Here is a 60,948-nt window from a genome sequence, read left to right on the forward strand (position 1 = left end):
ATACATAGCAGCTTTTCGGTAAATAAACGACCTTACGGTTTAACCTTGAGTTTTCATTTCCAGTGAAATTTAAGATAGTCAGTGAACAAATACAGCCTACTGAAGCAAATCCATGTCACGCCAACGATTTTGTAGGTAGCTTCTTGAGATGGAAGTGCACATAATCTACACTGCAATCGTATATCTTAAAAAAAAAAAAAAAAAACCTTTAGACGTCCGATAGAAAGTTTGTGTCTTCGCATGTATCCAATTTTCTAAATATAATTAACCCAGATATATGTAGGCTATGACTGTGTCTCGTCCGGAAAATTACGTTAAAGTACATTTAACACAAAGTGAAGGCATGTACAAATTAAAAATGTGAAGCTACACTGGCGCAAGCAATGTTGACATCAGGACGTCGTGTTACACTACGCGTACGCGGGAAAAATCTTTCTTGCGCGTGGACTCACATCCCAGCTGGGTTCTTCCTTTGAATCGGAAGTTGCATGGAGTAGAATAGGCTATATTCTACTAATGCTCTATATGTTGACCTATAAGGGTAACCTAATTACAAACATTATTACAAATAATAATAATAATAATAATAATAATAATAATAAATTCCACTGTCAATATAATGTTCTTATTCGTCAGAAGTCTTTGTAGGCCTGCCACAAGCTGCAATATCATACCGCAATAAAATGCCTGACTTGTAATTTAACCGGAGACGTGGGCCATTGAAGCGTATCCTAACGCGCATCAACGCGTGTATATTGGATAGTTATGTCGTGCTGGGATGTCCGACAGGCTACACTTTTACCGTGATGTAAGAGAGACAAAGAGAGAGAGAGAGGGGTATTATACGCAATAATAGGGCAGACAGACGGAAATGGGCGGGTTACCAGAGAAAGAAGGGTGATGCAGATGTCAACTCGCATCGGTGAAACACAAGAGCAGCTCAGTGTTCAGTACCTTGGTCAGCGGCGAGTTAGTGAGAATGAATAACAGGCTGACTGTTACTCTTTCCCTCTCTTTCTCTCTCTGTGTCTCTCACTCTCTTTCTCTCTCTGTGTGTCTCTCACTCTCTTTCTCTCTCTCTCACACACACATACATACACACATATATGCATGTAATGTGATTTTCATAGCACACTACACTGACCACCACCAGGTAGCCTAATGTAAAATGTATATGAACCTTTTACATACTATAAATGTCTGCATGTCTTGCTGGTCTTTATTTTATATAATTTTTTTTTCTCAACAATCCCTTTATTAATGTTTTTTTAATTTTTTAAAATGAATTTATACAGATTTATAAATGATCAATTAATACCCCTGCTAATGTAATGATGCAGCTCAGGTTAAAAACCTTGTTCAAGAGTAGGCCAACAGTGCTTACACATTAATCAGACCAATAAAGGCACGGTTGAAGAGCATTTCTGGAACTTACTACAGAAAATATGCTAATGCTAATGCTAAAGGGAATTATTTTGCGACCATACTCTTCCAACTGAAGTTGAAATCTTTGTTTTGATGGGATGATTCACCTACAAGTTTCAATGTGCACGCTGATGAAATTTTGGCATTTCTATGATATATTACAACTTTTGTGGTGTTGCTTCTCTATTACATCTTCATCAATGTCCTCTTAAACAGAAAGGTTAAGGTGATAATTACAAATAACTGTTATGCAGCCTATTATTTGTTTTAAACTATATGGTGGGGATTAAACATTTGTTTGCTCATCTGTTAACATTCTGTACATAACAATTTATCATTGTGCATGCACAAAAACCATGACTGCATCATTGCCATCTTTGTTGTTCTGACGACAAGGAACAATGGAACGGCAAGACTCAAAATAAACTGAGAAAGGCAATGTGGAAAAAAATTCATGTATTTCTTTAGAACAGAAAGGACAGGCAAGACACATTGCAGTTGGAACAACTGGTTCTTTGGTGAGGTTTTCCATGACTAATTAGAAAAGTACCACAGAATAAAACACATTTTGGTAATGTCATGCATTTAAGTGGAGTGGTGTTACTATTCACACATTTGAATCACGCATTTAAAACCCTATGAATCAATCACAATATTATATAATAATAGAGTTGAGAAAAATTCAAGTCTGCGCACTACTCTTGTGCTGACATAACGCAGATTATTCACATTAGGACAGATCTTTCTGGATCAGAATGTTGCTCAGTGCGTGCAAATAAAAAGTAATTATGTGAGAGAGCAAGCAGTGTGCAGACGATGCTACTTTCCAGAAATGACAGTGTTGAGCCGACTAAAATAATTGACATAAGTAGAGTGCATTTTACTCTGCATCAAGCTCTCCCTCGACATGCTAACGTGTTCATATCTAACACGCAATGCTCTCGTCTGCTCTCAACCAATAGGAGACCAAGGTTTGCTGCACTTGCTGAGCCCTGAGGTAGAAAGGTCACTAAACATGCACACCCTCATCATGTATTAAAAAGCCCCTTTATACACAATGGGCTTACACAACACTTGGCATCTTCATTACTCTGTACAGCCCTCTCGTGCTTACTTGGTTCTCGAACCTCATTACGGAATATGCAGTCTGAACTGCGCCCTGATGTGTCATTATCCTTTCTGCTCGACATTGTTGGAAAGTCAAGAGTAGGCATATTCAAAAGCTCCCCGCTAATGCACACTTCAGCTCCTGGATCTGTGGACATATGTAAGAGTCGGTTGGGGTGTATGGCCCTTTAAATGGCATTATATGTGCCTGTGTTTGGGTTACACATGACATGACATACATGAGCACACGCTGTGAGTGCGGATGTGTGGGGCGAGCGGAAGAGTCACACTGGATGGTTGGCTGCTGAGCTCTTTGTACTGTTGTATTAGTTGTACCCCTTATTTTGTCATTCTAATGAAACACTTTTGTTGGACTGTCAACCAGACGGGCTTAGTTTATGATGGTACACACGTCCGGCTGAAACGTCTCGCAGAGGAGTGAAAGAACTAAAACAAAAGAGGTGTTTTGGCACATTTCCATGAAAACAAATTAGCTTCAAATCATAAACAAAATTACTGCTTTACAAGAAAAGTGGGAGTTTGGAAGTATGATGAGTATGAGAGACAGATATTTAAAACTGACCAAATTATCTAAATGTTATTTATTTACTCTATGTCCAGTTGTAATTAAGATATCTTTTTGAGGCAAACAGTTACCTTCATTCAAATTAAAAATTAATATGCTGATATAGAAATCTACGTGCAAGGTCCTGAATATCAACACAACATTAATATGTTAATGAGAGTGAATATCTTATGAGTGTATTTATTTATTTTTTTCACAAAATATTGGATAATGTACAGTACATACCTAACATTAAATGTACCAGCAAAACCACCAAGAACATTACCTATATCGTGGAATCACAGTAACAGCTGTACCTCCACCAGTCTGTGGAATCTGAAGTTCAAAGTGTAATGAAACAACTTCCTCAGCTGTTTGTAAAATCTCTCTGGGGCACAGAGCCAGATGAGATTTCTGAAGCACAGAAGACAGTGGGAGAGACTAGAGAGTCACATCCGCCACCCTCCCAGTACATCATGTGCTTACACTGAGTGTATACCCATAATCCTCGGGCCCAATCATCGCTCCAAAGCTGGCTTCCTCCCTGCCTGCACCGAACAGCCCAGCATTCTGAACAAGATCAGAGTCTCACACTAGCTTGGTTCTCAGCAACAGTTCTCCCTGTTACATTGTTGTGTGCATTTATATTCATATGTGCACATTTACATGCATTGCACCTGCATGTGTGTGCATATTTATAGGTATGCATTCGTGCATGTGTGTGCTCATGTTTGTGTAAGACCAATAAGTGCGATTACATGCACACCTTATTCTCATTTTAACTGAGGCCGTAAGAGCACCATCAATGAAAGAATAACACCTTCTACGCATTACATTTTTATATATGTATATATGTATTCATGAGTGTGTGTGTGTGTGTGTGTGTGTGTGTGCGTGAGTGTGTGTGCGTGCATACATGAATATTGGCGTGTGTTCGCATGTATGTAAGCATTTCTGTGTTTGTGTAAAATGTGATGACTATAAAGCAAGGATGGTTAATAATAATTATCGACTGTCCCCAGCTTTAATGTTATAAGGAACTGTAGAGCCCTTCCTTTCCTCCTGCATGTGCATGTACATCCACACTAGCTCTTAAACCCAGCTTCACTGAAGCATAATGAATATTTCATCAAACAATCCATTCTGGGGCTCAGAGGCCTATATCTCATATAGAAGCATGCCAGAGCCTCCAACTGACAGAACAGTAGAGGCAACCGTACGCAGCCAAATACAAAATTCAAATCAAACAGATTGGTTCATTTATCATTTATGAGGATATGTGAGCAAGCACACACACACACACACACACGCACGCACACACGCACGCCACGCATATACACATGTAGAAAAAACCCTCAGTATAGCACATACAGATTTCAACAGATGCACAGTAAACACATACAGTACACTCAATTGAATTCTCAATGGCTGGGAAAAGAACACATCCAATGAAAATGAGGCCTACCTCTTCAAGGAGGAGTCACTTGGGTATCAACAGGCCTGCAGTGGAAAACAAAATAACCAGCATCAGACCCTTTAGACCATATTATGTCCAAGTGCAGTTAAAGGGCAGCTCTGAATTTAGTGAAGGTTATGACCCTTGTGTTTCCATATGCCGACTGCATCCAAATACCAAGAGGAAGCCGGCCTCACAGTATCTCTCACAGACAAACACTGACACGCACACACATTCCGAGGCCTTGTCTCTTTCTCACGGTCCAGCACCGGCAGCTGTACACTCTACACTATCACTCTTACTTAAGTGAATTTTGCACAACATTAAAAAGGCAATTGAACTTTTTTTAATAAGCTGGCAGTTCAGGAAAGATATGAAAAGCTCAACACTAATGCACATAACTTTCAACAACTAAAACTTATAGCAATCATTCTGTCATACAAATTATTAATTCAGGTCATTGCTAATTGCAGGCAGCAGGCCTCCCTTACATCATGCAAATACATTTCGGAAATTCCTCACAAATTTGGAAATGCTCGTCTTTGTGGGAGGTTAGCATACATTACTAGAAGCACAATTATTATTTTATCCCAGTGGATTAAATGTGCTTCAATACTCCAATGGAAACACTGGCTTCTTTCCAAATGTTTTGTTTACAAAGAGCCATAATCAGTTTCCCTGATGTATAGACCAGGTAATGTTATTTGTCACATGGCTTCCTTGTGAGAATCATCAAGTACCAAGAGAAAATACGGCTTTAGAGATTTTCCACGGAGAGTTCAGACCAGAGGGTGCTGCTATAGGCAAACAAGGAAAGGACTCCAACAACACACTTTAATCCATAAGGACATGAAAACAACATGTAGAATTCATGCAGTAGCTACATTTAACCACCTGTTCAAGAAATTCAAGTTCAAGTAGTTTATTTGCCAGTTGTATAAGATACATTGGAATCATTAATCACAAAAACAACTTCGACAACATAAATGATCAATAAAATGCAGTAGTAAAAAGTGCTGTGGTGTACCTGATTCAAGAAACCTAACGGCCTCAGGGTAAAAACAGGCCCTGAACCTCTTTGTATGAACACTGCTTTACCTGCCTGTCTTGGTAGCGCTCCCAGCGGTAGCGGCTTCCTCGTGAAAGCGAAGTGATCAGGTCGTTGCCTGGATGGCTATGGTCTGCTACGCAGTGAAATGTCCAGCGCAAATTCAGCTCTGATTGGGTCCTACTCTGGACCAGGACTGTGCACTTCTGGGGCCAGTCACGGCACCTTCTGGAATAAAGCGGCTTGCACATGATCAGCGTGAAAACACTCTGTCATGTTCCGGTGTTCCTGTCTGTGTTTCCCCTGTTGGGCCGCCAGATGGCGGCACTTCTGTTTTGTGTCCTGCTCCCTCCCTGTTAATTGTATGATTGTTTCATTGTCTCGTTATCCCATCATTGTTCCCACCTGTGTCTTGTTATCCCCTCCTTCTGGTTTGATTGTTTTTTGAGTTCACCTGTGTCTTGTTACCCCTTGTCTATTTAAGTTCTCTGTTCCCTTGACTCGGGTGCTGGTTCCTTGCGTTTGTTCTTCCTTGTGTTTGTTGCCTTTTAATGTTCAGACCATTTATACCTGCCTGTGTTTTTTTTACCTGTTTGTGTTTGTTCCCGAGTTGTGTTTGTTCCCTGACTTTGATGTACCTGCCTGCTTGTGTTTGTTCCCTGACTTCTATGTACCTGCCTGCTTGTATTTGTTCCCTGACTTCCATGTACCTGCCTACTTGTGTGTGTTCCCTGACTTCCATGTACCTGCCTGCTTGAGTTTTGTTCCTGACTAGTTTTGTTCCTGACTTGTTTTGTTCCTGACTTGTTTTGTTCCTGACTTGTTTTGTTCCTGACTTGTTTTGTTCCTGACTTGTTTTGTTCCTGACTTGTTTTGTTCCTGACTTGTTTTGTTCCTGACTTGTTTATTTGCCCTTGTGTTCTGCCTACCTGCGTTCTGCCCTGACCGTGTTCTGCCCTGCCCGTGTTTGAGTTCCTCTTGTTTTCTGTTTAAAGATTTTTTGAGTTTGTGTTTTTTCCCTTTGTGGCCTTGTGTCTGTTCCCTGCTTGTTTGCCTGTCTTCAGAAGGAACCAGCCAGTGTGGGACCCAGCAGAGTTTTTTTTTTATTTATTTTTTTTATTTTTATTGTTTAACATGCCATTGGGGTGGTGGGAGCTTGAGCCTCCCAGTGCCCGGGGCGGGCGGTCGCGGAGGCGCCGTGGTCGGGCTGCCTCCCGGTCGGCCGGACCTCCAGCTGATCAGCAGGCGGATCCTGACCCTTTTGAGGGGTCTCGGCTTGCCATTTTTCCGGGGTCCGGCCCGCGGGGGTCCCGCCGGTCCCGTCCGGCTGCCCAGCCGGGTTCCCTACAGCTGTGGTCTGTGTTCCTGTCGCCTGCTCCACCCCAAGTCCCGGAGGGGCCTTCACGGCCTGCTCTGCCCCGAGTGCCGGAGGGGCCTTCACGGCCTGCTCTGCCCCGAGTGCCGGAGGGACCTTCACGGCCTGCTCTGCCCCGAGTGCCGGAGGGACCTTCACGGCCTGCTCTGCCCCGAGTGCCGGAGGGACCTTCACGGCCTGCTCTGCCCCGAGTGCCGGAGGGACCTTCACGGCCTGCTCTGCCCCGAGTGCCGGAGGGACCTTCACGGCCTGCTCTGCCCCGAGTGCCGGAGGGACCTTCACGGCCTGCTCTGCCCCGAGTGCCGGAGGGACCTTCACGGCCTGCTCTGCCCCGAGTGCCGGAGGGACCTTCACGGCCTGCTCTGCCCCGAGTGCCAGAGCGACCTTCACGGCCTGCTCTGCCCCGAGTGCCGGAGGGACCTTCACGGCCTGCTCTGCCCCGAGTGCCGGAGGGACCTTCACGGCCTGCTCTGCCCCAAGTCCTGGAGCGGCCATCACGGCCTGCTCTGCCTCATGTCCCGGAGGGGCCCCCAGATCCGCCTCGAGCCCCGGAGAGGCTCCCAGATCCGCCTCGAGCCCCGGAGAGGCTCCCAGATCCGCCTCGAGCCCCGGAGAGGCTCCCAGAGCCGCCTCGAGCCCCGGAGAGGCCCCCAGAGCCGCCTCGAGCCCCGGAGAGGCCCCCAGAGCCGCCTCGAGCCCCGGAGAGGCCCCCAGAGCCGCCTCGAGCCCCGGAGAGGCCCCCAGAGCCGCCTCGAGCCCCGGAGAGGCCCCCAGAGCCGCCTCCAGCCCCGGAGGCCTCGCCTGCTCTGACCCTTCCGCGGAGGCCGCCTGCTACACCAAAGTTTCGGGCTGTACTTGTGCCTCGAGCCCCGGGGGGGCCTCCGGAGCCGCCTCAAGCCCCAGGGGAGCCTCCGCAGCCGCCTCGAGTCCCGGGGGGGCCTCCGGAGCCGTCCAGAGCTCCGGAGAGGCCTCCAGAGCCGTCCAGAGCCCCGGAGAGGACAACGGTCCCATGTGTTGTCCCGCAGGGGCCGCCGCAGACTGCTCTGGCCGCCCCGCAGGCTAAGCCGCCTGCCTTGCCCCCTAGCGTTCGTGCTCCCCCTGGCGTTCGTTCTCCCCCTAGCGTTCGTGCTCCCCCTAGTGTTCTCGCGCCCCCCAGTGTCCGTTCTTTCCCTAATGTTCTCGCTCCCCCTAGTGTCCACACCTTGCCCCCTGGCGTTCGTGCTTCCCCTGGCGTTCGTGCTCCCCCTGGCGTTTGTGCTTCCCCTAGTGTTCTCACGCCCCCCAGCGTCCGTTCTTTTCCTAGTGTTCTCGCTCCCCCTAGTGTCCACACCTTGCCCCCTGGCGTTCGTGCTTCCCCTGGCGTTCGTGCTTCCCCTAGTGTTCTCGCTCCCCCTAGTGTTCGCCCTTCCCCCAGTGATCGTCTCTCCCCCGGTGTCGTCGCTTCCCCCAGTGGTCGCCTCTTCCCCGGAGTCTGTCCTCCCCCCAGTGGTCGTCTCTCCCCCGGTGTCGGTCCTTCCCCCAGTGATCGTCTCTTCCCCGGAGTCCGTCCTCCCCCCAGTGGTCGTCCCTCCCCCGGTCTCGTCGCTCCCCCTGGTGTCCATTCTCCCTTTGGTGTTCGTCCTCCCAACCGTGTGTCCGTGTGTTCCCCGGCCCCCCTGTCTAATTGTCTGCCTGCCTGTTTGTCTGTTGGTCTACCCGTATGTGTGTCAGCCAGTTTGTTGGCCTGTTTGTCTGCCCCCCAAGCCGTCAGCCCATCGGCCAACGTGTTTGCCCGCCTGTCTGCCTGTCTGTCAGTGTGCCAGTCCGCGTGTGTTTTGTCTTGTTTGCCTGTGTGTCAGTCCCTATGTCAGTTGTTGGGCTCCCCCCTCGCCTTCCCTGTCTGCCTGTCCCTTTGTGTGTCCGTCGGTGTCGCCGTGTGCCTCCCCGCCTGCTTGTCCCTGTGTCTGTCCTTGTAGGTCTCCCGATTGTGCCAGTATCTGGCAGTCTGTTTCCCCCTCAGTCTTGTCCAACCCAGTCCAGTGTTGTCGTGCCCCGTCTCAGTCCTGTCCTGCATGTCTGCCTTGCCCCTGTCCAAGTCCCCCCTGGTTTCCTGAGTCCCCCCTGGTTTCCTGAGTCCCCCCTGGTTTCCTGAGTCCCCGTGTCGCCCGGAGTGCGGGCCCTGAATTTCCCCGTGTCGCCCGGAGTGCGGGCCCTGAATTTCCCCGTGTCGCCCGGAGTGCGGGCCCTGAATTTCCCCGTGTCGCCCGATGTGCGGGCCCTGAGTCTCCCCCGTGTCGCCCGATGTGCGGGCCCTGAGTCTCCCCCGTGTCGCCCGATGTGCGGGCCCTGAGTCTCCCCCGTGTCGCCCGATGTGCGGGCCCTGAGTTTCCCCCGTGTCGCCCGATGTGCGGGCCCTGAGTTTCCCCCGTGTCACCCGATGTGCGGGCCCTGAATTTCCCCGTGTCGCCCGATGTGCGGGCCCTGAGTTTCCCCGAGTCCTGCCCAGCCCTGAGTCTCCCCGTGTCGCCCGAGTCCTGCCCAGCCCTGAGTCTCCCCGTGTCGCCCGGGTCCTGCCCAGTCCCGAGTCCTGTTCCCCCGTCCGAGTCCAGTCCCGAGTCCTGTTCCCCCGTCCGAGTCCAGTCCCGAGTCCTGCGTCCCGTCCCAGTCCCGAGTCCCGTCCTGTTCCTGTCCAGTCCTGTTTCTGCCCCGAGTTCCCCTCCAGCCCCGAGTCTTGTTCTTGTCTTGTTCCTGTCCTGTCCAGCCCAGCCCTGAGTCTTGTCCTGTCCAGTCTTGTTCCTGCCCCAGTCCTGTTCCTGCTCTGTGTCCAGTCCCTGTTCCTGTCAGAGTCCTGTTCCCGTGTTCTGTCCCTGTTCTTGTCTTGTCCTGTCTCCAGCCCCCACCCTCTGTTGACTCCCTCCCCGGGTCGGCCTCCTGGGACGTCAGGAGCCGTCCCTTGGGGGGGGGGTACTGTCATGTTCCGGTGTTCCTGTCTGTGTTTCCCCTGTTGGGCCGCCAGATGGCGGCACTTCTGTTTTGTGTCCTGCTCCCTCCCTGTTAATTGTATGATTGTTTCATTGTCTCGTTATCCCATCATTGTTCCCACCTGTGTCTTGTTATCCCCTCCTTCTGGTTTGATTGTTTTTTGAGTTCACCTGTGTCTTGTTACCCCTTGTCTATTTAAGTTCTCTGTTCCCTTGACTCGGGTGCTGGTTCCTTGCGTTTGTTCTTCCTTGTGTTTGTTGCCTTTTAATGTTCAGACCATTTATACCTGCCTGTGTTTTTTTTACCTGTTTGTGTTTGTTCCCGAGTTGTGTTTGTTCCCTGACTTTGATGTACCTGCCTGCTTGTGTTTGTTCCCTGACTTCTATGTACCTGCCTGCTTGTATTTGTTCCCTGACTTCCATGTACCTGCCTACTTGTGTGTGTTCCCTGACTTCCATGTACCTGCCTGCTTGAGTTTTGTTCCTGACTAGTTTTGTTCCTGACTTGTTTTGTTCCTGACTTGTTTTGTTCCTGACTTGTTTTGTTCCTGACTTGTTTTGTTCCTGACTTGTTTTGTTCCTGACTTGTTTATTTGCCCTTGTGTTCTGCCTACCTGCGTTCTGCCCTGACCGTGTTCTGCCCTGCCCGTGTTTGAGTTCCTCTTGTTTTCTGTTTAAAGATTTTTTGAGTTTGTGTTTTTTCCCTTTGTGGCCTTGTCTGTTCCCTGCTTGTTTGCCTGTCTTTAGTAAAGTCTTTGTTCCCCTCCCATTTTGGATTTGTGTTTTCTTTTCCCTCTGCGTTTGGGTTCCCCCTACCCGCGCCGTGACACACTCGACCTGGCGTCAAACTATTAGCAACGCGCCTGGCGTAGCGCACAGCTCAAAATAATGGAAAGTTGAAATCAGAGACTGTAAAAAATGGTTGCAATCAACTCGCAGTTGAAATCGTTTAAACTTTGACCTTGTTTGAAGCTTGTCTTTCGTGACGTGTCCAATCCATAGACCGTATGAAATAGGTCCAATCACATCACAGCCTATTAAGAAGCGAGCAGATGTAAACATCGAAGAACATTTTGGGCTAAACCCTTGATTTTCGGTTTCGCAAAGCCAGTATACGAATTTAGCCTACTATCACGGCTAGTTAGCTCTTTTGGAGCGTGTTGTAAGCCACGAACACATGTCGCAAGCACGTTCATGTAGCTTGGTAAATCCACGATCCTTCTCATCTGCCTGCCTCAATTTGGTTATCGTACTTTTGTTTTTGTGCACAGCATTCTCTGCGCTCCTGTTCTCTACGTGGGCTACATGGGAAGTCAATGTTTCTGGAAACTGAGTGAAATTAGTATTTACAATACGTCGTAGCTTTTGTAGACGCATGAGGACGGTGGCTTCATGTTTACTCCATTGCAATGTCTGGCGGTGGTTTCATGCTTACTCCATTGCAATGTCTGACGGTGGTTTCATGCTTAATCCATTGCAATGTCTGACAGAAAGCTGTCGGTTGCAAGGAAAATGAAATTTTACTTCAAACAGCATTGACATGTCAGCAGTCATTACCTTTTTCAAATACATTTATAACTTAATCAAGTCGGATACAATTTAAACCAAAGTACAAGCAGTCCGATGTTACATTTAAATGACTTATTGGTTTAATTGTAACAGAAGGATCTATGAGGAAAGCTGCTTTTGTTTAAGACGTAGATAAGCTGTAACAAAGAAAACACCCTACTTTACAGCCCAATCTGCTGAGTGCGTATTATAAATTCCCGTGACCAGGTGGCTGTTTCTTTTCCATTAATCGCTTTGAGAATCCAGAAGATGATGTTATGTCAACGTAGCCAGCAAATTAGCTGAACACATTTAACATTAAACACTGGACTAACTTAAAAAGTCAAACACATTGATTAGTACAATTCATTTCTTTAACAAATATTAAATATTTAAAATGCAGAAGGTCTCACCAAACGGTATTTTACCAATATCCAGTGTCCCTGGAAGTGTAGGATAAAGGGTAAGGAACTGTATCCTAAAGGTTGCAGGTTCGATTAATGGGTAGGACACTGTTGTTGTACCGTTGAGCAAGGTATTTAACCTGCATTGCTTCGGTGAATATCCAGCTGAATAAATGGATGCAATTTAAACGCTATGTAAAAGTTGTGTAAGCTACTCTGGAAAATAGCATCTGCTAAATGGCTGTAATGTAATCTCAAAATCTGAAGCCCTCTCCATGACCTTCCTGGGTACCAATCCTCTCGGTTCTCTTTAGATGGTATATCTGTAAGCATATCACAGAAAAAAAAGCACTCAGAGTTGCCATAATTGTAGCAGCTGTTCTGTTTATACTAATGGGGATATCATGTTTTTTTTTTTTTTTTTTTGGTCACCTAGAAAACAATTCCCACTAAAATTCACTCAGAAATCCATACTAAATTTTCAAGGACAGATATTTCCTTAAAAAGATGTAGCCTATGATTTCATTTATTGTAAATAAAAATAATGCCCTATATCCTAAAATTACTTTCTTTTTTGGCACGCGGTAGAGAACTGAATTGCACGTGTACAAACATGAAATGATTACTGTAAAAAAAGAGTCATTGATCGTGTTATATTTATGATGCGTTACATTTAAACCGACTCTCTACTACTTTAAAAATAAATTTGACACACTTAAGGAACCTATACTTTAATGTACTACATTTTGCAAAGGGACACTTGGAGCAAGAATGCCAAGCTCCTGTTACTGATTGACCTAAGATTTCTGTCAAGAAGGTCACATATTTCATGCCGTGGAAATCAATATCGTTCAATCATCCCATTATCTCCGTAGTTATCAAAAGGGTGGGCGTGATCAAGGAAGATTCTTTCTAGAGCCTGGCCTCAGTCTCTGCACTATCAGATAAAACACCATATTTATGAGGGAAAAAATGGTTTCATTGGGTTACACTTAAAATTAAAAGGTACATTGTGGGTATTGGTCCTCTGACAGACTGTTGTACTCATACTTACTTCACTGAAATGGGATTGACCCTATTAGCCATTCAGACTCTGCTACAGGTTCCTGCATGCAGTCAGCCATAACAAACCTCACTTTGAGGGTAGGCCCCTATAAACATATCACATTTCAGTGGGATATAAACGGTAATTGAATTCAGTATGTCATTCCAAAAACACAATGAGCAAAGTCAGCCCCTGTATTGTACTTTATCATTGTCCTGATCTCAGACCAGCACTAAAGAATGAAAAGTGTTCATTGGAACATGCAGCATTATATGTGTGTCTAGCCTTGAAAGGAGCAAGATCTCATAATGCCAGTGAAATGGAACACAATGTGACCCTCAATGAAGATGCTGAGGGAAAGCTATCAAAAAGGATTTGGTGCTCTCTCTCTCTCTCACACACACACACACACACAGACACACACACAGCACATTCTTTGATGCCAGAACTGCCTCAGCAAAAAACACGATTTCAGAAAATATCTCAGTTGACCAAATGCGCACTCATGTGAGTCGGTGCCATTACAATTTCTGCATTTATCACCAAACGTTATGGCCAAACCTTGCAGAGGGGAAAAAAAAACATCCATGGTGTGACAGTGCCTGGAGCTATTTTCTTCAAAATGACACCCGCATCTCATGAGCTGGACAGTTTATGCTGTGCTTTTGCTGAGCATATGACTTTATTCAGCGTGACTTACTCAGCTGGGATTTAATTTACCATCCAGTTGTATAGCTGCATATATACTGAGGTAATTCATGTTAAGGGTAGAATAACAGTGCTCCAGCCAACCATTAGCTGGTTCAGTAGAACCCACATATAGCCAATATGATAATCTCTTACAGACTCTGGATTTCACGCTAATCCATTGGAATCAGTTGTTTCTGACACATGTCATTATTAATGTGACAATGTGAAGTACCATTAAAGAGCCTGTGCAGTCATTTTTTCTTGCATTGAAAGTGCTTATTAAGACAGAATGAATATGTATTTTAAATTTCTTACATTTTAAACATGTAAAATCTTTTGATGTAACATAGCTAATTTTGAACTCAAGTGAGTTCCAACATGATGTGTCCATTCTGTATGGATATTTATTTCAAGTTCACTTCTGATTGGGAGCCTACTGAATGGTTGTACCACTGAAAGGTGAAAATGTATCTGCAATGTAATTACACAACACACAGTCTCATAACTGGACTAATACCATGTCATTCTATTGTGGGCAGTATGAGACATGTATTGCTTTCAGAACAGAAATCCAATTTAACATCTCAAGTGAACTAAACAGGTGTAATAACTTATATGTTTTCAGGATTTCTCAAACGTCCAGAAATTCTCGTGTTGTTTCTATAATTCATACCGGTAATAAGGCTGCCATTATGAGAACAGAATCGGAGAAGTTCAATAGCCTAAGCAACGCACCATGCGGTTCTCATAGTGTACCGGTGGACCGCATTGTGCCGCCTGTACCAGCCGTTCCTGCGGGTATGTAAATTAATGTTCTTGGGAAAAAGCACACTAGCGACGTTATGTGGCATATTGTGGAATTGCATGTCATGCTGATTTGCAACTTCATATATGGCCTCAGAGTCTTATTACTGAGTTTAAAACTTCAATTACAGAAAAAAGTTACATATATTAAACATATTCAAACCAGTTGCTGCCATCTCTCATTCATTATTTAGCCAACACAAAAATGTTTTGATAAATACTAATTATCTTATAATAATAATAATAATAATAATAATAATAATAATAATAATAGTAATAGTAATAATAAATAAAATAAAAAAGAATAATAATACATTTTATTTAATTGGCACCACTTTGTTCCAAGTGTTGTACAAGTGGCGCTGACGCCATTTACCACATGGAAAGCAGAGAACGGGAAAAAGAAAACTATTTTTGACCCTGTCCACCCCTTTTCCTGGACCGATTTCCTGTGGGAATTCCAATAAAAAGCCATGGGAAAATTGTTTTTTCTTTCCGATTACAGTACCCTTAAATACGCAGTCCAAACCACTGGCAGTCAGTGGAATTTTACAAAGCTGCCTTTCACTTGGAATATCGAGAAACGAGGGGATTGGGGTTACAACCACAACTTAAAGAAAGAGACAGGTAATGCTTTCTGCTTTCAACAAATTGCGCTTTCCCGTTAGTAACATAAGCATTATCAAGTTAACTGGTTTATAGTAGGCTTACAGTATTCGAGGGGCGATGTGACCTGGATGCTTATTGAATTTTGTGTAGGAGTGAGTTTGACAGAATTAATACTGTCCGATAGCCTACTACAGCGATATTTTGAATGTATCACACTACTTCAGAATGGCACAACAGACTGAATCTTTCAATAATATTAGCAGTATTAAAGTACTTTCATAAAATGCCACTGCAATTCAAACGTTTGACTTTTTATTGTTAAAACTACTACTATTATTATTATTATTATTATTATTATTATTTAATCGGGTTTGTTCTCAAGTCACATATTCATTTTTCATACGATAGGCGTCTAAAGAAACAATATAGCTACGTAACAGATTCGCACGTATTCGCCAATATTTACGGAAAATCTCGGCCGATATTTTACAAGCAAAACTTGTAACTTAACTGATCATTACCGAATATCAAACAAGTTGATTTAAATCAAGTATTTATTATATTTCCACAATATGGCTCATACATAATTAAAATAGTATCTTGCCAGTGATAAAACAAAACAAATGTATAAGGCATAAATAAGTTCCTATAATTACTATACAATAAATATATCAATGTGAAGAATACTTTTACTTTTACTTTTACTTTTACTTTTACAAAGTATTCCCAGGACAAAGTGTCGTGCGCCAGATTCGAAGGAATAGGACAATGAAAACATGAAAAGAAAATGAAAATGAATGAGACTCTTGGATTGCGATGCTGGAGGTTGTGTTTTTATGTTGCTATACATATATATATATATATATATATAATTATTAATATCAATTGGGATCAGTGCCCAGCCTCACTAATGCTCCTCTGGCTGAATGGAGGCAAATCCCTGCAGTAATGCTCCAACATTTAATATAAAGCCTTCCCAGAAGAGTGGAGGTTATTATAGCAGAAAAGGGTGGACCAACTCCTTATTAATGGTCATAATTTTGAATTAAATGTTGGATGTCAGGTGTCCACATACTTTTGGCGATATATATACCATACGACTTCCATTTGTGCCATCAATGGATATGTAGCATAACTGTTGAGAGTTTGCTCAAATTTATGGAGTATTTCAATGATGTGTTATTGAATAGTAGAAATAAATTATGGTCCTTATTTTCTTTTAATGTTATTAACACACTGTCATTTACAGTGTATTATTTAGTCATTTGGCAGATTCCTTTTAAAAACCTTTTTGTAACCAAGCTTATTGCAAGATACATTAGATAATTTATTATTTTTGCAGTCATTTATAGCCATTTAGAGAATTAATGACTAAATGAATAGGCTTTAGAGATATGATGTGATTAAGTATTACCATTAATCTCCAGCTGGTATGACCATGACTGCAATAATAGCTAATTTTGCAATAGACATGGCTCTATCAACAGTAAAGGTTGTGCAGAACTCTATGTGTGAAGACAGGTGTTGCATGTGATGCTAGGCTAGGCACAGGTGGGCTTACATACATAAAAGCGCCAGGTGTGCCTCTTGACCTGACTTTCTTGTGTGTGTGTGTGTGTGTGTGTTAGGGTGCGGGTGCAGATGATGTCCAGAGCTGACTGGGGTTTTCTGGAGCGTTTCCTGGAGGAGGGACAGGAGTACTCGACGGGGATTGGACGGGTGTGGCTGACCGTGCTCTTCCTGTTTCGCATGCTGATCCTGGGCACGGCCGCGGAGTCCGCCTGGGACGACGAGCAGTCCGACTTCGTCTGCAACACCCAGCAGCCCGGCTGCGAGCTGGCCTGCTACGACCGCGCCTTCCCCATCTCCCACTTCCGCTTCTTTGTCCTGCAGGTCATCTTCGTCTCCACGCCCACCATCTTCTATTTCATCTACGTGGCCCTGCGCATGGGCTGGGAGAGGAAGCGCGAGGTGGAGGAGGCGGGGAGGAGGAGGGTGGAGGAGGGACGGACGAGCCCCGACGAGGGGGCGCGGGGGGCCGGGAAGGCGGGCGGCGAGGAAGGGGAGGCGAAGGGCGTGAGAGGCGAGCAGGGCAACGAGCGGCGGGAGAGACCCAAGCTGAAGGGCAAACTGCTGTGTGCGTACACGCTCAGCATCCTCCTCAAAGTGCTGCTGGAGGCGGGCTTCATCCTGGGGCTGTGGTTCCTCTATGGCTTCGTCGTCCACGCCAAGTACGTGTGCCAGCGCCCGCCCTGCCCCCACAAGGTGGACTGCTTCGTCTCCAGGCCCACTGAGAAGACCATCTTCACTGTGTACATGCAGGCCATCGCCGGGGTCTCCATGCTCCTCAACGTTGTGGAATTTTTCTACCTTGCGCAGCACGCCGTCACCCACTACCTGGAGAAGAAGTACCTGGGCAAAACTCCAGTCACTCTGCAAATAGACAGAGAGCCCTCACAGATGGACCTGCCCAGGGAGTCCGCTGTGCACTACCAGGAGAAGGGACACCTGTGCCTGCCTGGGGCTGGGTTTCCCCAGCCGTACCAGGAGTACGTGGAACCCGAAATTGAGCTCAGCTGGGGTGTCGGAGACCAGGGGACAACCGAAGGCTCACTCTCAAACCCGCTCCCCAGCTATTCGACTTGCATGAGGGCCATGAAATCCACTTCGAACAGAGTGTCCTCAAAGGCATCCTCTCATAGAGAACAAAGCAAGAGGTCAAAGAAAGGGAATTTGAAACAATATGTCTGATACCTGTGAACTCATTGGAGAGCTCCTGCTCTCCTTAAAATGTGAAGACAGCAGTAGGTTGAGGAGGGGGGCCAAACAGAATCTTCGTGAGGAGCAGGGAGCAATGCCTTGCATGTCAATCTGTGTGTGCGTGCATGTGTGTGTGCATGTGTGCGTGTGTGCAGGAACACGTTGTCATGTCCTAAGGGATTAAAGTGATGTTGGAGTCCTTTCCTTGTTTGGCTCAAGTTACGCCCTCTGGTCTGAAATCCCCACGGGTTCAGTAGCCAAAACCAGAGCATTTCCCCAGGAGTGAACTGGCTTGAACTGACGTCCATGAATGAGGTGGAACTGTGCCAAACCATGGTGCTCTTCAGAGCTGTGTTTTTTGTGACTAAGGATAAGAAATGCATCATGGAAAAACACTGGGGGAAACTTTGAAATTTGCTCCTAAGAATAACTATTCTGAATGTAATATATTTGAGATACACCAAAGATTCACTATGAGTTATGTAGGTATAAAGCCAGGCAAAGGATCTTTCCATTATATTAGCCATTTACTCAACAGATGGCCTTATCCGGAGTGACAAATGACACTGTGCACATTACCCACTTATATGGCTATATATTTACTGAAACAATTCATTATCTTGTGCAAGGGCACAGCAGTAGTGTTCCCCTCAGGATTTGAACACACAACCATCTGATGTCCTACTGATGTGCTGCTGCTACTAATTCAAATGAAGATTGCAAATATGGTACAGCAACAAATGTTTTATGTACTTTTAGGAAGCTTGGGGAAAAAAATAGTTGATGGGAACTGAAGTCATCCCAAGTTTGAAGTTTATCCTGTGAGTAATATTGACAGAATGATTTATTGAGAAATGTCATTGTAAGATATGTTTGTTAAAATGCATATTTATTTTCTAAGATTATAATAAAGGTATTTTTTTGTATCAAAACAATAAGTAAAATTCCTAAACCTACATTATGGGCAACAAATGATTTTATTTGTTTGCATTGGTCATTGTTTAAACTGGGAGAAATAAAGAAAGGAACTGAAGCTATTACCTTCTAGTCAGAAAACAAAGAAGGCATATTTAGGACAGAGGCCAGTTTAATGGAAGAAGAGTGACAACTGGCAGCCAGTGGCCAACAGACAAAAGGGTATCCTCCCATTGGCTGTGTGAGGTATCAAGCAGGGGAAGAGACTGAGTATCTGTTCTTTGGTGGAAACAGCCTCATGTCTGAGAACCCTAAAATATCTGGAATGTGTATGGCATATACAGTAGGCCCATGTGCGTTTCCAGTGTTGCATTGTAATGAGCAGTCACATTTATAAATATAGCAACACCACATTAAATTTTGTTCAGTGTCGGAATTTACATTTTAATGTGTGGAAATTCATCTGATAAAGGGAGAAAATCTACATTTTCTTCTCTTTCTAGAAATCCCATGGAAATTTTGTTTGAGTGTTAATTTAACATGAACTACTAAGTTAGCAGTATTTTCAGTTATGTGGCACTGTAGGTGAACTGGCATTGAAATACAAAACTACTGAGCGATAGTGATTGTGAATAAACATCAATAAAAGGTAGATAAATAGGGCATTTTGCACTTTCACTGTTTAGTGCCGATAGTTTTGCTGTCCAAAGCAACGGATAAAAATATACAAATATGGCTTCAGAGCACAATTTTTTATAAAATGTTTTATTGCTTACATTCACTTTCTGTGCCTCACTTGCACTGTGGATTCTAGCAGAGTCATTTCCAGGAATTTACAAAAACTGTCCCTCCAATGATAAGCAGTTATCTGAGGAAGGAAATGGGCTGAAGGTCTATTTGCTTGGTAGGACAGGTTAATATAAAGCATATTTTACAACCTCTGGGTCAAAAAGAAAACAAAAAACAAGTAGAGGGAAAGAGAAATGTCTGGCAGCACTTCTAACAACACAAAAGGGCACCCGCTTTGACCTCTAATGGAAAGTATTTTATTAAGAGGGCTTCATTTTTGTGGCCGGGTTTTCCTTTAATGGATTTACGGCCTCTGCTCAGCTGGACAGAATTGACTCTTCTCCTGATATTCTCTCTGTGCATTTCTGCTTTTTGGCATGGGATCCATTGTGGTTGCGTTCTGGGTCTAGCATGGGGTCAGGATGTGGCACACAGGATTCAGAAGGTCACCAACCAGCTGGTGAGGGGTTAACCTTTTGATTCCTGGCTCACAGTGTGGGCCGCATCAGAAAACATTACAAATCCTGTTATCAACATGTTCCGAAAATGTAGAAGAAAGGTGGCCCAGCCAAACACGCTTCCCCGGTTCCTCTTTTGTGGTCGGGGCCTTCTTGCCAGGACAATCTGGCCTGGACACGTTTGCTCAGAATGCACAATGGGGGCTTACTGAGCACTAAGCTAGCCTCATCACATCAGTCTTCATTCTGAATTTCCCTTCATTCTGAGAAATAAAACTTGGTAATAAAGGAATCACACTGATAGATATCTCCTTTAGGAGCTCCTTCATACATGTCTGCATGCCTGTTTTAGACCCAGACTCTCTGTAATCAAGGCTGGTACATCACAGAGAAACTAACCACTAGAGGCAAATATTAACAGCTATAATCACCCCATCACTTTCAACCTACAGCCTCTCTCACTATTATCAGGGCACCTCTGACTCCAAACATAAGTGAACCAATTGACCCATACAAAGCCACCCACCTGACGCTCTCTCGCTCGCTTCCTGTATCCTGACATTGTTGCCACGACTGTGGCCCCTACTTCCTGCTGCTCCATCTCTGCAGACCCACAATCAAAAACAAAGCCAAAACAGGAGAGCTAGCTATGTACCCAGAGCGAAGGCATTAGCAAGCCCCGGGCCCTCGCCTTGCGAAGGTTGTCGAAGGCATGGTCCCTTGAGTCCCCTGGTCGGGAGTGCCAACCTCAGCAGTCTTAGAGTTCTCGTCCTTGGAGCAGATCTGCCGTGCTGCACAGACCCGGATGATTGGCGGCTTCCTGCCAGCTGAACAGATGAAAAGCGTTTCCCATTCTCCTGCCATTATTCAGCCATCTGAGCCCTGCAACAACAGCAGGGGAAAATGGCACTAAAATAACTGCAATAGGCTGCTATTTTAGTTGCACCCAACCCCAAACTCCCTGGGGCAGGCATACCAGGCTGTCCATTATATTGTTTTGCCCCTTGGTTTTTGGTTCATTGCCATGTTAATTTTAGTGCCAGGCATACTCATGGACACAATAGCCCAAGTTTTAGTTCAACTTTTTTTTTTTTTTTGATTTTGGCAATTCCAGCATTTGGCAGTTACAAAAAGTTGACCTTGCATTTGTACTATTTTTAAGTCAAAGTAAAGGGGAAATATTGACTTAATCCTAGTAAATGTCTGAAAGGCACATGCACACATACTGTAAACTGGGACATGAACACATATGCACTAGGACACATACACAGGTTATCTGGCGTATATAAAATTTATGCTTTGTGTTTTTATTTTAGATGATCCACAGGGGGATCAGTGAACAGGAGGAGTCTTCCTGCTTTCAAAAAGACATTGGATCTACACTGCATTTGTGTATCCTTGATCAGAAGCATATAGTGACATACACACAGAAACCAGGCTGTACGGACACATGCACTGCTTCCCTCTACATGACCTCTGTATGGTCACATCAGTAGTGTGCACCTATATCTACGGTATGCATGCATGTCAGAACTAAGAGTGTTCTAATGGGTCCTGAAGTCAGACAACAGGGAGGAAGCATGTCTCTATCTGCTTCCCTCTCCATTGTTATCCCAGGGGTAATCCACAGGGGATTGGTCACCCAAACAATGGACTGACTGTTGGTGCTAATTGTTATATTGTTTAGAATACACAGTAAATGTAAAACAGAACTCTACCCAATGTCCTGGCCACTAACAAAAGTTGTATAAAAGAATACATGGGGGGGGCTGTGTTGCAAACCCTTGAGAAAGGGAAGCAACCTCCCCACACCCCACAGTTCCCTCATCATACGCTCGCATAGAGTTTTACGCTCATCAGAGCCTGAATTTCGTTATTGTAAAAATCCATTCACACTGCAGAAAGAAAGGAAATGCTTTGAGCACCAAGGACAATGGAATGCTTATGAGTCACTGCTCCTTCTAATTGAAGTGCAAAATCATTTTGTCTGGGTTCATTTATGTGTTTACATTGGCCCTGTTTAATATCAACAATAAGTCTTATAGCTCCACTACTCCAGTCAATTCAATGGAATAATAAAAAGCTAAGCCATACATATGAAGAAGCAGGTCCGTGTGCAGAGGTGTGATTGTGTTGACTATACCTAGGTCAAACACAATATGTATTTAAAGAATTTCAATTATTGTATTTAAAATCTCAATTATATATAGTTTAAACATTATAAGCTTTTGTTTTGGCCAGGGCATTTGGAAATTTCATTTTCAAATACAAATATTTAGACATGTTTTTGACCCAGGTCTGGGGTGTATTTGTGTGGTTATATGTGTGTGCTCAGGCGTATTAGGTAAAAGACAGGATACCTCGTATGGACGCTGTACTGGACCACAGCTCCATGGTCCTCAGGCTGTGAGAGTGGTGGGCTGGGGACCGTGTGAAACGGGAAGATTTTGGGTGCCACACCATTGTTCTCCCCTCTGCTCGGTCTGGGATGATACGAGTTGTGGGAATTGATAATCATGCTTTTATTGTGCCGCTGTCCTGTACACATCCTGACCGGAGGAGCCAGCAATGGTTCTCTCTGCCCGGGAACAATGGGCCCGTCTGCCTGCCATGAGACCGACACACACACACACACACACACACACACACACCCAGACGAACACACTCAGTCACTTTCAGCTGCTCCTTAGCATTGAACTGGGCTAGGCAGGTTTGCATTCTCAAGGTCTGCTGCAAGTACAGTTCATGGAGCCATGCTTTAGCGTTACCCCATCCTTGTGCCACAGACCACTAGCCCCAGGATTTCAACTGAGTACCTAATTACTCATCCCAGTGATGCCGTTGGGAGTCCTCATACATCCACTTCTATGATATAAGTACTGTTTACAACCTGTACAGTAAAGTCCCTGCCAAACTAAGACCTAAGGTTAAATGGATCTTTACCTTATAAGCGAAAATCAAACTGCACCATAAACATGGGTACAGAGAGAGCTGAGACCAGATGGATCGCCACCTGTCAAAGCACTGCAACGGGTAAAGCAGCATGTGCTTGTGTTTATCGTTTTAATTTCAGCATTCTTCCCAGCCCGAAATGACAAGTGAGTTCCGAATTTTATCTATTTGAAATTGTAATAACCCGTCCAGATGCAGCTCTGACGGAGGCAGACACCAGAAAACTTGTGCATCAGGCCTGCAAAAATTCTCCCGAAATGTTTGCTCACTTGATCCAATTCAAATCTTTTTACCTTTTTTTCTGAATCATTCAGAGAGATTCATCAAAAGGTATCGCACAAGCAGTGTTATACAGGAAAGATGTTCGGTAAAGACACAATTTTGAGGCTGTTCAAAGCTAGTGGAAGCAGACGTTAGGAATCAGTTGTGGAAGACCTCCCCTAACAGCAGCCTCATGCCCTTTCCTCCAGCCTTCCAGACTCCACATCCTGCTTGCTTTCCAGTCACACAACCCCTTTCCTGGCAGAAAATGTCATCAAGGGTGGGGTTAGACGTCTGCCAGCAAGCCCACCCCCACCAGTGCTGACCCAGCACTGACCTTTAACCACTGCACCTGCCCTAAAGGAAGAAACCTCTTAACGCTTGGCTAGATGCTGAGAACCTCAGAAACATCAGCAGGTGTTGTTAGGCTACATTATGTCAGGCAGAGTATGTGATTACACCTGCGGGGAGAAGAGTTACAGAAGTGTGCCGCTTATCGGACCCCCAAAGGAGAACAGACGGTGCTCACAGTGTTGGCAGGGAGTCAGCAAGGTTTGATGAAGAAACAATGCCATTGCCCCAATAACACTGTTGTAATCATTCCGCTGCTTCTGTGGAATGTTCCCGGAACTACGAATCATGAAAGCCGATGTCATGGAGAACAAGTTGGTGTCATTGATGGGGTGGTGCAGTGGCCACTCAATAAACTTGGAACATCATTCAAAAATGAACAGTAGGTAATGAAAATTACCTATGAGTCAGCAGCCAGCTGTGCTACAGTTAATGAGGTGTGATAAACGTGCAGAGAACAGAGTGCAAGCAGGGGTCATTGTTACTGCCGTTTTATTGCAATTGTGTCTTTGATGACTTAGGGTAAATTTCTCCTATCAATTCCTCAGACCGCACATCACAAGCCCATAGCTCGCTAACTGAACTAGTATAGATAAATAGCAAACTGATCATAGCTTTTCACCATGTTGTATCTACACCCAAAAAAATAAATCATTGGACAGTGGTATCACCAGGTAAGACACCATACATTCCTTCTCCACTCAGATACTTCTGCTGTTGGGTGTGTCTGTGGGAATTATTACACACCCAAATTGAAATCCTGAATTCATGATTGCATTGCATGAGCAATAATTAATATTGGGAATACGATGGAAAAGGGTTCAGTAAGGCTACAAGAAAGTTTACTGGTTCATTTTGATCTGCAATTTTAAGGCTCATATTTGGGCATTTGTATACTGAGGATGGATTCAATGAAACATGCCCAGTGTGTGAATATACATGCCTTTCGTTGTGAGTTCGGTGATTCTTTATTGGTAAACCCAAATAAGGTCTTACAGCTTGCTGCTTCACGTGATTTATTTAAAAAATTCACAAGGGCTGCTCTCTTTGTGGAGTTTTGCATTTTCTTTCTTTGTTTTCTGAGATATAGATGTTTCTTTTTCTTAGAATTTCATCAGGACTATTCAGAAAATGCAATTCCAAACAGGGCTGTAATATGGCATCACTATTTTTATAAAATGTTTGCACTAACACAACCTGAATGTAATACAAGATATTTCCTCCAAAAGAACTTCAGTTGTGAGTCATAGAGGCTTTTGATTGTTGAAGGGATTTTATTAGCATCCCACAGAAACTGTGCCCATTTCCTCTAAGAACACTGTTTTGGCATGCATTACCAAGAGAGACTCCATCACTTCCTGTTCACTGTGCTTGACCTGGCGGATGAAACCGCCCCCCCCCCCCCCTCAAAGTGACAGACAGTGGTGCCCATTTGTGATCAGAACATGACCAATGACACTCTGGCTCAGATTGCACTGTGACTTACTACTGCTTCATAAAACTGTACCAAGCGCTGCCGAAACACGGATTAAGAAAACGTCATCACAGTTTGAAGTTCTAAAACGGATGCAGATTTAATTGTCACATTTCACGTCCTGATTCTTCCCTGAAAACCATACTTGAAAAGCAAAAATACATCTGCCACAGAAATGACTGAACTACATTAACCTATTAGAAAATTTAAATATTCATATACTTTAGGAACACAACAGATGACAAGCAAGTATACTTGATGTGCTTTCTGAAAATGAAGGCAAATCCGGTACATATATTCAATTATGAATAATTGGACATGCATCAACACACACATTTTTCTTCAAAATACCCACAATTCACAAGGACAAAAATGTGAATGTAGGCAACTCATTAAAATTGAAGATTAGTGCAAATTCTCACTACCTCTTGCCATCATCTTAGAATAGAAGCTTCTTGAATTCCAATAAGGCGCCAACTGGCCAACCTAATTTCCACACGTTTCAAACAGGTAGCCTACATGTCCCTTTTCAAATCCAAGCAATGATTTCTGGCAACCACAGCCATAGGTTTTGGCTTTACAAATGATCAAAAAGGACGAGGACTCTGTACCGTAACCAGTCTCGCTCTTGTATTTCCTCTATGATGAATGTGGCTGAAAAGTACAATCAAGTAAGTCTCCAGTCTCCTTAACAAAAGCCCTGCTCCCAGGATGTGTCTGAGACGTGAATCACCACAGATCAATTTGTGTGAAAGCATCTGGGAAAGAAACTTAATCAAGGCTTGTGTACAAAACAAACAGGCTGAATTGGGGGCCGGGGGGTTGGGTACTACAACTCCTATCATCCATCGCTTTCTTAAAGGGCTGTGGTAGCCTAGTGACTGTGTCTGGTGTAAATATGTGTGTGAATATTTCCAAGACAAGGGATGGTGGGGGATGTCACCAACACTCAGTGTCACAGAAGGTACCCCCCTTTTCTTCCACATACAGGGCAGCTGTTAGTTAGCTCTTCTCAGGCCGGTTCCTTTCTAGTGCGGCCCTGGGGGTGAACTCCAACCGCTCCTTCAGGCTGGTCACATTGGTACAGTCCTGCCCCGCTAGCTCCTCCAGCTTCCTCTCCTCCCTCAGCTCCAGAATGCTCTTCTCCTCCCTCAGCTGGGGCTTTGGTGTGCCCCGAATGAACCACTCTAGGTGGTACCCCACTGCCCCCACCACAAAAGCCACTGGAAACGTGACATAGGGGGCATAGGTCCGCATGGCTACCCACATCACAGGCCACATGGTTGCTCTTCGTCCCAGGGCTGATGACCACTGCACATTAAAACATAAACACACACAAATATCTAGATAGGAACTGCTGATAATCTACACAGCATATATTACTGAGTCTGGTATACAGGTACAAGTAAGCAAAGACTTCACTTCTCCAACATTAAATCTCAGGCTACGTTTACATCGTAAAAGTGTCCCAATTTCTATTTTTTGCCCACGGGGCACAGATCGGATATGTATGAACGTGTAAACATAGAATCGGATATTTTCAGATCCGTTTTGGACCCCATTCATATGTGCAAATAAATCAGATAAGAACCCGTTTATCTGTCAATGCGACTGTCATCTAAACGCAGATATCGTAATTTCCCGCTCATTCCGATTCGCAAGTCATTCAAAATGCGACATTCTCATACGCATTTTAATGACGCGTAACGTATGTCACATGCACAACACTCTCGCTGGTAATGGTAAATGCTAAAAGAAGTTAAACGGAGGACGAAGGCTCGGTCCAGTAGCGAAAAGCAAGGTTACGTCCTTTTAAATATGTGGGGCTAAGAGTCGGTGTAGGCCAAAATACAGGGGAAGTTCGTTGCGGACCTAAGACGCTTCGAAAAGCCAACGCTTGATTCATTATTTCTCTCTCGTTTTGTGTCCATTGTAGATACCGATATGGTCGTTTACTTTCGTATCGGTATCTAAACCCTTGTGTGCACGCGGGGGTTGTTTCTAGTGTAAACCGCGCGAGCACATGTATGGATATGTGAACAGGCGGTCAAAAAAATCGTATATAGGCTAACCAAAAAAAAAAAAAAAAAAAACTCGAAAATGGGCATCAAGACCTGCGGTAACCTATAGAGAACTTTCCCAAAATGATTCTGGTTTTCTTGTCTTTAAGGCGCAATTTAATCCAGTTTATTTCATCTGCTTAATTAACTGTATATTATAAACTAAAACTCGGTTAGCATGACTAGTTTAGCTAATTTAGCCCAATTAACAGCGTGTTCTCTATAAAAACGACGTCCAGAACATAGCACATGCGTTTAATAAAAGCACTTTTAAAATCATGGATGTGTTGCCATGGAAAATTGCCTAATTAAACGCAAAACGCGCTGAAAGACTCTGGAAGCCGGGTTTTTCCAGAATATTTCCTAAAGTCATTTCACGAATGTTAACGTAATCCTTCACGGACGCTCACTGCGGTGAGATAGCCGCAAACGAAATCTGTGTCGTAATCAGACTGGCTAATTTAGCTAAGTAGCTACTTGTTTTTTGGATGGTTTGTATATCACACTAAGCTATGCAATTTGATGAAATACCCAGACAGACAGCTAGCCAACTCAACTAACCAATATTCGTTTAGCACCAAGGAGACTCGAGTCAATGCAGAGGTACTCACACGTGACCGGCATAAAGCGCTTTTATTCAATTGTTTAAAAAGCATACATTATGAAAATGTCTAAACATAAGGTGAACGGCTTTTCACTATATCAGTCCTGCGTAATCAATAATCAGTGTACTGATACATAATTATTTTGTAATGGCTCACTCACCTCTGCCTTCTACGTGCAGCCGAACTAACTTCCGTCCCAGCTGAAAATATATTGGCTCACGTAATGACAACGCACAGTGTTGTTGTTCTTCTTCTTCTTTGGTGTTTTACGGCAGTTGAAATCCTTTTTAGTTGCATTACCGCCCCCTTCTGGATCTAACCATGTATTGCTGCCTGGATCTCTTATATCCTGTTACTTATTCCAGTTGCCATCAAAAAACTAAATATCTCCTTCTTTCCCTCCACCGTGTCCCCACACTCAAGCAGATCTGTAAACCTTGCCTCCACACCTAGTCTCTGTAATCCTGTAAACATTACCCTTCTTTCTTGCTCATACTTCCTGCATTCAATCAGGACATGCTCCACTGTTTCTAATTCCTGGCACTGATCGCAATAGCCAGTTGGATGTTTTCCTATAATAAATAGTGTGCTATTCAAGTTGCTGTGACCAATTCTTAATCTACTTATGATTACTTGCTCTCTTCTATCGGTTCCACTGTTTCTTGCCATTCCTACTTTATTTTGTATTTTATATAAAGGTCTTCCTTTTGTTTCACTATCCCAATGTTGTTGCCATTGTTTGATTACTCCCCTCCAAACTACGCTTTTCCCCTCTGATTTTGAAAGTTTAACATTAAGGTCCACATACTCTCTCCTGACCGACGCGCAGAGTGCTTCCTTGTTGTCTTTTTTCAATCCACAAGACAGAAGTGCTCAACAGCGACATTCACTGGAGAAAGCAGTGAAGTTATCAGAACCGCATTAATATGGCAGGCTTCCTATTCAGGATCGAGACTGATATAGGCGTATATGCAACAGAAAGGGGGGGAATAAAATGAGAAAAAACACAAACAAATTCAGTCTGTTTGCAACATTTTAATTAGCATGAAACATATGACACAGATATAACTACTAAAATCTAAAAATGGCACAGAACTTGAAGTTATTTTTATTGATAAAAGTGGAGGTAATAGGCATGCTGATTCTTTACTGAGGATTTAATGCCATTAAATAAATAAATATGGGAAAAAAAACACAATACACATTCAAATGAAATAAATATGAAACCAATTAAATTGGCAAACTATGCATAGTGATGAGCTTGCTTGTTTCTTTTCCTTGTACCCATGCTTAGGAATCAATGGAATATTTACAAGCAGTCTTAATGGGGGTTACCAACTGCCAATTGGCATAACCTTAGTCCACATCTTAATTTCTTGTGTATAAGTTTCTTATAGTGTTTCAGACACTAAAAGCTTTTTTGCTGCCCCCTAATCTTAAAATTAATTCAAAGTGCATCTCAGTCATTTTCTATAATTTCCTAGTGCAGCTCTAACCATATGATGAAAACAAGAGAAATTATACAATGAGTTGTAATGAATGTTAAAGTGCTTTTTTTCCCTCTAAGAATGTGAAACTAGGGTTACTTTGAAGGGAGAAATTATGAACAATTCTTTAGTATAGTAGTATGGAGCAGTAGTTTGGGTCCTGGGCTGAAAGATGCATTCCAGTAAGACACTTACACCTATAGCTCCAGCCAATATAGACTGTGATGTGAGTTAAGTGATTTCTTTTCCTTTTTTTTTGGCACATTTTAAGTCAAAAGGACATTTGTTCATCTCATAAGTCCTAGTACAGATAAAGGTGATCTGATATAGCAGACATCACAAGTAACCACTTCTTATCAAAGCAGCGCAAATTTTGGTTACTTTTTCACAGCACCGCAACAATCAATATTAAAAGCAGAACCAGACAATATGCGGAATACCTATGTGTTAAGTAAATAAGTTGCACATCTGTCAAATTACTACATTTCAAGATCCACCATTCACTGGTGGGCAACGTGTGCCAATTTAAGGAATTACTATTACTAGAACAAACATTTTCACTAGCAATTGAAACAGTGCCTCAGGACAACAGGGCAAACTGTTAGGTTATAAGGTACTTTTTTTTTTTGTAAACAGAGAAGAAGGGGGCGAGCGGCAGAGGCAGCCACCCGTCACACGAGTCGCGAGATGGCGCCGGACAGGAAGTCCTCGTAGCTGATGCGCGCGCTGCCCGTCACGGCGGCGTCCCTCTCGCGGAAGGCCTGGGTCATGCTCTGCAGCTGCGTGCACACCTGGATGAAGCGGTCCAGCTGCATGGAGCCCCGCGGCGGGTGCCGTGCCGCCAGCTCCTGGGCGAACTGAGGGCTGAGGCTGTATCCCATCTGGGAGAGAGCTGCAGGGGGGCAAGGAGCAGAGCGACAGACGGTCAGCCAAACGAGGGCAGGGGCGCCGGCTCCGCTCGCGCTCTGGGGAAAGGGGAAAACCACGCGGACCGAGCCTAACGAGAGGCTGTGTTCCGCACGGCTGGGCTGATGGGGAAGTGATGTCATTGCCGGGGGTCTAACGAGCGCCGAGTCACGCCTGTGTGAGGGTCCTCCGGGAACCAGGCTAAGAGTGTTTCCTATGAATTTCGTGCACACACTACTGCAGCACTGCTGGCCTGCGTCCTCCAGGGACTGGTGACTAAGCATTTCCATGAACGTAACAAACAGAACAATGCCCTATTGAGAAAGCGGCAAGGACGGACATGCAAGACCGAGCAGGCTAAGGTGTTCACACAACAGGGGCCAAAGTGTTGCTGTTCCCAGTGCAACCTGCTATGCACAGCCATTTCCCCCCCAATAAGTAAGTGAAAGCACGCCACAGACACATTGGCCTGCATTCAAGAAAAATTTGCCCTTAAGTTTGACTTGCAATTAAATGCATGCATTATACTCTTTCTTCAAACTCAGTTTGGCATGTTAGTGACCGCTGAACTTGCAAGGAACAAAAAGTAATTGCTATTAATTGTTAGACAAACAGTCAGACAATTTGTCAACCCCTGGCCACTTTCCATTTCCCAGAATCAGTCCAAACATCTGCCATACATCAAATGTTGAAAATCTCAGAGCCGTTGTATGAAAATATTAAGACCAAAAATAGCTATCCGGCTAGACATGCTGAGCATGAATAAATATGCTCTTCATGAATAAATATTCCATTTTCATTTGGTGTGTGCTCAGTGCTCCTATCTAAACACTTTCACTGGGACTCATTTAAAGATAAGCACAGTGTTGACTTTTTCCACAAAACTTTAAATAATCACAAGCCCCATTTAGATACGGTATACACACTCAATAATAATTATGGTAAGACACTGATAGCGACATTAATTTGCATACATACCACCCTTTAAATTCCTCCTCCTTGATGGCTTAAGCAGAGCAGGGCTAGGCTTGGTTAGTACTTGGTTGGGAGGGAAGTGTCGTACACAGTGGATTATTACCACGAGCATATGTGCAAATATGAAAATTACTACTGCAAACACATTACAGCAACCCATTCCCCAGTTTAATTGGCTAATCGCTCTCTCTCTCCAGGCTTGTCCTATTAGCACGCTGGGTTTCAGTGGAGTGATGTGCACTGTAGTCTGGTGTTAAACCCTGACTGCGACAGTGGAAGCGTATAATTGGGCGTAATCTTGCCGAGGGAGGGCGTCAATCAGCTGGATCTTCCCTGTCGCAGTGCAGAAAAGTAACTTGGGTGGGTGCACGCCCCCATTCACCGTACAGCCCTTTGAGATACTGAGATGAAGGGAATTAATTACATGACCTTTACCAACATTCAGACTGTGCTCCTGGATGCTCTTTAACATGAGGACATGCCTGCGGCGGAGGTGAGCCGCGAGCCACGCCTCCCTGCTTACCCTGGTGCAGCTCGCTGCCACTGATACAACCGGAATGGTCGCGGTCGAACTGCTGGAACAGCGCCCTCCACTGCTGCAGGAAATTCCACAGTGCCGAGAAACCGAAGACATCCATCCGCCCCGACTTGGTGTTGTCAAACATGTCTCCATGAAACGAAAGGGGGGTGGGGGGGGGGAATAGCAAAATCACAAGTCACATTAACCATATTTGGTCTCCCCTGAGGTACGTAGAACAAGAAATCCTACTTGTGTCAATGTCAATACAGAAAATGTAACAGGCATTTACCCTGGCCTGTGGGAACTAGTCAATTTCAGTGTAACAGTGTAGCATTTTATTATCTGGCTATTAGCTGCCGAGCAGATGTCCTTATATTGGGTTTTCCTCGGTGTGCACACTCCTTGAGGTTATGGCACGTACACCACTCCACTCAAACTGATGCTGCACTCACTGATCATCATGAGACAGGTCTCGTCGTTGAAGGCAGACCAGTTGGAGTTGACGAGAGCCTGTTTCAGCTCCTTCAGGGTGATGTAGCCACTGTGGTCCGTGTCCACTGACTGGAACCACTGGTAGGCCTCCGGGTTTACACCTGGGGGTACATTACCTGTTGGGAAAGGTGGCGCAGATAAAGCTCAATCTCTTAGTTTTCAGAGCCAATACCTCCACCGATGCTTGACTGCACAGCTTGTCAGGAAACTGCAATCGCTCAGCCTCTGTGGTGAAACGCTTTATATGCAGTACGAGGGCCGTTGCTAGTGCTGGTTGCTATTGATGGTGCGTGGGGACACAGAGTGACCGAGGGTGCTGCAAATAAACATAAGTTGTGGTAAACAGTTGCTGCAGCCCTTTATCTACAGAAAATCATTGCACAGCATGGTCAACAGACTGCAGTGAAGAAAACACACTTCATTTTCATGAACAAGCTACATCCAGAGTACACTGTAACTGTATCGCAGAATACAGATGCTCTCTAACAGCTGAACTAGACTGGGATACATTCATTTCTGAAAATGTATGGAATGGATATTCAACGCCACACTTGACTGCCATATTTTAAACTGCATGTGTCACATTTTCACAGCCTGTATGCTGGTGACAGCAACCTAGTATTCCAAAAGGAGATTAATACATTTTATTATGTTCCACATTATTCAATTTTATATGCACATATTCCTATGAAGGATAAATAAGTGGTAATGTGCATTCTGTAGCCAGTTCATTCTGTGAAGCCTTTACTGCAGTGAAGCTAATAAAGTACAGCGCTCAGGGGTATCTATGCTCTACTCCCTACTCAACACTATTCTACAAGAGCACACCTCTCTAATCTCACCTGGACACCACTTATTGATTAAAATACACCAATGCCGTCATATGAGGAAATAATATCCAGGGATTGATGTGTCCAGTTGGACGTGTAAATTATTCAAAACCCTGCCCTGGTGCAGCAATGCGCTTGATGCGTTCTCAGCAAAGCACGCCCGATTGAACATTCTTCTTCCTGGGAGTCCGTTTCATAGTTTCCAGGAAAAAGCACACACGCACTGCAAACATTCGATTAGATACACATAGCACCTAATAACCGAGTCAAACCTGTGTTGTTGTGTAGTTTTTCAGGAACAGCCACAGATGCCCTTTAAGACATAAGTGCGAGGCTTACGGAATAAACAGCTCTATTACAGTGATTTGGACCAGCAGCATGTTCCTGTCACATCCTGGCAGGCGGGCACCCTGACTGCAGCCATCTGGAGGCAGAAGAGGCCTGGTGTCACTTCAGGCCCCACCCAGATGGATTAGTGTCTCTGGGCAGCGAGGACTACTCCATTTAAGAACCAGCCCCTGTGACTCAGTCCCCCTGGGGGGACAGTATTATCGGGGATGAATGCATGCGTGCACACGCACACACGCACGCACACACACACACACGCACACACACACACACATCTTCGCTCTGCATTATTGCAGCCATCACTCTAGCGCTCCACTCGTCTCTGTTGCAGGTACAGATCCGCTGTACAACCTGCACCTGCTAAACTCCTGGACGTTAAGTCGTTCCATTAATCATCCTCAGAGAATGGCTGACACATTCCAGACGAGACCTCCTTCGCCACTCCTTCATAATTCACGTCTGATGCATTTTACGGATGCCTGTCCTGCACTGCTCCCCTGGCTGAAATGCACTAGTTCTGCAGCCTGCCTTAACGCTGGAATGAAGCCATCATCAGTCAGCTAGTGCTGCAATGTCATTGGATAGCTCAGCAGAACAAAAACACATGACTGTGACTGGCAACCAGTGGGGAAAAAAATGTGTAATTAGCATGCAGTAGTTCTGCTGCTGCTGTCGCTAGGCTTGTTCTAAAGCAGAGGTGGGCAACGAGGGCCATATCCGTTTCTGGCTCTGGCCTCAATGACTTAATTAGCCTTATCATTTACGCCATCTGACAATTTCACTGCATTTCTTGATAAGCAGTTGAATGACAGCCAAAGATTTGTGTCCCTATATGAAACGCCTTTCCGTGATATGATATAACCGTGATATAATGCAGTCCATTTATAATCTACGAGTGAACCAGTGTTGGTCTATAGAGGGTATGCATCGACGTCACTTTCCCACCGGAATACGCCCCCTCAGTCGGGACTGAGTGGCAAAACATGCTGCCACATGGCTGCCTTTAGTATAGGAAACTGCAAAACCGGGAGTAAAACAAACGATTATCTGCTTAAATTAAAGGCAGTTGGACTCGACAGTGATCCTTACAACTTACCAAAGAACCAGTGGTCCATGGACATTCAACAAGAAATCAGAGCCATCTTTTTACAGACTGCCGAAAGCTAAAGAAAAGAGAAGCGATGCATCACAGCAATCCGCAGAAACAACTCGAATCCAGGCACCGAAACATGGATTTGCGGTTGATATTTTGTGTCAGGTATGTTGGATTTTTGGGTAAAATCATACCCTAATAATTTATATGCTTGGCTAGCTAATACTATCTAACCATCCCCCCTTTGTTTGTAGAACACTCATCATCATGGATGTTTTTTAATAAATGCTGACAAAACCTTTACAGTTACACAGAATATAAATGAAAGATGCTAAATATTTAATTGATGAGTAGTCAATACAGTAGCCTACATAACTTAAGGTATGATTTTACCCAAAAATCCAACATACCTGACACAAAATGACAACCGCAAATCCACGTTTCGGTGCCTGGATTCCAGTTGTTTCTGCGAATTGCAGCGATCTGTCTGCTTCTCTTTTCTTTAGCTTTCGGCAGTCTGTAAAAAAGATAGCTCCGATTTCTTGTCGAATCTATTTGTACAGTCAATCGCACAACAGCTCTTTCCCATTTTAGATGTGTTTTTTGGGTTTTCACGGCATTCAAGCTGAACGCTAACACTATCACTCAATAGTCTTTCTGCCACTCAGTGGGTGTAACCGCAGTGCCTTCCACCTACTGTGATGTCATGTGCATACCCTCTATACAACCAATTAGCTCATTTAGTCAGGGAAACTAGTGAAAACAAAAACCTGCACATACACTGGCCCTCCAGGACAGGAATTGCCCACCCCTGTTATAATCTGTCTTAAAACTGCTTTGGAATTATGGCACGGCTGAACAATGATATCTGATATGAGCCGACTAATTATTGAAGAACACGCTTCTGGAGTAGGCCACACTGTTCTGCACTAGTCACGTGAAGTCTAGAACACATTAATTCTTAAAACAACAGTGGTGACTGGACTGGCTATTTATGTTTGATGAGAAATGAAGCAACAGGAATGGCCCAGCCCTAAAATCAACAAAACCCATTGTGATTTTATATTTGCATTTGCGTTGGTGTCTGTGTATTCATGCGTGTGCACATTAGTGTATTTGTGCAGGAGAGTAGTGCAAACATAGAAGGGAGTCAGCTCCAGGAAAGGGTAACAACTGTGCATTTTTCAGATGCCCTCTGTGGGCACTAACTGAAATCTGGTGCTGTAAACTGCATTGAGTCCCCTCAGACAACAGAGCAGGGAAGGCAGCAGTCGCAGTCTATGAGATTTATTTAGATTAAAAACCTTAGCTGCGAAATACCTTGTCGCTGGTGCATGTGGAGAGTAGACATGGAGGTAAAGCAGCACACATTGTTTTGGAAGACCCTTGAATGAATTTATAACATCATGTCACAATGACCTGACAAAAATATGGACAAACACACAGGCCGATGTCTCACCGAGCCCAGGAGGCTGTTGTCCATAAGCCCCACCTTGGGGCTGACCGTAGCCTCCGTAGGGGGCACCAGGAGCTTGGTCTCCTGCGTATTGTCCCCCAGGTGGAGGTGCAGCTCCTCCGTATGGTTCATAGCCAGGGGGTGCTGGTGGAGCCGAGGGTGGGGCTGTGCCTCCATACTGACCGCCTAGGGGCATCCCAGCAGTGTATGGACCCCCCGTTGGACCCTGTCCTGGGAAATGACTTCCTCCCCCAGGTCCAGGATAACACTGCATAACAAGACTTCACTCAGTCACTCTGGCTGGCACTGACTTATCGTAATTACTACATTTTAAAAATTAATGTATTATTGGAAACAACCACATCACGCTGACACTAGTTATCTACCAAAAAACGCTGGCCATCTACAGGTATATTTATCGATCCGGCTCTACCGCTACGGTTCCATTTGTTACCAAGGAGTTACACAAGCTACACAGCGATATACTAGTTCCTGTGAGGATAGGCTGCAGAGAAATACTTCGCTAGCTAGACAACATATCGACTATTATCAATACAAATGGAGAGTATGCGTCTGACACAGCAACCAAATAAATAGCTATAAAAAAATCAGAGTGGCTGTCGTCACATCCTAACAAGGGAAGCGTCCCCATTTAAGCACGTTTTGACAAAAAAAGCAAACATAGCTGAAGTAACAAACTGACACAAACAGGCTACATGGCTAACTGGTTAACACGTTGAAGTAACAACAGCGACTTGCCTCATATATTGACATCGCAACAGCTATCAGGTAGCTTACTAGTCAAAATTACTTTGGAAACAGCCAGTCTGAAGATACAACAAATTAGTGTATAGTGTGTCTCGCGCAGGTCGTGGTAGTGTAATACGATGCACTAAACATCAGTCTACTTGCTAAAATATCAAGATAATATAGTTGACTTTATCTAGTAATATATTTAAAAATACGTGATGTTCACGGTTAATAGCAAGTTAACAAACTGTTCGTTATTTGCCTTAATTAAAAATATAGCTTGGCTACACATCTCCAACCCGGAAGTGCTTTATTACCTGCTCGTAGTGAAAACTCATTTCAGGATGTCATATGGCTGTAAAGCGTACGAAAAACCTTTTCAGACAGATTTTTTTAGATTAAAATTTACATACAAGAATAGCTATTTTTATTAGTTAACATTAAAAATTGCCAGGACAAATTCTACTCCTCCCTGCATCTCACTCTAGGGTCGGACTAATCACTTAGTGAGACGACAAACAAACGCTGCATTATATCTCAGTGCAAGTGCGTAACTGCATTGTCATTGACCTTCGTATCGCATAATATAATAACACGCAGGGCGTATAGGCTAATGCAGTTATTTGGATTTTTACATTTTTAAAGATCAACAACAGACCAAGTTATCCGCGATTAACCGTAATCTGTGATCAGACAGAAAACAATGACTTTAGATTCTTCTGCGCAGTACAATTACAGTAAACTAATGCCGTACTGCGTAATAAATGCAAGTCCACCGTTTCAACTATGCTGGGCAGGGGAAGGGCGTTCACGAAGGAGAAAAAACAGGAGAAGATTATTCAACGCCGTCTGTTACACATAGTGTAATTGTGTATAATTAAATTCCATCCAAAAATATAATTTAAAAAAGTTTATTGTTTTTATTTGTTTTCTATAGTAATATCACTCATTTAACAGTGCATATGCGCTTTTGGGTAGAGTGCAAAACAACCTTTTAATTAATCAATTTCACGTCATAATTATTTCAGAGATTTATAGCAGTCTTCCTTCATATCGCTTGTGGTGTTTTCTTTTGTTCAAACACTAGGGGACAGCATACACCTTTCACCCATTTGTGAAAACTGGAAAAGAAAATGAGAACGTCCCATGTACCTCCTTCAAAAAGTTATGATATTGCTGAAATATCCCAGAGGTCTGATTGGTGAAAACATTCTGGTAGATGGCTAACTGATTTAAACAATCGTGTGCCAATGTATTCTGGATGGGCAATATACTTTGGTAGTACGCACTTTCCATTGTCCAAGTTATCCCAGTTTTATAAATTAATGCAAAAAGTATAAGCACAGGAATAGTCCACCACTCTGAGTCTGTGAAAACATACGCAACAGAAAATCCATACACGGTAAAAAAAATAAAAAAGCTTTTTGGATCTCAGCAAGTCCTAGTTCGTCTCATTGTCTGTCTGGGAGTATTGCACAGGTATTGTGAGGTGTCTTTTTTCCACACCAGCACAGTGTAGTGTCTGAAACAGTTGCAAGCACATGCAATGCGTGCTGCTCTGTTACATTATCTTGCTGGTGGATGCCTCCTCGGCCTTAATGTTGCTGTTGTTCTGGTTGGAGGGAGCGGCTGTGGGATCCTGCTTGGCATACTCTGAGTTGAGTGGAGCCATGACTGTGAGATTGTGCCGCTCGGCAAAAAGCGCCCGTTCGCTTTCCTTCCGGGCCCTAATGAGCTTCATGAAGCGCTTGCCCACCAGGTATATCATCTCACAGATGCACATGAAGATGCAGGCGGCTGATGATACCACCATGAAGATGGTGAATATCTTCTTCTCTGTGGGGCGGGAGATGTAGCAGTCCACTATGTTGGGGCAGGGCTCCAGGGCACACTTAGAGAGGCGGGGCATGTCATAACCCTCATAGATGTAGTAGAGGATGTAGAGGAAGGCGGCATCAAAGCCCGCTTTGAAGACCAAGCTGGCCAGGTAGGTCCACCACAGGCCACCGCGCTTCTTCCCCGGGTTGGCGTACAGGTGGGAGCCTTTGTGAAGGGTGGCGTACTTCTTGTCTTTCTCCTCTCTGTATTTGACGTGCGCCACCACCATGAGGGAGGGGCAGGTGACGAAGATGAGCTGCAGGGCCCACAGACGGATGTGGGAGATGGGGAAGACGCTGTCGTAGCAGACGTTGACGCAGCCCGGCTGCGCCGTGTTGCAAACAAAGTCCTTGTTCTCGTCACCCCACACCCGCTGCGCCGCCACCACGAACACCAGCACGCGGAACACGAACACCATGGAGAGCCATACGCGGCCAAACACAGTGGAGTACTTGTTGACTCCACTAATGAGAACTTCCAATGCTGACCAGTTCATCTCTGCATCAGAGGTGGGGGGATGGGGGTCGCTTGGCAGTCAGGGGGGAAAACCACTTGCTCCTGAATGAGAAAACAAATGGTTGATGTTATTTATATACCATTTGCGGGATTTTATTGTATCTTTACCAAATGCCACCCATTCTGTTAACATGCTGACCAGAAAATTCCCTGGATACATTTCTTGTATTGGTCTAGTTTAGACTATCAGTCCTTAGGTTTTTATGACTGCACATTGTACTCAGCACATTTTATCTTTACAAAATGTGGTGAGCCATCTTCAGTTGCTCAGATTAATCCCTGGTGGGGTCTCAATAAGGTTTCCCGAGTTCTATTTTGGATTATCTGTTACTTCCTTCCTCCTTATCATGGTGCCCTTTTAGCAAGGTTGTGTAGCTTTGGTGCAATGTGGCAAAAAACTCCCTCCTTTCCTTCTCCAGTGATTCCATATGCACTCTGAAACCTGCAATGTGGCATGACATATTAATAAGTCAAGGTCTATGATAGTTTTGTGGAGATATTATGAGTTCATAGAGCAAAACTGTACCTCAGATGCACCTTACCCTGGGAGCCATTTACAACACTAAGTAACAATATTGTGGGTATTCCAGTGGAGTAACACTATGCTAACATTTTAGAGGAAAAAAGGAATGCCTTCCAATCCACTAGTTACCTAGCTGCCAAGTATGGCTAACGAAAAAATACATCAGAATGAAATACACATACTGCCGATTTTTTGTTCCTTTGACAATAAACCCCTGTTTTGACTTCAGGGGCTTGACCTTTTGTAGAAGAAACATAGCTATTCGACAACAAACACTTTGTGAACAATGGGTATGGTTTTGAGCTTATTTTTTGAGCTCTATTTTTACTGCCATTTATGTAACTGACAGCTTGTGGCTTCCATTGTTCTTCCTGAAGCTCTCAAGGTGACTACTGGAAAAGATATGCACTATTTCCACAGTGCTGCCTGTGAAAATACCACAGCCTATGCTTCAGACTTAAGGTGTTCATGGCAAACAATCCAATGTTGCTTATATGGTCCTGGAACAGTTCTATCTAACAGCAGAGTGAAATCTAGAACTTTGCTTATATGTCTAGCAGGTGAGATTAGCCTTGTTATTTGTACAGCTCTAGACAGAGTACATTTTTGCCTTTTTTCCCAAGCTGTAATATAATAATTAATGCAGTACAGAGTAGTACATTGCACACCATCATATTTACCTATTATTTTGTGCATTATGGATTTTAAGCATGCATTTTTATTACATTTTTATTACATACATCTTTACTTCACTCTAGTGTGTTTCTTTTGCACCTCTGCACCTTGAACTAATGCACTTGTTGTACGTCGCTCTGGATAAGAGTGTCTGCTAAATGCCTGTAATGTAATGTAATGTAATTACAAAGATCCGTGATAAAGGGTGTGCCTGTAGTAAGAATGCAAATCAACAACTGTTAAATGGTCTCGAGTTGTGACCACGTTCAATTTCAGAAAGGATTTCTGGAGTTAATATTTCTATTCTGTTTCTTTAATTTTGACCTTATTCCTTTGTAATAATTAGACTCTCAAAGGGGTGTGTGTGTGTATGTGTGTGTGTGTGTGTGTGAGAGAGAGAGAGAGAGAGAGAGAGAGAATCTGTATACATATTCATAGAACATGTTTCCTTATCTCCTAATTTGCAATGCTGAATTGCATTTGTGAGACTCGTCTCATTGCTGAAACATCCCAAATCGGTTTGTGAAGGAAGAGCTTGTTTTGTCCTTTCTCGGCTGAAGCATAGGTTTCCAGGCAATGCTTCTTTTCACTCTGCAAATGCCCAATGGAGCCATTTAGTTATTGCATCGGAAAAATATACTCCATGCACAATTTTCATGGCCAGCTGATCAGAGGATTTGCTCTTGTGCAATGAGATTGGGCAACCCAGTTGCCACATCCAGTTGTGTGCTTTCCTGTGGACTGGAGTCAATGCCAGACAGAGGAGTGCATCACTACACTGAAACACCATGTACTTGCTGGATACGCCACCCAGAATCCCAACAGAATGTTTGCAGGCTTGCATTTGCTTGTTGGTTTTGGCTGAAATTGCTTTTCTACTTCCATGGATTTTCCCCACTATAGTTCCCTTTTCTAAATACCACAGAGTCATAATATAATCTTTTTCAATACACAATGGTAGGGTTCATATAACATGAAATTAATGTGTTTTCAGGAAGAAGAACAGACATCTGACTATAATGTGACATATGAGAAGGGTGGTAAAATCTCCACAAAAGCAACTGTGAACCTTTAATAATAATAATAATAATAATAATAATAATAATAACGGCAATAAACACTTACATACATACCTATAGATATATGCCTTTTGTTATATATGGAAAATGCCAACACCTTACATTACTAGCTTTGCTCATTTGCCCGTCCAATATGCTGTCAGTCCTGACTCTATGGTTTCACTTTTAGTGTGAAGTTTTCTTCAACCATTTCTTTTTTTGACCACATTTTATAAATGTTCAGAAATTATCCATAAACACCAAGACCGGCCATAACAAGAAAGATATTCCAGCAATGTGTGTAGCAGTTTCAGTTTCAGAGCGTGGACATTATTGTTACATTTCCTGTAATTAAAGCCATTGCTTGCTCACATATGAAAAGGCGTATCCCACAAGATTTCACAAAAGTCTTGTTATTTGAGCAGAAATATACTTGATATTCTATCGGTTACTTATACATGAATATCTAATTTCCCAGGTCATAAACCCTTTAACATTTTCACAACCGCATCAATGTTTCCATAGGACACGTTCTGTTTCCTCACAATTGCTTGTTGACTAAAATACATTTTCAAATGCATAAACACAGATTCAGCTAAGCACAATGTTTTGTTTGAATTTAAAGGGACATGAATTTGTCTTACCTGAATGAATGTTAGTAAGGCAGAAAAGCAATAAAAGGGATAAAAAACATTAAACAAAAGCAGCAGAAAGGCTCCCCGGCAACCGCTCCTGTTTATTGACGACTGAGAAGAACCCGATAGGATGTTTCTGAACTGGGGGAGGGGAAGTGGCACTGCATTCCCAGGTAGCACTCACAGGTAATAGACTGGGCTTACTGGCTGTTTCCAAGCATGCCGCGATGACACCATTCTAGGGTGACGCTGAATATTCATGTGAAACAGAGGAATTCCCCCTCCATAGTTACGGTTGCATACAAGCAAGAATCAGCTTGCCCATTCCTTCTCCCACTGTCATCCACACAGGGATCTCTCATACAACACTTGCACAAATGGGAAACAGTATTTCCACCCTCTGGGCTTGACACAAACACGTTGATGAGTATTAATTTCTTTAATAAATATTACATTTAAATTTAAAATACCTAATGTTTCCCAAAAGAACGCTACATCTACAATAGATTATTTTCAACACAATCTAGTGACCCGTATCTCCAAATCTTAAGCCCTCTCCATAACCTCACTGGGTACCAACCCTTTCATTTTTTCTTTACATTTCATTCTGTAAACGTATAACAGCAAAAAACACATGGTTTGTAATAGAAAGATGTTATTTGCAAGCTGATTCGCAAGCTGTCGTCGATGACAGGGGGCTCTTCAGAAAGGTTTTCACTGGTATCCCTAGCAGTGCACATGATGCTGCAGTTCTCAGAGAGTTAAACTTGTAAAAAAGACCAGACTTTCACCCACATGCCACTTGTGAACTGAATGGAGGACACATCCCTCTGATGTTTGCAGGTAATCCAACGTATCCCCCACTGCCATGGCTTCTCAAAGCTTTCCCCGGGCCATCCCCTGCAGAAGAGGCTTTCAATAGGCACCTGAGTGCTATTAGAGTGTCTGTAGAGCACACATTTCGACACCTCAGAGCAAAATGGAGAGTGCTCCCCAAACAGAGTGACATCCACTACGAGTTCATGCCAAAAGTGATTACAACATATTGTGTTCCACACAACTTTTGTGAAAAGGAAAATCAGACAGATCACGGCGATCTTAGGGAGGCACAAGATGGTGGTGAAATGCTACCAAACATTCAGCACTGTGCAGAGGTCCCTTCAGCTCAGGCTGTGGACATCGGCTGGATTCTTAAAGATAACCTATCGCAAAACCTAGGCCTGGAATGATTGAGTTTCTAAAATGAACATGTTTGGGATGGTCAAACTGTACAGATGCACCTTACACTGGGAACCATTTACACAACTAAATAACAGATATTGTGGCTATTCCGGTGGAGCAGTACAATGCTAGCGTTTAAGAGGAAAAAAAAGAATTCCTTCCAGTCCCCTAGTTACCTAGCTGCCAAGCATGGCTGACAAGAAAAAATACATCAGAATGAAATATAAATACTGTCTATTTTTTATTACTGCCTCCCTTTGACAGCACACCCCTGTTATGAGTTTAGGGGCTTGAGCCTTTGTATAAGGAAAACATATGTTCTGGAAAACCAACACTTAGTGAAAGATGAGTATGGTTTTGTGCTTGTTTTTTTTTTTTTAGCACATTTTGTCCTGGCATTTATGTAACTGACAGCTTGTGGCTTCCATTGTTCTTCCTGAAGCTCTCAAGGTGACTACCGGAAAAGATATGCACTATTTCAAGAGTTTCCACAGTGCTGCCTATGAAAATACCATAAGAACAGCCTATGCTTCAGATTTTAAGCGTTTTAGGTAAACAATCAAATTTTGGGTTGGTCCTGGAACAGTTCTAACAGCTGAGTGAAATCTAGAACTTTGCTTATATATCTAGCGGCTGAGATTATCCTTGTTCTGCATAATGTGTTCCTGAAAGTCAATTGTTTTAACAGTAGACAGAGTACATTTTGGCCTTTTACATTGCATTTTCAACAATGCCAGCCAAGCTGTCATCTGAATGAAATACACCGCTTTAAACATTTTGACCTAATCCTTTATAATAATTAGACTCACTGAGGTGTTTGTGTGTGTGTGTGTGTGTGTGTGAATGTTATCCATAATCGCATTCACAGAAAATGTGTTCTTATCTCCTAATTTGCAATGCTGAATTGCATCTGTAAGACTCGTCTCGTTGCTGAAACATCCCCAGTCGATTTGGGAAGGAAGAGACTGTTTTGTTCTCTCCTGGCTGAACCATGGATTGCCAGGCACTCTTCTTTTCACTCTGTAGTTTCCTAGCTGGGCTGTTCAGTCATTGCATCGAAGATAGTGGCGATTCTAGGATTATTTTAAAGGGGTGTCCCAGTGTTTCTGTTGTACTGTTTATGAAATTTATGAAATTGCATTGCAACTATTAAGAGGTTATTCAATTTAGACTATATTTGACTATATTCTGACTGTAATGTGACATATGGGAAGGGTTGTAAAATCTCAATAAAAATATAACTGTATACCTTTAATAATAATTTTTTCAACCATTTGTTTCTCGACCACATTTCATAAATGTTAAGCAATTTTTTTGACCACATTTTATAAATGTTCAGAAATTATCCAGAAACAGCAAGACTGGCATAACAAGAAAAATGTTCCACCGATGCGTGTAGCAGTTTCAGTTTCAGAGCGTGGACATTATTGTTACCCTTCCTGTAATTAAAGCCATTGCTTGCTGACATATGCAGAGAAACAGAGGAATTCCCCCTCCATAGTTACAGTTGCATAAAAGCCAGAATCAACTTGCCCATTGTTTCTCCCACTGTCACCCACACAGCGATCTCTCATACACACGTCCACAAATGGGAAACAGTGTTTCCACCTTCTGGGCCTTTTGAATTTGTTTGACATGACGGTACCACCCTGCAGCCCTGATCCAAGCCACTATCATAACCCTACATTTACCTTTTGTAGGTCCACATAACCATTTTATTTGACATAATCCTTAAGTGAACTAAAATGTGTGTCTAAAGATAATGCTGTCACACGCCAGAGTGATACCCCTGGGAGGGAGATGCGGCAGGGCCGGGGAACACCGTGGGTTTCCACATGGAGAGAGAGAGAGAGAGAGAGCGCACTCACACAAACAAAAATAAAATAAACGACATCTTCACCCTTCCCCCCCATGGGTTTCAGGCAAAAACAATTAAATAAAACAACAAACTAAAACAACAAATACACACCTTTTAAGCGCCTGGGCTGATTAGCTAAGGCAACCCAGGTGCGTGTGCGCTCTCCACCAGCTGGCTCAGCCGAGACCAATCCAGTTCACCGCCGGACTGAATGCCACAAATGCACTGTCAGTATTAACTTAAGTTCTGTAGGTAAAAAGCTGGACCTTGTAGAGATATCAGACTTCTGTAATTAACTGTGTCCTGCTGTGTAATCCGATTTGAGTTACTATGACAGAAACAAACTAAGGATGCACGGGGAGTAGCGTTTCCTTACTTTTTTGACTTGATCTGGAGTCCATACCTTTTTTTCTTGTACTGTAAATGAATGTTCAGATTTCACTTTTAGTTATGTATTTATTGTAAAAGGAAGTGAAGCAATGAGCATGACACATAGCATGATTGCTACTACCCAGAGGGACTGAGCATGTCCGAAGATAAAATTGTTATGCCAATGCAGATGAAAATGTATGGATTTAAATAAATCATATTTAATTTTGATCTTTGACATACTCTCAGTCTCCTCAAGGGTAAATAATAGTGCACTCCTGAAGATATGAACCCCCAGCTCTCTGGATGTAGGTGCAGTGGCTTGACCACTTGTCACATCCCTTCTCACAAAACTTGATTTAAAGGGGTCAGAATGAGCCAAGACAGATCCACCAATCAATCACAGACAAGTAACACAAAGATGTTGGCAGGTGCCCTCAGATGTGTGCCAGGCTCAACTTCCAGAAAACTAAAAAAAGTTGGCCTCAGAATCCAGGGAGTATCATTTGACAGGTGGTTCCAAGTCTTTGACTGCTCCCCAATTTCAGTGACTTTGGTGGGGACGCTATTATAGACAAGGAGACAGAAAGAAATGAAGACTATGAAAGAGCTTCAATTAAGCTCTGTGGGTTATTGAAGTCTTGGAACTCAAGCTGCATTTACTTGAAACTGCTCCACCCTGGAAAATAAAGTCGGTTTTCATTCCAGAAAAAAAACAGCTGGTTAATTTGGTTTGATTGAGTGGTGCGTTGCAATCTGATGTTTTTTAAAAATCTACATTTATCTACTTCTTTGTGCCACCAGGAGCTAGGTTGATAATCACTACTGCACAGTAATATAATTTAAAAGTGAATGTATAATAATAAATATAAAATTATTATCTTTTTATGGCTATGGTGTTTATGATCTGTTCTTTTTCTCATTATTTATTACACACACATGCACACACACACACACTTCACAATATTTCAACAATGATTCTAATTGCAGGCATACTATACATATCAAGACTTAAATCCACAGTTATATGTTGTATGCTGTTCTAATGTATGTGGTCATGCCTTGCTGTGAGTAGAAACCAATTTGAATCAATCAAGACGTTCCTCTTACACCCCTGTAACAGGTTTGGTGTATGAGAAGCCTGGGTGTGTTTGCAGGTCGACAGACGCCATCTCACACCTCTCACAACAGAATGCATAAACAGCTTGGGTGGGGAGGACACCAAGACTGTAAGAGAGTGATGATGTAGAAAACAGAATGTGTTGGACATAGTACAGATAGCTGGGTCTCAGGGAACAGGCAGGCAGGGCCAGGGTCAGCTCTTCACCTGGCAACACCGAGATATATTAAGCAGTGTCACGACTCGGGGTCCTGCCCATTGAATTCCCTGTTTTTGTTCTTAACCTGTTCCTTTTGATTCCCCTTGTGTTTCGCATCCTTAGTCTACTAATTGCTGCTGTAATTAGATCATTTAGTTCCCCACATTCCACACACATCTGCTAGTTTAGGTCATTGTCTGCAAATACAATACAGTGTATTTAAGTTCCTGGTTTTCCTCAGTTCATTGCTTGGTCTTTGTGGTTTCTGTATGTTGTTCCTGGCCACCAGCCCCTTGTGTCTAGTTTAGTTGTGCCTTGTTTCCTTGTGTTGCCCTGTTTATTGTTTTGTACTGCTTATTTAAAAGACTTATTGTTTTCTCTGATCTCTGCCTTCATGTTGGAAGAGCCCTATCTAACCAGGGGACAATCATTGGCTGCCACAAACTGCAATTTAAATTTAGAATCTGCAGATCTTCGCTGCAGCCATCCAGTGCCTGTCAGCCCCTACTCCTCATGGGGAAAATTCCACTTTGCCTGCCGACACCAATTCATTCCAGCCACTCCTTCAACTGGCTTGCAGGAACCTCACCTACCTTTCCTGTAAAGATGCAACTGACATTTTGGCAAATGCAAGGGATTTCTGACTGTGTTCCCTGGCCTTTACGCTTCAGCCTTCCTTCTTTCCCATGGACTGTGCTAAGGTTGCCTACGTAGTCCGCCTATTGGGAGATCCAGCGCTTCCAGGGGTTTGCCAACATTTACTGCCATTTTATTAGAGGCTTCAGGCACCTCCTCCCAGTTCTGTTGATCCCCTGAACCAAATAAGGTGGTCCAGGAGCTCAAGAAACAGTTCACCTCTACCCTGTGCTCGCCCTTTCAGACCCAGTTCTGCACCTTAGCCTCCGACGTAGGAGTTGGAGTGGTTCTGTCCCCAGTGCTGTGCATTCTTACGTGCTCCAGTGAGCTCATTGCTCTCACCTGACATGCTGCCCTGGAGTTCACTGAACTCTGCAATTAATGAGAAGGAGGTTCTGGTGGCCCTTGAAGTCTGACGTCCAGTCCTTTTTCGCTGCTTGTACCACCTGCTTGCAGAGTAAGACTTCTTTTCAGCCTCTGCTGGGTCTGCTACATCTCCTGCCCATACCCATACCCTGGTCTCATTTGTCTCGGGATTTTATTGCCGGGCTCCCTCTGTCAGATGGGTTCACCACCATCCTAGCCATAGTGGCCAGGTTCTCCAAAGCCACTAACTTTGTTCCCCTGCCTAAGCACTCCTCTGCTCGGGAGACTGCCCAACTTATGGTGCAGTGCGTGTTCTGGATTCATAGTCTTCCCATGGACTTTGTGTCTGACCATTTGCCTCTAGTTTGCCTCCATGTTCTGGATCGCCTTCTGCTCTCTTATAGGTGCCTCTGCCAACCTGTCCTCTGGGTTCCATCCACAATCCAACAGACAGACAGACAGAATAGGTCAACCAGGACCTGGAGACCATCTTTGTGGTGCCACGTTGCAGCCAACCTTTCATCCTGGAACAAGCCACTTGCCTGAGTAGAGTACGTATATAACGCCTTCTGAAGCTCATCTGCCGAGCTATCACCATTTCTGTGCCAGTTTGGTTTCCTGCCTCCCCTGTTTCCTGAGTTGGAATAGGAGAAGTGGCTAAAATTTAAAATCATATTAAAGGTATACTATGTAGGATTTTGCGGTCCTTGTAGACTCTGTGTTTGTAAACCCCTCTCCTTAGTTCTCAACCCAACCCACACCTCAGTTGAGGACACACCCTTGAGTGCTACAACCAAAATGTCAAGTGAAGATGTGAGGTAGTCAGAAATATTGAAAATAGCATTTTTAGCAACATGAATGATTCCACATACTGTAGATGGTAACTGTAATTATGCAGTGTCATAACAAAGCACTGAGAGAACAGTCTCAAAATCAGAAAAATAAAAAAGGAAACCCCCAAACTTACGTCACAGATACACGTGTGTCTCTTGATCTGCAAATGCAGATTCATCACTTCACAAGCCAATTTGACATTTGAGAATGTTTTATTGTAAAAACTAAATATGGAAATCGGAAACATATTTTTAGTTTTTTTAAACAAAGTATGAGGTATTTGCGTAAAAGGAAAAATTTGTGTATGCATTTATACAAATCAGTGCACATTCATTTAAATGATAATTTACAAGACAGAAGTTGAGAGATATTTGTGGATAGTGAAACATGACTCATCTCTCATTTATGGATCATGTTTATGCATCATGATACATCTATTTGTCAATAATACCGAGAGAAATCTCTCTCCATACAGTTAGTCCTCCTCGCAATTCCACATTTTTGCACAATCCATTCCTACACTGTCCATCCAATTTACACCTCCAATTACTCATTTGCAAAACAAAATGAACCTAAGTGGTACAGGGTGAATGGAGATCGCCAAATGAAATTTATTTAAGATAATTTCACTTGCTTTAAAGCAAATAAAACATTTTTGTATTGTTTCTATGGATTTGTGCATGAATATTTAAGTCTCTATAAATGTAACAATGTTTTTGGATTTTGCTCATTTGCTCTGAAAATATTTAGCCTAGCACGATGAAATTTTATTTCAAATAGCTCTGACATGTCAGTCATCATTAGCAATTTCAATTACATTTGTAACCCGATCGAGTCAGATACAATTAAAACCAAAACACGCAGCCCAATGTTGCCCATCTAGTTGGTTTGATTGTAACAGAGGTATAATTATAACAGCAAATGAAAACCCCCTATAATGTGCGCACACAGGCTTTTTTGCACATACTAATAGTAATTAACAAAACACATTTCCAGTGGTAACATGAGACCAGCCACATCCTCAGAATATGAAGCATGGGTCGCTATTCATAAAAAAGACTGTGTACACAATGACACACAAGCAACTCCGTAACTCATCGTGAAGTGAGTTGTGGTAATGTCCAAAATTATTAGGAAAGTTATTTTTGTTTGTTTCTTAACACCCAGGAAAGCTTTGACAAAGCAAATAGCCTACCACACAGACCAATCTGGCGTGTGCTTGATATAAATGCCCATGACCAGGTGGCTGTTTCTTTTCCATTAATGACTTGGGCATCTAGAAGATGAGGCTAATGCAACAAGCAAATTAGCTGAACACATTTCGCTTTTCAACACTATCTATTGTCCCAAATCTCCAAATCTGGAGGCCGCTCTATGAACTCTCTGGGTACAACCCTCTCGGTTTCTCTTTAGGTTGTATTCTATAGACATATCATAGCAAAAAAAGCACGTTGTTTGGTATAGGAACTCAGTGGCAGCATAATTATAACAGCTGTTACATTTACACAGAGGGGACATCAGGTTTCTTTTGGTCACCTAGCATTCCATTTCCCCTAGAACACAAACCATAGTAACATTTCAAGGACAGGTAACTTTTTAAATGATGTCTGATTTGATTTATTGTAAAAAATAAAAAATAAATAAAATAATAATAATGCCTTATACCTGAGAATGACTTCCGGAACAAATTTTTACTTATAGCTCACTCAAAAACAGTATTTTGAAAATATCTCCCACAAAGTGCATCTCATTGCTCCGTGCCTTTGGGAGGTGCCAGAGGACTGAACTTGCTATCCGATTGAATTTGATGAATGAGGAACTAGACGCTGACAAGAGAGGCCAGACTCATCGACAATTTATCTTGAATAAATATAATTTATCTGTATAATTAATGAATTTATCAGCAATTTATCTGTATACTTATTACAGACAAATATCCTTAGTGAAACTAACATGGGATGAAATTAGACTGTGGTCAAAACTATCCGACTATAGTTATTGTAATTTGTTACTATTGATATTGTTATGTATTGTTTTACGGTCTGACCACAAAGTTCAACGAATAACCATTTATAAATGTCTGTTTGACTCAAATACACACAGATATGCTGTGGATAACAGGAATAGCCTGAGCCTATTTACAGCCTGCCACTGTAATGTATTTTCCTCTCCTTTCCCATTAAACTAAGAGCAGTGGTCATTTTTCTGCAAGCCGCTGTTCTGGGTTGGTGAGTCCGGAGTCCCTGTAAACAGTTAGCTGTAGATTTGAGTGCTCACATTTGCTTATTTGAAGTCCCAGTAAAGACTTATTGTTTTGCCTGATCTCTGCCTTCGTGCTGGTCTCTGCACCTGGGTCCTCATTCTTCAACCGTGGCAAAGCCATGCTGCGGTTCCCCATAATGATGGGAAAGTGTGTTTTTGTGTGTCACACACATGATCTGTTTGGGGTATCATATGACATGCAATGATGTGGGAGAGAATGGGGTGGATGCAGCTGAGAGATAGAGAGAGAGAGAGAGGCTGGATATATGTGAAGAAAGGGAAAAAGTACATGATGTTCAGTCATGTCATGTCTCTATTTTTAGTTGTATGAGTGAGCTGAAGTATGTGGATTCTATGTGTGTGGGTAGCAGCATATTTGTTTTAGTTTGCATAACCAGTTCTGCCTTTGCCTCTGCTTTGACACACCCTGTCAAACATGTTTCTCTTAAGTTTTGCTATGATGTTTCTGCAAAGGTGTCATATGTTTCCTGACAATTCAACTTCCAATCTGAGCATTCAAGCCCCAGGCATTAAGAGAGGGAACAGAGAAGACAACATGTGAAGAGAGACAGAAAGAATGGAAGGAATGAGAAGGGAGGGGCATGAGAGTGATTATTTGTGATAGGCCAGCTGCCACAGACTTACGACTATACTATGCAGGGTTATGATACAGCTGACACACTATAAAGCAGATATACAGGTCTTAACAAAAAAGGAAACACAATGGTTTGTCCACAGTGGAAGATTCTTGTGGTTTTTTTAATGGGCCAAATTTCCCTGTCATGGTTTAGGTACCTGAACTTAATGGCATGGCGTGATCACCTCCCCCCTGTTTCTTCTTTGTGTAGAGCTCTGTCTTTTGAGATGATAACGACACAAAGGACAGAGTTTCCCATAAACTGGATTTGCTTTCTCATAACAGAGTGTTATACCTCCTACAGAATTGCCATTGCTGGTTAAAATCTATGTCCCAGGCCACACTGGCCACACCTTTTATGATGTTTAGCAGCAATCTTGTAATGGGATTAGCATTACTGTCATACATGACCAATTTTAGCACTGAATCAATGCAAGTGTTAAAATCGAAATGCAAAATAGGCAGCAGGATCTCTGGATCTTTGACTTTCCACGGCAATGATCTTTCTCTTCATGCTCTTTTCACTAGAAAAAAGTGTATCATTGAAATCAAGATTCTGACAGCCATATCATTGTTGAATACCTGTAACAATGTCATTATAATGGCTGACTGTGAAAAGAAGAGAGAGAGAGGCAGAGAGAGAGAGAGTGTGTATGTGTGAGAGAGAGAGAACGAGAGAGACAGACAGGTAGAGACAGCCTGCAAAATACCAAGCTTCCACTAGAGGAAGCCAATGCTCTACAAACCCCACTAGTGATTTTTCAGGCCTTGCTGCCACCAGTTGAAGGGAAACCTATTTTTATCCACAGAAGAATAAAAACGGATCTCATGAACCTAATGGAGTTGAAGTCTTTGTTGAAATGTTTTCGTGGTCGTGGCTCACTGAGTGCCCTGACACAATGGCCGTTTCATCACGAGCTTCTTCCCTCGCCATCTGTGTAGATTCCTCCTCAAAGGCATTGAGCTGCCGGAGCTGGCCAATCGGCTGGCCACATCTGCGTCAGGTGCTGAAAACTTGTGAATCATGGGATTCGCGGGATGTCTGCAAGGTTTTAAGAAGGTTTTAAGAAGCCTAGATTGTGAATTAGTCTGGCCTGACGAGGTCTATTAGAACACCTTCCTCACAGTTCCCGCTGCGCAAACCACATTCTAATGGTCCAACTGTGGGAAATTAGGCTTTCTACACATACTGCGTGAAATTAGCGTCTACCAATTGATTTTGAGACCAGAGCTGTGGTGTGACTTAGTACTTGACTTCACATGCTGCTTCATGCTCATGCTAATAAGCACAATCAGTGCTTGATTTGAATATGATTAGTGTGGTGTTAATGTACCTTCTTCCCCAGTTGGATTGATACAGAACTTGCAGCATACAGTACAACTTATTATATATTCTTGATATTATATTTAAAGCAATGCCCTATGGATATATAGTCCATTGCCCATATCTGCTCACATACCACTAAATTTGAGAATATGGGAGGAATTCCTGATTCCAGATTCCAGTGGGGAATGACAGCGTGCATTCGGGGAGGGAGCTGCGCTACAGCAGCCATCCGTTGCTGGCCTTGCAGACGTGTCGAGGCAGATGTCTGCGCGTACACTGAGATCCTGGCCCTCAGTCTGACTCCCGGGGGTCACGCGGAACTCGTCCGTCCTGAATCGTTGTGACACCAAACAAACCGCCATATGTCTGTGTTGTGACAGAACCGTCCCTTAAAATCTAAGGCGCTGCCATCTGATGATTGTCCTGCCGGGGTTGAGTCTCTGATACTCTGGGACAAGGGAAAGGAGCTTGTAAGCTTGACCCTCGGAAGACCCCATTCTGATCCCTGGGTCAAGCTTGATTAAAAAAAAAACAATAAAAAAAACACTAGTCCAGGAAGGTTTGGAATGATTCCATTCTAATGATTTTTAATGTACGTAAAGAAATAGCAAACATATTATCTGTAGTGAATATTTATCTTTTGTTATATACGTAAAACATCCATCCATCCATTATCTATACCCGCTTATCATGAGCAGGGTCGCGGGGCGGGGGGGGGGGGGGGGGGGGGGGGGGTGTGCAGGAACGTATCCCAGCGTGCACTGGGGGAGAGGCCCTGGACAGGCCGCCAATCTATCGCAGGGCACACACACCATTCATGCAGATGCTGATATCTATGGGTAATTTAGAGTCTCCAATTAGCCTACCTGCATGTCTTTGGACTGTGGGAGGAAACCCACACGGACATGGGGAGAACATGCAAACTCCACACAGAAAGGCCCGGGCTGAGATTCACAATAGACCTATAGGGTATAGGCAGCAATAGCCACCATGCTGCCTATACCCTAAACAGATAGATAGAAATGTCACATAATGCATGTGCAGTGCTCCAAACAGATCGAAAGGCAGGACATAATGAATGGCTACAGGCACTTTCAGCACGGTCTCTTTCAGAATCTTTTGCATGGTCTCTGCCTTTGTGCCATTTGTCAAGCAACCTATAACTCTTCCTTTCGATTTTTTGGATTCTAAAAACAGCAGGTATTGTTTTTCTGTGGTAAATGAGTAGTCGTTCACTGTATTTGTGACATTGCGGTGTAGAACCGGGACTTGAAACCAGAAGGATACAGGTCCCAGGTGAGGCCCTGCTTTTCTGCTTGATAGAAGTACTTACCATCAATTTATTCTGCAAATGCCCAGCTGCACAAATATTTAATATTCATAGAAGATATTTAAGTCACTGTGGATAAGGCCTTCTGCAAATCAAAGGAAATAATTAGGTATAATTGAATTTCTCATTGTTTAATAAAGCTGAAGCCCCCTACAGCGCCTTACGGTGAGGAGCACTCCGTGTTGTGAACCGAGCGACCGTGATGGGCGTACCTGTGGGAACCCTGACGACGTGCAGCGGAAAGTTTTGCGAAGCGGCGAGACGCGTCCTCCGGCGGCCATCTCGGCTGACGCTGATCTCCCGGAGAGCCGGCCTCCCAGGGCTACCCTGTCAGCTTCCGTCAAGCCGAGAGGCCCCCTAATGACGCTGTTGATCAGTGACACGCGCTTAACGATGTGAGATGATTAGAGCCTCTCAGCATGTTTAATGATTCACAGGTTGGCCATCGCCGTGGTACCAATGGGGAGGGGCATCTCAGCATGTCTAATGCTTCACAAGTTGGTCATAGCCGTGGTGCCAGTGGGAGGGGCATCTGGCAGCAGACTGTGCGGCAGCTTGAAGTTATGTGCGTGAGAGTGGGGACTGTAAATGGCATAACTGCTGACCAGTTGCTGTGGACCGCTATTCGCTCAAAAACATCTTGCTTGCATCAACAGTGCATTACTAGTCTGCTTGATAGACATCCTTATCCTGGTGTGCCTTAAATTTTACGTATTGACGGTCAATAAAGCTTGACACTGAAGCAGTGGTGTGCAACCTGGTTACTTGCTGAAGTGAACAAAAGCAGTGTGATACAGTATGCCTCTATAAACATCTGCCAGTGAATCTTATGTCCCCACGCTGAGGTGATGTATTTTTATTACCGCAGATGCAGGTTAAGGGCATTGACTTCACAAAGAGGGTTCACCAATGTCATGCAGTCATTTTAATATTTCACACACAAATTTCAAACGCTGCGCACATCTTCTGTCAGAATAAGCTGTGCTTGTGAATCTTAATGTTTGAATAATTTCTTCTGACACCAGCTCCAAAGGCAGCAACTGTCACCGAGCTTCAAGCTCTATATGACTTTGATCCTAGTTGTATTTAGAACAGTTCTATTCACCTGGCGTCATATCTCCCACCAGAAAAATATGGACAAAATAGCCTGTTCCTGAAATGGCCTATGCCAATATGAGACCTGTGGTAAATGTCAAACATGCATAAATCAGTAAATGAATGAATAAAGAAATATTTACTTAATTATTATAAAACACTGGCATTTTACCAGTTGGTGTCAACTTAAAATTTTACAGTGTCATTCTTTGGTTAGTATTTAGTTTTCATTATAACTGCTCTGAAATGACAGTGGTAACACTGAAATTCATTATAATTTATAGAGTTTGCAAATATAAACAATAGCTATGTCAGCTAAATTTCCATAAGGGCTAGATAGCTTGAACGGTTAATTTCTTCAGGATGCTGCTAAACTTTCAAGCTGCCATTGCTCGTTTGTCAATTTAAAATGTATCTTAATTTGTAACAATTTTTTTGTTTCACTGTTTATATTGTTGTCAGAGAGTAAATAGTATGAACATTAATCCTTTATGTGAATGGATCTTCATGTTCTGTTGCACCACATCTCTAACTTGTTTTTGCATATTGGATGAAATCCCTGTATTGAGTATTACACTGATTGTTTGGTCCTCAGCAGAAGAGATTTTTTTGTTTGTGTCTATCCTTTTGTGAGGCACCATGGAAAATCTGTGCAAATTAAATTTTAATAATAAGTAAATGGCTCTTTGCATTTTATTGCCTTATTTAATAGATACATTCGGTAATACCTTCCTCTCAGAAGTCAGGATAAATTATTTAAGGGAGAGTCTCACTAATAAATATGTGTATGTGTGAATGTGTGTGCGCGTGTATGTGCGTGTACTTGTGTGTGTATGTGTGCCTGTGTGTGTGTGTGCGCGTGTGTTAGGGGAGTTCCTCCATGACTGTAAAACAGAGCTGGCTCTTGGGTTTAGGTGGCTCTAAACAAGCTCCAAAGTGCTCCAACATAAATCACTCACCACTTAACAGCTGAATTGTGAGGCCCAGGGATGGTCGTGGCCCTAAACATCCGCATGGAGTGTTTGTGCCAGTGGCCGGCTCTTCTGTATGGCTTGACCTACCTCTTAACCTGCCACGCAACGCTGGGCCTCTCCGTACTGTCCGGTCCTGTCAGACGCTCCACACACAATTGCATATGACCTTCTAGAGGTCAGCGACAGACCTCTCGCTTTTCCCCAGTGGGTAATGGAAACAGGCTACGATAATGGAAGGCATGCATGTAAGCAGGCTGAGAGAACCATGGCTATCGACCAGAGGAGTGTACATGTCAAGAATGCATCCCGCAGACTGAGGGGATTCTGCTTAACTCATCAGTTTGAGTATGTGGTAATCGGCTATGGGTGAGAGGACGAAGCTGAAACTATGCTGCCGCCAGGGCCAGGAGCAAGACACACACAATAATTGAGTCAGTGTGAAAAAAAGGGTTTTAGGCACCCCCCAATAACCCCCCCCCCCCACCTCCCTCTCCTCCTCCAAACCCCACCAACCATGTCTCAGCTGTGCTGCAATCAATGACAAGGAAGCAACAATTGAGTTATAGTCATTCAGTGTTTTCCTGAATGGCTCTGATGTCATCTGTTCTTAAGGAGACTTTGATAGCACAGGAAGCAAATTCAATTAGCCTTATTCACTGAAGGAGACTGCCCCCCCAGAGCTTCCATATTAAATAAACTTCATTCATACAGGCTTTTTAATATACTGTACCTGTCCCTTGACATAAACAAAATCTCTCCCATAAGACTGGAAGAAGACATAGAATGTTAAAAAACCAACGAGCCTTGCGTGCAAGTTATTATTCCTCAGCTGTGCCATTAATCAGGGTGATTCTTCAACATATATTGGTCAGTTTTTAATCAACTTGAAGAGTGCTACATACCTCAGTATAGCATGCTAAGGCTGTCACAGAAGTGAACTCCATTACATTAGTATTCATTTGCTTAGCAGACACCTTTCCCCAGGGCAATTTGCCTAGCTAACATTTTTTATGTATAGGCCACCTGAACCGCTTCGGCAAACACTGGATTCAGGAATTCAGGGTGTGTGCATTGCCGGAGGGGAGAGCAGCAGGAAATTAAGTATTCTGGTTACAGGTAGGCTTCTGCCTTCTCACACTCCTGTGACCCACCCAAACCACTGTGAATTAAGTTACAGACTGAAACGGTGTTTGTTGTTACTGTGCATCTTTGTGTTTTATCGGTCAGAACAACAGTCTGTCACCCTGGCCTAGTCCTGGAGAGCTACAGGGTGCACTGGTACAGGGTTTGATGCTACTATGCACTTAATTGGCCAAATAAAGCAGTCGATTACACCGATGATGCGTCACAGGTCAAAATGGGTTGTTAATTTTAAGGCTAAAGTGAAAATCATCACATCCTGTTATTCTCCAAGAAAATGATCAGGGCCCCCCAGGGTCAAAACCTTTGGGTTAAATTGTGTGTTTGAATAAACATGTAAATAAAAGTTAATGTACTCAGTTTCCCATTTCACAAGACATTCAACCTGCTTCAATAAATACCCAGCTCCATAAAGAATCAGCACAGCGAACCATGCAAGGAGATCTGAGAACAATTTTGCCCGCTAAGTACATAGATGCAATGACAATGGTTGTGCATTAGAACAGTAGGGGTGAGAAATTCTGACTTGTCCACACACCTAAGACAGCCCTGGTCAGCTGTGCCGAAGCTGGGTGTGCTTAGTGCTGTGAGGTAATGAAGATCAATAAGAATAAGGATCAGAACAGGCTGTGTTCCAGGAACTGTCTCTTAGTTACTGGCTGAGGCGATATCGATCCCACCTGCGATGCCAAGATCTAATAAAGGGGCTTTCTAGTTGTTTGGAGGCCTGTATGAAAATGTCAGGGAGGTTTAGGCTTGAATCAAAGGTTTGTAGAACAAGGAAATAAAATGCAGTCATTTGTTTTCAGTCACTGATTTCCTTTTGAGTCTCTCCGCAGGAGTTGTGTTTGTAAAATTCTGGGTTTGCAGTTGCCCTTCCTCTGAAGTTGTAGGTTTGAACCTGGAACATTGAACATAGGAACATTAGCTGCTCTTACACTTATGCATGCTCTTCTCTTCAACATTCAAAGCATTTCAACTGTAGCACTGAAGGAAGGGCCTAAAAAGAAGAAATGACACTGAGACCTAGAAAAACACAAAACAAACAAGCAGAAAGCAGAAAGCCTGCGGTCTGTTTCTTGCTTTGAAATTTTTGCAGAATTGTGCCGTTAACTTTCAGTCTAGGGCAAGAAAAGGGCCACGACTGCGTTTATGGAATGGGGGTGTTTAAGGAAGAGAGTATGTGTTGTAAATTAGCTGAGACAGGAGCACATACTGTGTCCATAAGCGCTTCTCAGCCATGCTGGAAGGGGAGGTCTGTTGGTGTCGACTCGATAAAGCAAACGTGGTCTGTTATGCTCAGCTTGTGGTGCTGTGGTTGAATTAGGCCACTCAGTTAATGGGTGAAAACAGGGCCGGGGCTATGACTGAGGAGAGGTGGGCCTGGAAATGGACCAATCTTACCATAGAAACACAAGTCAGAGTAAGTGGAGAAGGAACACCCCATTTATAGCCCAGCCCTCCCCTCCCTCAACAGCTGCCTTCCACCAGTCTGTTCAAAGGGGATCACAGGGTAGCATACAATATCAGGATGGCACAAGATAATTAATTAGTAAGTAAGTAAGTAAGTAAGCAAATTAATTAATACCTTGTAACTTTGTTGGACACATATTATGTAAATGTTAATGAATGTTATATTTATGGTGTCTAATAAGCTCATACAGCCAGGGCAAATCTATGTGCAATACTGAAATTAGATAAAATCAATCAAGCAGCAGTGGTGTCTTGGGATTACTAGGCAAACACATTTAGTAAGATATTGGCTGTGGAGCCCTGCTTTATGGTCCAAGACAATTGTATCAATATACTCATTACTTGAGTAAACATTAAATGAGCAGATTTCACTGTAATGATCACTAAAAAAAAGTATTGTTGTGAAAACAATAGCTATGACTCAGATCACTGGCATTGTAATTTGCTTCATATACAGCACTCTAATGCTATATAAATTCTTTATAAATGTATTTAAACAAAAAAATAATACAAATATCCTGACAGAGTGAATGATATATCGAAAGAGTAAAATCAGTCAGGTGTGACTGCCAGCAAGGCATAGATTGTAATGTTAGCTATCAGTTTCTTTTTCACAGTGAGTGGGGTTTAGGAGTGTCTGCAATGGAAACAATGTTTCTTTAAATATAAAGAGGGAGAGTAGATGATTCATTAGGGTGAACAGTAGTATTTAGTCATTAAGCACTCCATGTTCCTGCTGGAAGGATTGTCTAGTTTCAAACCTGCCTGGGTTGTCACCATCCTCCAGCTGTTCAGAATGTGTACAGACATTATTTGCAGATTATATAGTGTTCAAATCATAAACAGTGGATTTCTGAGTTAATTACCAATCTGCCTTTAAAAACTGCAATGATAATAGCTGTATTTATAATTCTGTGGTGCCAGGACATGTACTATCCAAGTACTAACTAAGCTCCTGCCATGCTTAGCTTCGGTTGTTTGGCAAGAGAAGGGTATAAGGTAATATGGTTTTGAAGATATATTTCAAATTCCTTTTTGGTGTAATTCTTAGAACGATTAGATAAGTTTATTTCAAAGATAAATATTTCTTCCTTTTGTAATGAGTTTGATTAACTCCACTAAATGAATTCTAAAGCCAGACTTTAGTGTGAATAAAAGCCTTCTATCAATAACTGTAGTTTTTTCCTCTCCTTTAAACACGAGACAATAAGCCTTTATTTTAACATCTCCGTTGGAGGGCCAGAGTAGCCTTTATCTCCAGTTTCTCATTAAATACTCCCAATTAGCTGGAGATTATTCTTTGTGAACTCCACCAAATGTTTGTTAATGTGTTACATCACAAGAATTAAATGGCCTAATTACTGCTGTCAGAGAGATCAGAATCATTTTTTCTTACTCTGTGAAAAAGTACCATCCCGTGTTCTGGACCTGCTTCTGAAACAGGAATACAGAGCCTTGCTTCAGGAGAGGTTTAGCCCATCCCCCAGAGTCAATGCCAGAACTTTGCAGGGGCTTACATTTGTTCTAAACCTCTAATTATTTCTGAGAGGGAAGACAGGAAGATGCTTGTGGGTGAAGCACCAGACTGAGCATCTTTCTTTGTATCTCTCTCTTTCTCTCGCTCCCTCTCTTCAGCCCTAGAACACACGGGTTAGGCACTTTGCAGTGCAATCATGCTTCAGTACAGTACCCCAGTTCTGTTTACTTTCAGTGGGCTGAAGTTGAAAGCGATCAGGCGTAAGAGGAGGGAAAAAAGAGAATGCAGCAAACTGGCAAACATGACAACGCTTGTCTCTATCCGTTACAGCAGCGTACCGCAGTGAAATCTCTGCGTTTTATTTCTGACCTCTGCATTGGAATGCGACTGCCATAATTCAGAACAGTAGTGTGGCTGCTGGTGTTCCTACAGTTTTATTTCCTCTCTGTTTCTTCGGGGGTTGTGGTGAAACAAAGCTTTGTGACATCTCCTCGTGTTGTTTCCGAGCTTGAGAGGACTTGATGTCAAGAGCTCCTGCACGGAGAACCAGTTGGGGATTACTGCAGGTAACGAGGCTCTCTCTGTCTGCCTTTTACTCTCTCTCCTTCCCTCTCTTCATCTGTGTCAGCTGGTAACTGGGGAGCATGGAATTCTTCCCGGACACCCCGAGGCTGTTATCAGCATGACGTGGGCCTCCCCCCTTCAATCTCCCCTACCTCTTACTTCCATTTTGTGTTTTTCATTTGCTCTCAGATCACCTGCATTTGCAGTAAGAATGAGGAAATGTGTGTGAGACCCCTCTTCTCTAAGACATTTGCTAAAGGTAT

The 60,948-nt window shown here is 43.3% G+C and overlaps 5 protein-coding genes across 6 annotated transcripts in view; 1 reads left to right on the forward strand and 4 right to left on the reverse strand.

Moving 5' to 3' along the window:
* Positions 1-5,865, reverse strand: part of dlgap3 (discs, large (Drosophila) homolog-associated protein 3) — a 115,497-nt gene extending 109,632 nt beyond the window's left edge. The window contains exons 1-2 of the mRNA XM_035427846.1: positions 5,652-5,865; positions 4,563-4,597 (exon numbers count right to left, since the gene is read on the reverse strand). The gene's annotated coding sequence lies outside the window, so the exon portion shown is untranslated. The remainder of the gene's footprint in view (positions 1-4,562; positions 4,598-5,651) is intronic.
* Positions 5,866-14,896: 9,031 nt separating this feature from the next.
* Positions 14,897-18,752, forward strand: cx39.4 (connexin 39.4). Its single transcript, XM_035428201.1, has 2 exons — positions 14,897-15,054; positions 16,665-18,752. Exon 2 carries the CDS (start codon positions 16,678-16,680, stop codon positions 17,785-17,787), a length of 1,110 nt encoding a protein of 369 aa, XP_035284092.1. The 5' UTR covers positions 14,897-15,054; positions 16,665-16,677; the 3' UTR covers positions 17,788-18,752.
* A 6,024-nt stretch (positions 18,753-24,776) lies between these two features.
* On the reverse strand, positions 24,777-28,499 carry smim12 (small integral membrane protein 12). Its single transcript, XM_035431348.1, has 2 exons — positions 27,822-28,499; positions 24,777-26,307 (listed from the first exon to the last, which is right to left on the reverse strand). The coding sequence occupies exon 2, from the start codon at positions 26,275-26,277 to the stop codon at positions 25,999-26,001; it is 279 nt and encodes a 92-aa protein (XP_035287239.1). The 5' UTR covers positions 26,278-26,307; positions 27,822-28,499; the 3' UTR covers positions 24,777-25,998.
* Positions 28,500-28,681: 182 nt separating this feature from the next.
* On the reverse strand, positions 28,682-37,228 carry pef1 (penta-EF-hand domain containing 1). Of its 2 annotated transcripts, none has more exons than XM_035431241.1 (5): positions 36,836-37,228; positions 35,772-36,036; positions 32,002-32,157; positions 31,553-31,696; positions 28,682-30,040 (listed from the first exon to the last, which is right to left on the reverse strand). In XM_035431241.1, the coding sequence occupies exons 1-5, from the start codon at positions 36,854-36,856 to the stop codon at positions 29,820-29,822; spliced, it is 807 nt and encodes a 268-aa protein (XP_035287132.1). In that variant the 5' UTR covers positions 36,857-37,228; the 3' UTR covers positions 28,682-29,819. The 2 variants fall into 2 exon arrangements, with proteins under 2 accessions (XP_035287132.1, XP_035287134.1); XM_035431243.1 differs by lacking the exon at positions 36,836-37,228 and adding an exon at positions 36,528-36,824.
* Positions 37,229-37,413: 185 nt separating this feature from the next.
* Positions 37,414-41,988, reverse strand: cx30.9 (connexin 30.9). The gene is made up of 2 exons (XM_035431240.1): positions 41,813-41,988; positions 37,414-38,954 (listed from the first exon to the last, which is right to left on the reverse strand). The coding sequence occupies exon 2, from the start codon at positions 38,890-38,892 to the stop codon at positions 38,080-38,082; it is 813 nt and encodes a 270-aa protein (XP_035287131.1). The 5' UTR covers positions 38,893-38,954; positions 41,813-41,988; the 3' UTR covers positions 37,414-38,079.
* Positions 41,989-60,948: the final 18,960 nt, after the last annotated feature.

Source organism: Anguilla anguilla, chromosome 8, assembly GCF_013347855.1.
Source record: "Anguilla anguilla isolate fAngAng1 chromosome 8, fAngAng1.pri, whole genome shotgun sequence".
NCBI lineage: Eukaryota > Metazoa > Chordata > Actinopteri > Anguilliformes > Anguillidae > Anguilla > Anguilla anguilla.

Excerpts from the sequence above, each read along its gene's own strand:
- cx39.4 (XM_035428201.1), top strand. The coding sequence starts at position 16,678 with ATGATGTCCAGAGCTGACTGGGGTTTTCTGGAGCGTTTCCTGGAGGAG.
- smim12 (XM_035431348.1), bottom strand. The coding sequence starts at position 26,277 with ATGTGGCCTGTGATGTGGGTAGCCATGCGGACCTATGCCCCCTATGTC.
- pef1 (XM_035431241.1), bottom strand. The coding sequence starts at position 36,856 with ATGAGTTTTCACTACGAGCAG. Across the intron at positions 31,697-32,001 it reads GACCTGTCTCATGATGATCA|ACATGTTTGACAACACCAAG; the intron begins GTGAGTGCAGCA and ends CGTTTCATGGAG. Across the intron at positions 30,041-31,552 it reads TGGCAGCGAGCTGCACCAGG|CTCTCTCCCAGATGGGATAC; the intron begins GTAAGCAGGGAG and ends GCCCCCCTGCAG.
- cx30.9 (XM_035431240.1), bottom strand. The coding sequence starts at position 38,892 with ATGAACTGGTCAGCATTGGAAGTTCTCATTAGTGGAGTCAACAAGTAC.